The sequence below is a fragment of the Quercus lobata genome, chromosome 12 (genome assembly GCF_001633185.2).
Source record: "Quercus lobata isolate SW786 chromosome 12, ValleyOak3.0 Primary Assembly, whole genome shotgun sequence".
In the NCBI taxonomy this organism is placed as follows: Eukaryota; Viridiplantae; Streptophyta; class Magnoliopsida; order Fagales; family Fagaceae; genus Quercus; species Quercus lobata.
Genome location: NC_044915.1, coordinates 20,220,690 through 20,292,778, shown reverse-complemented (window position 1 = coordinate 20,292,778; position 72,089 = coordinate 20,220,690). Strand labels below are relative to the sequence as shown.

The 72,089-nt window shown below is 36.2% G+C and overlaps 3 protein-coding genes and 1 pseudogene across 3 annotated transcripts; 1 reads left to right on the top strand and 3 right to left on the bottom strand.

Annotated features, from left to right (window-relative positions):
- Positions 1–1,019: 1,019 nt before the first annotated feature.
- LOC115972286 lies at positions 1,020–4,038 on the bottom strand. Its single transcript, XM_031092511.1, has 3 exons — positions 3,705–4,038; positions 3,162–3,577; positions 1,020–2,436 (listed from the first exon to the last, which is right to left on the bottom strand). Exons 1-3 carry the CDS (start codon positions 3,768–3,770, stop codon positions 1,251–1,253), a joined length of 1,668 nt encoding a protein of 555 aa, XP_030948371.1. The 5' UTR covers positions 3,771–4,038; the 3' UTR covers positions 1,020–1,250.
- Positions 4,039–37,358: 33,320 nt separating this feature from the next.
- LOC115970776 lies at positions 37,359–50,516 on the bottom strand (annotated as a pseudogene).
- A 672-nt stretch (positions 50,517–51,188) lies between these two features.
- LOC115971881 (probable beta-D-xylosidase 2) lies at positions 51,189–58,549 on the bottom strand. The gene is made up of 7 exons (XM_031091982.1): positions 58,081–58,549; positions 56,788–57,066; positions 55,332–55,501; positions 54,948–55,045; positions 53,390–53,740; positions 52,642–53,055; positions 51,189–52,248 (listed from the first exon to the last, which is right to left on the bottom strand). The coding sequence occupies exons 1-7, from the start codon at positions 58,495–58,497 to the stop codon at positions 51,647–51,649; spliced, it is 2,331 nt and encodes a 776-aa protein (XP_030947842.1). The 5' UTR covers positions 58,498–58,549; the 3' UTR covers positions 51,189–51,646.
- Positions 58,550–62,660: 4,111 nt separating this feature from the next.
- LOC115970368 lies at positions 62,661–64,730 on the top strand. The gene is made up of 3 exons (XM_031090008.1): positions 62,661–63,344; positions 63,459–64,022; positions 64,080–64,730. The coding sequence occupies exons 1-3, from the start codon at positions 62,661–62,663 to the stop codon at positions 64,728–64,730; spliced, it is 1,899 nt and encodes a 632-aa protein (XP_030945868.1).
- Positions 64,731–72,089: the final 7,359 nt, after the last annotated feature.

Sequence of the window (72,089 nt, the reverse complement as noted above, 5' to 3'; positions counted from 1 at the left end):
CAGGCTTTCCCTTTGAACAGAAGCCATGCCCTAAAAACCAATTTGACATTATTAGTCTTGGGAGGTTGAAAGTTGAAACCTCATTGATTTCTTCCAACAACCCCCTTTAAGGGCCTTATGAATTATTCTAGGACCTAGGCAAAAGAATCCTAGATAATAATAAAAAATCATAAATATTGTCTAAGGCTTAGACACAAATTAATAGCCCTCCCCTTCTATACCATCCTGAGCATAATTATTTTGGATTCTTGTACACTGCTTACTCATTTTTACCTATTTTAACCATTTTAGTGTTGGCAAACAGTGCATAAAGGAAGCAAACCCCAAAGCAGTAATGATGTCAAAGCAAAGGTTGATTTGACATCTCCTTTCTAAACCCATATGTAATCTTGTATTGAGTGTAAGATTAGACCTTTCCCTTGTTTGCATATTAGCCAGAGTGGCAGACCTGAAAAATAGAAGAAGAAAAAAAATACTGACAAACCCTTTTGCCACCATGGGTGACTTCACAATGTCCTTTGAGCAGTTTCCACCAGTGGAATCCTGCCACGACTACATAAGATGCACGCAAAGCCATAACATCAAGAATCAAGAGGGTGCTCCCATTAATAACAATGGCAATTGCTCTTTCTTTTCCAGTTTCCACTACGATTCTTTCACCATATTAAACTATAACCAATGGAGTGCAAGAAGCAATACTTTTGGCGGAAGTAGAAAACAAAATTAAATCTAGTGGAATGTCAGAAATGTCAGTTTCTTGGATAAGCTAACCAGAGAAAAATTAAATAAGACCACATAGGACATTAGAGAGAAGCCAAGGCCATCTTCTGTTTCTCTCACTTTCTGTCACTCTCTGAGCCACAACATTTACGACAACAATAGTGTCCCCACCATCTTTCCAACACGAAGTTGCAAACCGTTAATGGCCCAGATTTTTTTTAATGGTCCAAAATTGTTTCCCAAATAATAAATATGAAAGCAAAGCGAAAGAAAAATAAGGAAAGAAAATGACATTAAAATTTAAGCTAAATAAAGCATACGCTGCTGCATAACCAAAAGTAGATAATTCGGTACTGAAAAATTCTGTACATGTAGTAGAAAAGGAAAATAAGAAAAAGGGTGACAAAATTTTCCGGCCAGTCCTAAATTTATCTTTTTTGTACAAACAGAGAAAAAATGGACCAGAGATTAATCCCAATACCGGTGTAACATCTCAAAGAACTTAGAATTTTCTACCCCCACCAGTCCAATCAGCAACTCAATGCCTCATACTTCACAGTAATTGGGCGGTTAAATCCAACTTGTGAAAGCAAATTTCCCACCACAGCAAGGTCCCGGCAAAACACCCCTTGGAAAACTGAATTATTCTTTTCTGATTCCAATTTTGACTCTTGGGCTTGCTGGACTTGGATTGCCACAGCTACTTGTGCTTGTGCTACTTGTAATGCAGCTGCGGCTTTCTTTCTTTGCTTTTCAGCTGCTTCCTCATCCATAATGGTAGACATTACACTGGCGTAACCCTTTTGGAGCAATCTGTATAGCAACAAAGCAGACATCTTTGATCGGTCTTTAACTGAATCAAGATCACCATCATTAGCAAGTTCACACCTTTCAATAAAGTTTGTGGCTTTATCTGGCTTGTGCTTCAAACACAGCAACAAATGCGCTCTCTCTAACTCAGACCTTGAACACCCACGTCTCAAACCAATTAATGCATGATAATCCACATTCCCAGTCTCCCCAGAAGCAACTCTTTGCTTAAGTTCTTGAATCTTTGTAGTGAGTGCACACAGCTTCCCAGGAATCTCTCTGTACCTCACGTTGTGTCTCTTCCAAGCTGGCCCCGGAAGCTTCCTATCCCTCAAAATTGAATTGTACAAAAGCTTAAGATGTTCTAAATCATGCAAACAATCCGGCAAGCATCGAATTGTTTCTAATAGAGATGCTCTTGTATCAAGAGCTTGAATGCAAGCTGGGTCTAATGCTAAAGTCCTATTACAATCAGCTATAGACTCAGCAATTCTACCAGCTGCTCTGTATGCTGAGGCTCGGTGCATGTAGCATTCAGCTAAGAACCCTTGTGGGGCACCACGGCGACCATCAACAATCTTGGTGAAGTGGCGGATGGCCTCGGAGTAGAGGCCAGCATCAAGGGCCGCAAGCGCAGCCGTCTTGCGGCGTAAGAGGAGCTTAATGTGGGCAAGGAGTTGGTTCACACTCTCTGGATCAATTGGGTTGCGCGGGGGCGTGCTGGGAGCATTGGTGATTGTGATATCACCGGAAACAGGCACATTGGAGAAGGAGAAGCTGTCATCAGACCAGCAAATGCTCTCGCGGCGGAATGCCGCCGAGGCGAGGCGCTTGCCGGTCTGAAGAAGAGCCATTGCATCCTCCATTAGGCCTAGATGGCAACAAGCTTGCCCAAGAATCAAGTACCTGTGATTAACAATTGCGTATGGACCAAGTTACTATCAAATTCAAAAGGTGTTTCAATGATCTAAATTTTCAATCAATAGAATTATTTTCACAATTTCTATGCCAAAATGTTTTGCACACATCTCTCATCCACATATACAGTGAATATCAGTGATATAAATTAACAATGTGTCCATTAAAAAAAAGTATACAAGATGCATCTTTCCATTTTATTTATTCAGCATGATGGGTAACAATCTTTGGAACTTAAATTAAGGGCAACAGCTACTATTACGAGATATAGTACTATAAAAATCGCAAGCGAATATTTATCATGTTTATTTATTTATTTATTTGAGAAAGTTATCATGTTTTAATTTGTTGTCATTTTTATTTTTTTGGGTTCACAAAGTTCTCTGGACAATTTTGTAACATTCCACCACAAACTCTTTTTCATAAAAAGTTCTCAAAACCCATAAAAAAAAATAAACGCATCCTATTAAGGAAATTTCAGAACATTGCATATAAATGAAGAAGAAGCCAGAGATATTGGCTTTATTGATAACAATATTAAAATCCATTAAAGGTTCAAAAAGCTAGAAATTTTCATAATAGCCGGCTGTTCATTTACTCAAACCAGTAGTTACGTTTCAATATTATATACCAAATAGTAATCATAAAAAGAAGAACCAAAACAAAAGGACAACTTCAAAAATCATAACAAATAGAAAAGAGAAGGATATTACCTCCATTGCCCTTCCTTGTCGCAATTTTTACTGAGCCCAGCCATGACTTTCTTCTTCAAGTCCGAGACAGAAAAGCACTTGAAACTCGGGTCCCGACCAGGTGAGTAAGAGGACGAGTTACCAGACCCAAGAAGCTTGACTCGCTCTCTTGAAAGATGCTGAGACGAGCTCTCAGATGAGAGAGAGCCCGAGTCATCACTAGCCATTTTAAGACTAGGAATATAGTCTTGAAGCATATCTGCCACGTCCTTGAACCGCCTCAGATATAGCAAAGCCCTGGCTTTGAGTTCCAAAGCTTGCTCAAACCTCGGAGACAGAGCTAAAGCCGAGTCTAAAAGGCTCAGTGCTGAAGCTATCTCGCTTTGTTCTTGGGACCCCATTAGATTGCGTGCATCTTTAATGTACTTCTCCACCATCTATATATTAGTGCATGAAAAAAGACATGGTTAACTTATAGTAAAAATGCAAAAAGACCCAACAAAAAAAGAGATCAGAAGCAATGTGTGTTTGAGTAGTCAAAGTTTTAGTTTTTCTTAGTTTTACCTTTCTGTTAGTAAGCCACCAATGTTTCTTTTCGCTACTAGTTAGGCTTGGAGAAGTAACAGCCATTGTTGCTCTTCTTGTTATTGCTTTTGTAGAAGAAAAAGATGAGGAAGAAGAAGAATGAACCCCTTCTCTTTCTTTCTTCTCTGATGGGGAATATCACATTTTTCTCCTCGCTCTAATAAAGGAGAGAGAAAAAAAAAAAAAAGGAGAAAGAGAGGAAAAGAAAATTTTGGAAGAGAGTAGTGAGGAAGATATGAGAGAGAGTGAGAGAAGAATGGGGGATTTAAAATGAGTGTTGAAGATTTTCAGGTGTAATAAATAAATAAGGGAAGGTGATGGAGAGAGCAAAGGAGCTAAATAAAAGATAAATTGCCAGCTTTGACCCTCACTGAAAGCTTTCATCCTTCAACTTCATAGCTGGCACCACACCATATAGATTCTCTCTCTCTCTCTCTCTCTCTCTACCAAGTTTTTTTATTTTATTTTTATGCTGCATATCAGGCTAGGCCTATTTGGGACTATTAGTCTATTACAGTTTTTTTTTTTTGGTAATAAGTCTATTACATTATTAATTACCAAAAATAAAATTAGCTTTCCACAAATTATAAATGTATACAATATTTTGTGGCATTATTAATACAAATTATTGTGATTGGTATATCATAAAAATGAGGTTAATAGTAACTTAAAATATTTATTTATTTTATGTTGAAGTTATACCAATTATGTATATAAAAAAATATTTAAAATATTACAAATTTGACTATGCATCCATTAGATACAATAATAAATATGATTGGTGAGTTTTTGTCACCAAATAAATGAATAATTGTAAAATTTATATAGTAAAATTTGTAGTATATATAACATCACTTTTATAATTATTAGGTATTTGAGCATTTTGTATTATCATTTGTAATAGTTTTATAAGAAAAAAAAGTTTATAAACTTCAAAGTTATTAGTATCTCTAATTTCACTCTATATTTATTATGTGTTGGAATATTTTGTGTCACCATTTGCAATAGTTTTATAGGAAAAAAAAAGGTTTCCATCTTTAAAATTTGTAATATTCATAATATTAATCAATATTTATTATGTGTTGAACAATTTCTATTAACATTCTAATAGTTTTATAAGGAAAAAAAATGTTATCTCCTTCAAAGCCAATCGATAAAATCATACTTTTAGTCATATATGTGAATTTTTATTTATTTAAATTTTTTTTTTGTGTTGTGTGGAGAATTTCATGTGGATGATTTTAGAACATAATTTGGCAACAAATTTAGGTGTAACCTTAAGTTATTACAAATAGAAAGATTACACGCGTCCCTGTCATATGCAATACTTACTAAACTATACTTAAGTGATTGTATATAATCATTTTAAGTGAGTTATGTTCATTGCATATGGACACATATGTTGTTGGATATAACGCTCCAATTAAGTTTGTAATGAAACATCAATATATATATATATATATATATATAAACCCTATGTAAGAGAGCATGAGGTTTCGCCATGTAGCAACTTTGCAAAGAGAATTGAAATACTCTCAAGTACCACATCAGAGATAAAAACAAATGAAATATTGACTTTTTGTTTTATTTGGTTTAATATTTCAAGACTTTTCTAATAAAAAAATAGAGATTATTTGTTTATTTTGGTTCACTGTTTCAAGATTTTTCCTCCTTTGCACTTACACACAAAGCTCTTTGCATTTCAATTCACCATTTTCACCTCTTGCACTTCTACTCTACTCTTTTATATATACCTACCCATAGTCCTTCATGTCATCCTATGTCAAATACACAGATAAAAAACAATGTTATTTACATTCAATCTTTCAACGACACCTACCTAGCTCCAATATTGGGGTTCCATCTAATCCTAACTTGTACGAGTAGGCTACAATTAGGGAAGGAGGCTTACATTTTATATTGAGTGACAGTGACGATTAATATTTTGATGTTGAGGTTGAATGTTGTGGACTTGTGGGTTTTCTAAAGGTTATGATTGTCTATGGATGTTTGGCATGTTGATATGTGAAAGTCATAAGTGTATTTTTTTAGAATTAAGAAAAAAAAGAAAGATACGTTCTATATCAACGAGTGCCCTTAGGGCATTGATTAACAATCAATTTTAGGAAAGTTTTGAAATCACTTTTATGGAAAATGAAAAAAACTGTTAAAATATTAATTACTTTTTTTTCTTTTCTCATAAAAACTTTTTTAAATTGAATTGTTAATGAATGCTCTAATAAGAGCACTCGTTAGAATGACACTTTATTTATTTATTATTATTTCTCATTACTTGAGTAATTATAATAGATATGACTACATGTACGTGCAATTTATAATTATTGCTTCTTATAATGAATTCATTACTAACAAAGTTTTATAACAATTACATTATAATATATGTACAATATTCTTCAAAACCAATTTCTATTAAACATTAGGCAACTTATTAGTTGTCTATAATTTTATCAATAGCCCACATAATGGGGAGGAGATTCCTTCAAATTTTAATATTTTCTATATTAATTTCAGAGAAAAGAAATGTTACTTTTATCAAAACGGGTTTAATCAGTATTAATTAAAAAAACAAAAGAGTGTGAAATAAGTTTTGTCCTAACATTATTGAATTAAAAAATTGAGTGGAAAAACACAGGGTCAGATAAGTGACCGGGTGCATCAGGTGAGTTTCATGATTATGACCGGGAATAGGAGGTTAGGCATCACGGGTCCTTGGGGTTCAACTACCGGAAGGAGAGAGAGAGAAGAAAAGACGCCAGCAAATTGCCCGAAAAGTAAGTAAAAAGGAAAGGAAGAGAGTTGTGTTGTTGTGTTGAAAGTAGAAAGTTGAAAGGAAAATTTCCGGTTCTTTATTTCAGGTAAAGTTGAAAATACTGCTTTACCCCCTTGATTGATTGAGATTTGAGATTCTTTTTAAAGGTTTGGTCAATTTATTACCTTCACTCATTAATGTCATTAACCTAATGGACCAAAAAGTTTGCAGATAAATTTAGTGATCATTGATTACCATCGGGCATTGACAACAGTGAGTATAGTTAATATGATAGACCATGTATCATCATTATTATTAAGATTTACTTTATGATCTTAGCTAGGTTAATTGCTATGTTCTTATTGTAGAATTTAAATTAATTTATTGGTATTGTTTTTAATAGAGTTAGGTGTCTGATTAAATAAGGTGTACTTTATATCTGTTTTCATAACTGATCATGATTGATACTGTATTCATATTGTTGTAATTGACCTTTGTCTAGGTGAAAACTGAGATAAAATTATCAAAAAAAAGAAAAAGAAAACTGAGATAAATATTGTTGGATGTTCAGACACTTCAATTATGTAATTGAACTTGTGTATTCATGAGGTTGTACAAGATTAATTACAATTGGGTGAAAACTAGGATAAATATTGTTGTTAAGGGATAGTATTCAGTAAGCTATAATTGAAGTATGGAACAATGCAAAATACGGCCAATCATTTGCAACTTGCAGTCCTCTGGACAAATCTTTAGTAAAGGGCAATAATGGAACCAAAGATGCTTGGAACTGTGATGTATGAGCTTTTAGGATTAGAAGGGATTTTTGTTTCAATAGGATTAGAAGGGATACTTTAGAGCTTCTAGAGTGGCTCTATTGTTGAGTTTCTAAAATCAAAGTTCACTCATTTCAAAATGAATAAATGTAATTTTAGAAATTATTTTTAAGAGAGCCTTAATCCATTCAAATAAGGAATGCAATATATATATATATATATATATTATCTTAGATGATCTAAATTAGTTTCTACTTCTCCTAAATCAATGTATATTGTTTCAATAAATAGGTTATTATAGTATGTAAAATTATTCAGTATACCTAATATTTATCTTTAAATGTGAGTTTTAGTTAACTCAACTCATAATTTTTTTTTTAATCTTTGAATAAGAAATGTAAAGTTTAATTCTCACCTCATCTAAAATTATTTGACGTCTTGAATCTGATGATAGAAAATAATCATTTTAATTAGGACGGTATGGTCGTTAAGGAGGATATGATAGTTAATAAAGAAATGAAGAAGGATGAATTAGTAAAATGGAGTAAGCATATTTACACGGGGGGAGAGACGGACTGGTCTCTCGTAAGCCACAAGAATCATGCTTTTTCCTTTTGGGGGTTTGCTTTGCTTTTTATTTCACCCACATTGATTAATGAATGCACATGAATATGGATAGATGGCCAGATGGGTTTGTCTTAAAGGCTCTCTCTAACTTCCCTTTCCACTGCCCCACATAAAAACCCTACATTTTTTCAATTTATAATATATTAAAAGGAACAGTTCCTACAATCTCATGCATACCCAAACACTCTCTTGCCATGTCACCTCCTTCATCTAGCCTGTCTCCACGTGTCCTTTCTGTATGTTGGGTCCCACATATTACAAGGACTACTTTGCTGTCTAGATCAGCAACAGTTTTTTGCCTTTTTGGACAATGCAGTTTTTTGGTTTCGAGATAAGGGGTAGATGCTTTTTAACAGCAGTTTTCAATAGGGATGGTAATAGTTACTTGATCTAACCCTAATGGGTTGGATTTTACCCGATCCAATAAACAGCGGGGTCAGGTTTGAGTTTTTGCAATATTCACCCAAATTTGGACCCGACCCGCTTAGTTTAGCTAAAATTACAAAAAAACCTAAATATATATATATATATATATATACCCTTATACCTAACCCTAATTCTTACTCTCATTCTAACTCTCACTCTCTTCAATAGCCACCCCTCATGCCTCACCCTTACTTAATATTCACTCTCACTCTCAAGTCTCAAGCCCTCTCTCAAAGTGGTCAAGTCCTCCCTCAAGTGATCAAGCACCATGCAACTCACCCAAACCACCACAGCCACAACCAAGATCCAAGAAAAAAAATTCTTCACCAATGGATCATTCCAAATCCTTGCCGACAAGTCGAAACTCTCATCAATCATGAAAATCTCCATAACCACCGTGAACCACCCCTCACTTGTTAGGTCGTTATAGACCCACAACCGGTTTTTTTTTTTTTTTTTTTTTTTTTTTGTGTTTTGTTGCTGGGATTTTTAGATTTGCTAATTTTCCTTCTAGGTTTGCAAATTTTTTTGGATTGGTTGGATTTTTGGTATGGATTGGTTTGTTAGATCGTGGCATCCGTTTGGATTTTTGGGATTTGTTGTGTTCGGTTTATTCATTTTTTTTTTGTTGCTTTTAATTTCATCGATTAGAATTCGGAACATAGATTCTAATTTGGAATATTTGATAGTCTTAATTTCAATGGATGGTGAATTTTTTTTTTCTTTAGACATGGCTAGATGGAATGGGCCACAGATTGGGTCAAAATCTGGCATTGTTGGACGGGGTCTGTAGGGGCCTGATGGGGCGGGTTTGGGGGTTTAAAAAAAACCCGTTTAATAAACGGGGCGAGTTTGGGTAATGGGGGCAGGCTTGCGGGTAGGGTTTGGGCAGAAAGAAACCCGCCCTAAACTAGACGCATTGCCATTCCTAGTTTTCAGTGTTTAAACACTGAAACACATATTTCCAATTTTCCATAACACTTTTTAATCCACACATATTTTCACAATAATTAAACAACGATACTAGAAATCTTTAACCAACCGGCCCTAAGCCATTATTTAATGTGTGGCCATTGCCCAGTGTAGAGTGTACTATTATAGGATCAAAGATTTAAGTGTTGCATATGATATATGGCCAAGTTTTAAACAAACAAAATTTTGAACATAGGGAAAAGAAAGGCATTCCCTGAAATAAATAGTTTGAAAATTTAGGGTGTGTTTGGATACCGCTTATTTGTTGAAAATTGAAAAACACTATAGCAAAATAATTTTTAAATGTGTAAATAGTGCTGTGGGACCCAAATTTATATTGAAATTTGTGTTTGGATGACTTTTGTAGGTCTGTGAACAGTGCCATGGGACCCACATTTTTTTAGCAAAACGCACAAACGCCAGCCATAAACGCTATCCAAACGTGCACTTAATAAAAGAATGTTCCTTAATTTCTTAATTATTTTTCTTTATTAAATTAACATTTATTGCTTTTAAAATACAATTATAGGAACACAAAAAAGAAAAAAAAAAAACTGAAAAACAAATCCATTTGCTTTGGAAGTTAAAATCATTGTCTTCAACAATTTTCTCTCAAACATTATTGATTAATAATCAACTACTGATATTTTATCTATTTTATTAGGACCTAAATGAACTAAGTTGTTTGCTGTGTTGGTTTAGTAAATGAGTTAGGTTGAAGCCTAAGTTTAGATTCAACTATTTAACAATTTGAGATTAAATATAATAATCGGTTTGTGAACAAACTTTTGAGTATAAGGCTCAATTAAAGTACATATACTATTATATGTTTATCGATGTTTAAGCTATACTTATTTAGTGATCTTGAGATTAGATTATGTAGTTTTGTATATAATTTTATAAGATATCAAATTATTATTTGTAATTTATTGATAATATAAATAGTATATTTTGTAGTAAAATTGTATATAATTTTAAACAAAACAAGGTTGGTGAATCTAATTTTTATGAGTTCATAAACAAAAACCACTCTATCTAATTAAATCAAGTAATATAATTTCAATTATAATTTGAATATTACTTATTAACTTTGTGAGGAAGTCAAAAATTGTAGCTGTTGTGTTCACTACATATGAGAAAGGAATAAAGTTAATTAAGTAGTTCGTGAATAACTTATTTGATAAGAAAATGAGTCAAGACTGAACATACATGTGATCACATTTGGTTTTGAGCTTGAGATTGACTCATATTTGAAATAAAATTAAATTAACAATTTTGAATTTTTAATACAGGCTTAAGTTCAACTCACTTACAAACCTAATTTCCGTTAGGGTAGTTGACATGTGATCAGTTTAATTTCATTAATTATCACATTATATTTCTCAGGACATTGCACAGGATATCATACTATTGCTGCAACCTCATCTTGCAGCAATTACATTATTTCATGGAGAAACTTTATTAAGCAACAAACTCATGTTTGTCACATACTTCAACAAGGCGACATAAGCCGAATTTGTTCCCCCCCCCCCCCAATTTCTCCGGAGGGCATGATATAGAGAAGTTTATTGTACCCCCATGAAGAGATTTGACACGATGAGTGCAATGTTTACTACATATATAACGAAACGTAAACAACATGTATTGCTTTTTCTCAGTGAAATTATAAATGTTTGAAAGCAACCATTCCTTGTTAACCCACTTTGTAATTTCTTTGGCCCTTAGTCCTTACCCACCTCAAATTCTAGTGTAGCCCCCATTATTGAATAATGAAAATGATATACTCTTTATAGGACACAGGTCCTATTAATGTAGCTTATGTTTATTTTGTTCTTGTTCCCATAGGGTCGGGACCAATGGACCCATTGACAAGCCATGGTTTACAGGGGGTTGGTTTCTTCCAGAAACATTTGCTGAAACACCCTGTACAGCTAAGTATTCCAGGTTGTAAAAACTGGGACCCTAATTTTGAATTAGCTAGGCAACCCATTTCTAGGTGGAACTCATCAATGGCATGAAGCTCTGGCATGGCCTAGAGGCTTGAGGGTCCACGTTGATGGAGCTTTGTGAACAATATTTTAACAGTTCCAACTTCCAAGTACTTCTTAGATATGTCTCATTTATATGTTATTTGAATTTCTAGCTTTACATTTCATTACAATTTGAAACATTTTCTCACTCTGACTCTTTTTTATTTATGTTTTCATCTGAATGGTGGGGGATATAGGTTTATCACTTTTCTTGGGTAGATGTCTAATGAAGTCTATGCTTGGTTTATGCATGAAAATGGACCAGCAATTTCAAGAATAGTATGGAGAAAAACAAATCATATACCCGTTTTTCATATGCACAAAACATGTGGTGTGTCTACCACTTTCAGATTTGAAATGACAATTCTTACAATGGGGCATTAAACCTGCTTATCTGATCCAACTGCTTACCTGTAAAGTAACTATCTCATTCTTAGGCATTGCTCCATAGAAACATATTCATTGGTGCTGTTTTTTTCTGCATTCTATTGGATCTACCTCCCTTTGTTTCATTCCTTCTTATTATTGCCAATTGTTTGTTTGCATGTACTGAGCATATATATATTTGAGGTGTAAATAGTTCCAATTGACTTCAAATAAAGCGAATTAAAAAAAAAAAACATATACCCAGTCTAATATTGAGTTTGGAGTTTGATTGATATTGCATTAGCACTATATTTAATGACTGTTAAGTAAGGGTGTTTAATTATCTCACATTATTTAAGAGAGTGTATTGTGTATAATATAACTTACCCCACCATTTCTTAAAAGATATATGGTTAGCTGATCTTGCCCAACAAATCGAGCCATTGCTGCATTGATTGAACCAAGGTGATGATGATAATAATTAAAGATTGGCTATTAATGAATTAAATGGATTCAAGTATGAAAATATAAAACATTTTTATTATGTTCTCTTTTATCATTTATTGCATTTAAAAGTTCTTTACTGATTTGATTACTAGATGCAATAATAATTTTAAAACACTTAGGATATGTTTGATAACTATTTTTTTCTTTTATTTTCTGATTTCAAAAATAATTTTCTATTTTTGAGACTAAAAAACATGTTTGGAACCCAAAATGGATAGAAAAAAAAATTATTCTCAAAACTCAATTTGTAAAGGAAATTGAAAACATGCAAAAGCCTATTTTCAGTTTCTAATTTTTAATCTATCTCAAAAAATTAAAAAAAAAAAATTTAGAGTTTTCAAAAGTCAATAAAAACACGCGTTTGATTTAATGAATTTGTTCCATTTATTGAGTTAGTACTAGAGTTCAAATCCTAGTAACAACATATTTCAGTATTTTTTTTTCCTTCAAAAAACTATTTTTTTAATTTCAACTAACCAAACATGTTTTTGATTTCAAAAATACAAGAAAATTGTTTTTTTCTTTATACTCCCCAAAACAAGTTTGTGAAAATAGAAAATAAAAACTATTACCAAACATAACCTTAATAACTATTGTAAGGGCACGATTTGCTCCTAAAGCCCAAATGAAGGGCTAATGGCCTAAAGAGCCCAAAACAATAAATTTGTTAAAGAGTGGGCTTAAAGATGAACTTTCAATGAGATAAGTGGATAGTAGTCATAGTAGGTTAGTTATGGTTGGAAAGAATACAATAAATAGTTTAAGCAAGAAAAGTTCTCCTCGGTCAAGTCCGAGGATGATTTGTTCTTATATATTTCTCTTAGACTTGTACAAAATTTAGTTCTTGAGTGTACAATGATTTTTCCTTAGATTTTTTGATGATTCCTTTGTAATGGAGTTTTTCTCCTTTATATTCTCCTTCCTTCTTTCATCTCAGCTCTCCACGTGTAGATCAGATTGTTGGCTTTGATACTTGTCCCATCAGCACTTTCCTAAAATCTTTAGGGGTAGCTGTAAGGCTGAAAATTGCAGTTCAGATATTACCTCCACATTAATGCGGTCAGGGGATTAGATGCAAAGCATTTAATGCAGTGGTAGCAAATTTCTTCTCAGATATTTCCCAGCTCTTTTTTGTTTTATTCCTATCTAAGGTTTATCCTTACCAGCACGATTGCTTGTTACCTTGTCCTTAATGAAGGGTCGGACCTTTGACCTCTACTCTGTTTAGCCGAGGAGATACTTCTCTTCGGACAACGTTACCAACTCCTTATGACCATACTTCTTCCACGGCCCATTAACTAGTACGCCTTCGTTAGTATTTACCTGTCCTCGGGCACAGCCCACGACCCAATACCTATATCTGGGCCCTTATCCCTACAATAGCCTCTCTAAATTTCATTTTTTTGCTCCTCGAAAAAAAGGGGGATTTTGATTTTTGGCAATCATCCTTCCCATTCTTATGTCACTTCTTTCTGTGTAGGTTTCTTTTCAACTGCAAAGGGGCACGCTTCTGACTCTTCGACATCCGAGATGCTTCGGCATTTACTTCCCACGTTCTGCGGTGTGATGGAGATCCTACGGTGGAAAAATTTTATGGGGATTTGGGCGGGAACTCTCTCATTTACTTTTCCTATTCCTATATATATTGCTCAAAGATTTTGGCTGTTCCACTTTTTGTATTTTCAACTCTTAAGAACTAGTCCGAAGAGCCCTTCCACATTTTCGTAAGTTACCTTTAGTATTCCTTCTTAATTTTAGGACCTCTTCTTCCTTGGCCTCTTTAATTTACACATCGTCTTCCTAACACTTTCACATACCTTTCAAATGGGTAGATTCGCTAGCTTAGTAGATACCCTAGAAGGTATAGAGAGTTTCAAAGCCCGTTACAGTATTTCCACTAGGGTTTCAATATGGTATTACCGTAAAGGGAAATGGCATAGAATGAGACAAGAAGGAGAGGTAGTAATCCCGATGATTGCTTTTATAGAGGTCTCTATGGGTAGAGTTACTAGGGACTACCAAATCGCCCACAGACTTTGCCCCACCCAGTGTGCCCTCAACATGTTTAGGATCCTAGGTAGCATAGATACTCTTAATGAAAAGATGGGTGTGAACCTCACCCATCACGATGTTAATTGGGTTTATAATCGTCAACTCCTCAAAGGTCAGGGGTATTATTTGAAAACTAGGGTCCTCGAGGTCAGGCTTATATCGTGTCTCCTTGATACTAACAAGGGTATGGACAAGGACTTCTTAATTATCTCAGGGAAATGGCATGATGGACTTCATTGCCCAACATGAGATGGGACACTAGGTGGGGTGTTTAGGTTTAGGCTTATTGCTTTAACAATACCCCTTTTCTCACTAACACTCTTTGTTTTTATATTATTTATTTATTTATTTTTTAATTTTTAAAATGGTTCTTATTTGGCTATCTATGGCTTATTCTAACAATGTTTTCACTTTTGATGAATTTGCAGATAAGTACTCTGCAACCCCCAATTTCAACCTTGTCAACGAGCCTGATTTGATAAGGATACTTAAATCCAAGATCTTTGTTCACACTGACGGACAATTGCGAGCTGCTCACATAATCCTCAGCTACGACCCTATCTCTTCGAGCTTCCAAGCCCCTAAGAACTTGATAAAGGCGAAGGATCCTCGATTGCAGCAGATCAACATCGTCGTACTTGGCTTCCTTGCTAGCACCCCTCCAGAAGGAATAAACTAGTGGAGCTACCTTTCCAGTGCAGTGTCGAGAAAGAGGTGACCTCCTTTCACCTAGTTCTTGAAGAAACAGCCAAGGTAGTGGAGGTTTTGGATTCCGAGGAAGATTTTGAGGTTTTTGACCAACTTCAAGCGCTAGAACCTTCAGGTGTTGACTTTAGCCACCTTCCTCCCGCATAAGTTAGCGGCATTCAAGAAGCCCCCAGTGTACTCGATGCAATGGTGCTACAATGCAAGTCCAAAACAAGCCTTCTTGAGCTCCTTGAGTCTTATGCAGGAGGCTTAGTGCCTGAGGTAGCCAGACACGTCCTCCCACTCCTCTTCTTGCCCACACTTCCTAGCCCGAGCCAGTGAACAAGAAAAGGAAACAGGACAAGAAGGGGAAGGATATAGCTGAAGAAGGAGAGGTTATCCCTTCTAAGAAGCATAAGCTCCAGAGGGAAGCAAAAGTGGCAAAAACAGCGTAAATTAGGTTCTCAAGTGAAGGAGCAATAATGGATAGAGGACATGATCGTTGCCCAAGGGTCTAAAGTTGGAACCCTCCCTTGGTGTTAAACGGATCTCCCCTTCCCCTAGATTCCTTTATTAGGGACTTCCAGAAGGGGAAGGCGGGTTACGTGGCCGATGCCTTGGAGCAGCCACTATTGCTACCTTAGGACATGGTTGACTTGAGAACCATGAAGAAACACGAAGTGTTTCTTACTTTGAAGATGGACCTGGCGTTGGTAAGTTTTTCTCTTTTCTCCCCCCATTTTATTTTTTTTACTAAGTCCAATTATTTCATCTCACACTTTTTTTAAAATTTTTTATTTATTTATTTTAACAAAGGTGATTCAAGCCATGCATATGGCCGAGGAATTGGTGAGCACCTCCCATAAGCAAATGAAGGAGAAGGAGGAGGGATGGCGCATAGCTGCCGTGGAGGCCTTCACTCTGGCCAAGCAGAGGATAAAGGACCACAATACCAAGTTAACTGAGGCCACTAGAGAGAAAAAGAGTGTTGAGACTGCTCTGGAGGGGGTTGAGAGGCAAGTAGAGAGCCAATGCCAACAGCTGCGCTAGACCGAGGAACAGCTCGTTATAGATAAGGGGCAAATAGGGGGTTTAAAGAAGAATCTGGATGAGGCAGAGGAGGCTACGGGCAAAGCTGAAAAGGCCGGGTACGAGGTAGGGGTAGCAGAGACTAAGGAACATCTGAGGGCCCAGGTCACTGGGGTATGTAGAGGCTACTGCCTCCAAGTGTAGAACGAAGCACTAAACCAGACTGGTGTGGATGCTTCTTCCCCACTTAGGAGGGAAGAAAATGCCTTCTATCCCCTAGCCCTTCGTGTAGCAGGTCCCTCAAGCTCCCAAACTGAGGCCATTCCCAAAACTCTAGAATCTAACCAGGCTACCTCTACTAGTGCTACTCTTTCCTCTACCGTTCCCCCCAAGGAGGCTAAGTAAGCTGGTGCTACGGAGAAAGAAAAAAAGCCAACCAAAGAGACAGTCCCTGAGCCTACAAAGCTCCCACCTGCACCCAAAGATTCCTTCAAGGAAAAGGGAACCTTTTAGAGCCAGGAGCTGGTATTGGTTACCCTCCCCTGCACTGCCAAGGAGGATCCAAAGGGCAAGGGTACAACCAAGTAGTTATGCCTGAGACAACTGCCAAAATAGCTGTAAAGACCAATCCTCCTTCTAAGACCAAGTAGAACCTAGGCTATATTTTGTGGTTGTAGTTTTTATTTTTATTTTTTATGTACTTCTTTTTATGTGTATTTGTTGTTTGTGTTTTTAAGTATGTACTTTCTTTGCCTTTCAAGACCTTACTTAATGAAAAGCATTAAATTCCTTTATGTTTCATTGTGTTTAGATAAAACAAGGTATTATTTATTTCCTGATTAGTGTTTTACTAGTATAAGCATAACTTATAGCCTCATTTGATTAAGATATATTTTCATCCTTAACTTTGACAGTCGTTTATGCAAGGTGGAACCTGACTGTTACATTTCATGTAATTGGTAGAGTAATAGACTAACCTTTCCAAGCTCATAACACTTAATAACTTGTAATTTAACTTAAAAACATACTTCTAATACTCGAGATAAGTAGCTCAATGAATTATGTACTTCAAGATTCCCTTCTTAACTTCAAACAAAGGTGAAGCACCTATTTGTCCAAGGCATACGATCCGAGGAGACTATCCTATCCAAGACCTCACTTAACACTCCACTTGGTAGTAGGCTCAGATAGTAGTAGGTTTTAATTTACTCAATGTATGATGTCCGAGGAACCCATACATAACCAAGATTCTGTTTAACACCTATATGAATAATTAAAAGTATTAATTTACCCTAAGTATGTGGTTTTAGTAACCAAGTATGACCGATGTTCTGTTTAATACTTAGATAAATAGGTGGTGTTAATTTACCTAATGTATATGGTTCGAGGAACCAGACATGACTAAGATTCTGTTTAACATTTAAATAAATAATGGGAGGCATTAATTTACCCAAGGTATGTGGTCTGAGGAACCAAGCATGACAAATGTTCTACTTAATACCTAGATAAATAAGAAGTATTAATTTACCCAAGGTATGTGGTCCGAGGAGCTAGGCATGACCAATGTTTTGTTTAATACTTAATAGGCGTAAATGCACTTTTAGTCCCTATATTTTGACATTTTTCCATTTTAGTCCCTACATTTTATTTTTTCCACTTTTAGTCCCTAAAACCAATTAACGCGTTCTATTTTCGTCCTTTCCGTCAGTCAACCAACGGAAATAGCTGAGGTGGCAGCCGGAACAATTAAAATATTATAAAAAATGCCACATCACCCTGACAAATCAGCATATAAATTTTAAAAATTAATTTATTAATTTTAATTAAATAAAAAAAATAAAAACATAATTAAAAATAATAAAATCAAACCTAAACCCAAAAAATCAAATCCAAGAACACGAATTCAGAATTAAAAACAATGAAATCAAATGCCTATGAACACAAGAACACAAACCCAGAATCAACTTCCTTTCCCACTTAAAATCAAATCAATAATGCAATAAAATTTGAGAAGAGAACAAAGACCAATGCTGAAAGACCCATGCTGAAAATCCATAAGTTTTTCTCGTTCTTCCCCAAAGATTCATAGCCAAAATCATAAAATCAAAGAAAACCCAAAAATCTCAAACACTCAAAAACCCAAAAACTCAAACAAAAACCAGTTTATTTCAAACAATCAACAACAAAATCAAACAACAAGGCCAACTCGGCTCATTGAATCAAACAAACACACAAACCTAGAAAAACCCAACCAAACTCAGCTCATTGAATCAAACTCGGCTCATTGATTTTATTTTATTTTATTTTATTTTTTATTTTTTTTTTCTGGTTTCATTTTTTGGGTTTGGGTATTTGATTTTCGGGTTTGATTTTCTGGGTTTGGGTATTCGTTTTGGGTTTCTTATACTCGGCTTCGGATCTAGCCAGCGCTTCCAGCGTTTCTTTCGACCGTGCTTGAAAATTGCCGGTGTCGGATTCTTCTTCGTTTTGGTGGGTTCGGAGCACGGTCTCTAAGGATGAGAGTTGAGCTATCTCACTCGATGGCGAAGCTTGAAGGCAACGACAGAGCTTGAAGATGACAGCGATAATGGCAGAGCTTGAAGGCGATGGCAGTGCTTGAATTCGACGATGGCGATGGTAGATCTTGAAGGCAATGACAGAGTTTGAAGACGACCTTTTACTCGCCTGGGTTTGTTGTTGTCGGTTGTGGCTTTTGCTCACTGGTGTTCACTTGTTGTGGGTTATGGCTTTTGATCGCCGGAGTTTGCCGCCGTGGGTTGAATCGATTTTGAGGCTTGGGTTTGAATGGGTTGTGGGTCTGAATAGGTTGTGGTTCTTAGGTTGGTTTTGAAGTTTCGACGGTGTGTGGCGTTGTTTTGGTGGTGGGTATAAATTTTGGTGGTTGTGGGTTGCTGTTGGTGGGTATAAATTTCATGTTCTTGGGTTTGATTTTCTGGGTTTGTGTTCTTGTGTTCATAGGCATTTGATTTCATTGTTTTTAATTCTGAATTCGTGTTCTTGGATTTGATTTTCTGGGTTTAGGTTTGATTTTATTATTTTTAATTATGTTTTTATTTTTTTTATTTAATTAAAATTAATAAATTAATTTTTAAAATTTATATGTTGATTTGTTAGGGTGATGTGGCATTTTTTATAATATTTTAATTGTTCCGGCTGCCACCTCAGCTATTTCCGTTGGTTGACTGACGGAAAGGACGAAAATAGAACGCGTTAATTGGTTTTAGGGACTAAAAGTGGAAAAAATAAAATGTAGGGACTAAAATGGAAAAATGTCAAAATGTAGGGACTAAAAGTGCATTTACGCCTACTTAATAACTGAAAGCATTAATTTACCTAAGGTATGTGCTTCGAGGAACTAGGCATGACCGATGTTCTGTTTAATACTTAAAGGAATAAGGAGAAGTATTAATTTACCCAAGGTATGTGGTCTGAGGAGCTAGGCATGACCAATGTTTTGTTTAATACTTAACTAAATAACTGAAAGCATGAATTTACCCAAGGTGTGTGGTTCGAGAAACTAGGCATGACCGAGGTTCTGTTTAATACTTAAAGGAATGGAATACACAACATATAATATTATAAACAAAAATGTGGTCGAGTTGCCTTTCATTAATAGTAATACCTTCGTAGGTTATTTACATTCTAAGGGCATGGTACAACATTTTCATCTAAATCTTTTCAAAAGTAAGCATTTATACCAGCTACCGAAGTAATACAATATGGCCCCCAGCTTTCCCCATGATGGGTTCTTTGCAGTATCTATAACTTTTCTCAATACCAAGTCACCAGGTGTTAACGGCCTTGCCCTTACACTAGTATCATACCCCTGTTTGACCTTCTGTTGATAATATGCTTGTTGAACTATGACAGCTTCTCTATGTTCCTCAACCAAATCTAGACTTTTTTCCAATATCCTATCATTGTTGTCTGGAGTGAACAAGCTCGTTCTCAGTTTTGGAAATCCAGTCTCTAGAGGGATCATAGCCTCGAACCCATAATTCATTGAAAATGGTGTTTCCCCAGTTGACTGACGAGGAGTAGTCCGATATGTCCAGAGAACATATGATAATTCTTCCACCCATCTACCTTTTGCCTTATCCAATCTCTTCTTAAGTTCATTCACTATAACTTTGTTGATTACTTCAGCCTGTCCGTTTCCTTATGGATAAATTGGAGTTGAATATATGTTTCTAATGTACAATTCACAGCAGTATCTCTTGAACACTTTACTGTCAAACTAGAGCCCATTATCTGAGATGAGGGAGTGAGGAATCCCAAACTGAGTGACAATGTTCTTCCATACAAACTTCTTTGCATCCAGATCTCTAATATTAGATAGTGGCTCAGCTTCCACCCACTTTGTGAAATAATCAGTTCCGACCAGAAGCCATCTTCGGTTTCCTATAGCTTTAGAAAATGGTCCTACAAAATCCAAGCCCCATTGAGCAAATGGCCATAGACTAGATAGAGGATTGAGGACACCCCCTGGCTGATGAATATTCGGAGAAAATCTTTGGCACTGATCATACTTCTTCACATACTCCAATGCTTCTTTCTGCATACTTGGCGACTAATACCCCCGGGTAAGGGCCTTATGGGATAGTGACCTACCCCCTGTATGACTTCCACAGATTCCATCATGTAACTCCTCCAGAAGTGGCTCCATTGCTTCAGGATGGACACAGAGCAAGTATGGTCCAAAAAAGGAACGTTTATACAACTTTTTCTCCTTGGACAACCAGAAACAAGGAGCTTTCCTCCGTACCTTATCTGCCTTTTCCTTCCCATTAGGCAGAGTACCTTTCTTGAGAAACAAGACCAAAGGATCCATCCAACTAGGCTCGACCTTGATTTGGTGAACTTGGACCTTCTCCTTCTTCTCCTCGGTGGGTTTGTGCAAATCTTCAACGAGTATAACTCGACGTAAGCCTTGTCCAGAAGAGGTTGCTAAAGTAGCTAGAGAATCAGCATGTGTATTCCTGCTTCTCGAAATTTGTTGCAAAGTGAAAAACTCAAAACTTGACTGCAAGCGCCTAGCTTGACTCAAATATCCTTGCATTCTCAAATCCCTAGCTTCCAACTCTCCCTTTACTTGGCCTACCACCAACCTTGAGTCGTAGAACACTTCCACTACCTTTCCTCCCATTTTTTGAATCATGGCCATCCCTACCAACAAAGTTTCGTACTCGACTTCATTGTTCGTGGCCAAGAAACCTAACCTTAAAGATTTCTCAATAGTGATCTTGTCTGGGGATATCACAACTAGCCCTACCCCAGATCCTCTCTAATTAGCTGCACCATCAACATACAATTTCCAAGTTAAAGGTCCTTGTAGAGAAATTGTTTCAACTGGTTTTCCTTCTAAGTTTTGCTCTTCGTCCTCCATTTCTACTAGAGATTCAGTAAATTCTGCTACCAAATCTGCAAGAACTTAACAGAAGTCCAAGTCATATACTTATTGTCAAAGGCCCGATAAATTGTTTCCCACTTGGCAATACTCCATGTATAAAACCACAACTGTGTGAGCTTGGAAATAATGAGAGAGTTTCCGTGTAGCATGTACCACTGCCAAAATAGTCTTCTCTAGTGGCAAATAACGAATCTCTGCTTCATGTAGCGACTTGCTCACACAATAGACTGGTCGTTGTACTCCATTGTCTACCCTTATCAGTACTAGACTAACTGCATGAGAAGCCATAACAATATAGGCGAAAAGAACCTCTTCCTCTTTGGCCTGAACATAATGGGTGGCTGAGAAAGTTAATCCTTCAACTACTGAAATTTTCCTGAACTGATGCCAAAAGAACACTTAGAAGCATTAAGGCGTAGTTTGTGCTTTCTCAGCACTTCAAAAATACTTCCAAGGTCATTCACATGCTCGGATTTTACCTTGCTTTTCACCACCATATCATCTATGTAGACTTCAATATTCTTGCTAAGTTGAGGTTCAAACATTCTAGTCATCATCCGTTGATAAGTGGATCTTGCATTCTTCAGCTCAAAAGGTATCACCTTGTAATAGTAATTCCCAGTGACCGTAACAAAAGCAGTCTTCTCTTGGTCATTTAGAGCCAGTGGTATCTGATGGTACTCTTGAAAGGCATCCAAAAAGCTCATCCGAGGATGACCAACTGTTGCATCCATCAACTGGTCTATCTGAGGTACCGGGAAGTGATCCTTGGGGCAAGTTTTGTTTAGATCTATGAAGTCCACACATACTTGCCATTTCCCATTTTTCTTCTTTACCACTACTGTGTAGGCCAACCACTTAGGGTAAAACACCTCTTTTATTGCTCATGCTTGCTTAAGTTTGATCACTTCTTCTTTAACATCATCAGAATGTTCTTTGGCAGAGTGTCAAGGTGGTTGCTTCTTAGGGGTGATAAATGGATTAATATTTAGATGATGACAGATGAAATTTGGATCCACTCCGGGGGTTTCATAAGCACTCCACATGAACACATCAATGTTCTTCCTAAGGAAAACAACCAGTTCTTCCTTGTGGCACTGAACTCCCACTTGGAAAAACTTCCCCTCGTCATTATCAATGATGATTTTTTCTAACTTTTCACACTTTGCCCCTTCGGCCACAACATCCGAGGACAGGATTGTTCTCCTTGATTGCTATAAATCCCTTTCTGTAGTAGCCGAGAATTCACCTTCAGAATGATGTCTAATTGCAGCCATCAAACATTGTCTAGCCATAGACTGGCTTCTAATCAATTCCTCAACCTGATCCCTTGAAGGATACTTTACTTTTAAGTGCAAAGTGGAGGAAACAGCCCCCATGGCATGAAGCTAAGGCCTCGCCACAATAGGGGGAATATGCATCTACCACAATAAAGTCCATTTCCACGACCTTCAACCCTATCTGAATAGGTAATCTGATCTGGCCTCTTGGGATGACTGTCTTCCCATCAAATCCCACAAAAGTAGAATCATAGCAGGCCAGGTCCTCAGGCTTCAACTTGAGCCCCTTGTACAGGTCAAGGTACATGATCTTTACACTACTGCCTTGATCTACCAAAACACTCTTTACATCATACCCTCCAATCTTGAGTGTAACCACTATGGTATCATCATTTGACTGTAGGGTTCCCACCTTATTATTCTCATTAGAAAAGCTTAGAGTTGGTCAGACTTCCATTCTACCCCTCTTAGAATCAAGGGTCAAATCCTCAGCATGTGGCTGGACTATAGACATCACCCTGGATGGATAGGAGCCAGTCCTACTTAGGGCAACAAGAATAACACTGATCGTCCCTAAGGGCAGTCTTAAAGAAGCACCCCTTTGATGTGCCAACCTTGCCTGGCTCCCCTGTCCATTGGGTTGATATAAAAATTGCTTTAGTCTCCCAGTTTTGACCAGCTACTCCAGGTAATCCCGTAAAGTCCTACACTCTTCTATAGTGTGTCCTCGGTCTTCGTGGTACTGACAATGAAGACTTTGGTTGCGCTTCGTGGGGTCTCCTCTCATCTTATTTGGCCACTTGAAGTATGACCCATTCTTAATTTTCTCCAAGATTTGGTGCATAGGCTTCCTGTACATGGTACTAACTACCTGGGCAGTAGCAGGCTCGGTTTGCCCAGTAAAATCTCTTCTGGGCCGATTATATTGTACCTTTCCTATCTGAAATCCCTTCGATCTTGGGGAATTACTTTAGCCTTCCCCTTTCCTTGTTGTTGATCCTCTTTGATCTGTTTATACTCATCAATTCGATCCATGAGCTGACGTATGCTCCTAGCAGGCTTTATTGTCAAAGACTTCCTTACATCATGCTTGGTAGGGCGGTCGACCTTAAACGTCCTTATTGCTACATCATTAAAATTTACATTTATTTCATTGAATATCTCCCAGTACCTATCTGAATAGGTTTTTAGAGTCTCTTCCTCTCGTATGGCCATAGACAGCAAGGAATCCAAGGGACGAGGAATCCTACTACAAGTAACGAATCGGGCCCTAAAGGCCCTAGTAAGCTCTCGAAAAGAGCTAATTAATCATTCCTCCAATCCATCAAACCATCTCATCGCCATTGGCCTCAAGCTAGATGAGAATACCTTACACATTAAGGCTTTATTCTTTGAATGGACATCCATTCTCTGGTTGAAATGACTAACATGCTTCACCGGGTCCGTCCTACCATTATACATGGTAAATGTTGGTTGAGTAAACCGCCGGAGAAGTTTTCCCCCCTTCAATCCTCCGTGTGAATGGTGACTTGGTGATTTGGCACAAGGCCCTACTTATAGCATCATTTCCTAAGCCCTTACAAGATGGGCTTTTGCTCCTCCGCCTATGATGGCAGTCTTCATCACAAGAGAAAGACTCACTAGGAGGAGTCCTTGACCTGAGCCTGTAGCTACCATCATCATCATCAGAATGAGATTCCAAGCTTGAAGGAGTCCATCTCCTTTGATTATGGTGTAACTTCCTCTGAAAATGATCTCTAGTTGCATGTTCCTGGTGTTTTCTCCATGGGATACATGGCTCCTACCTCTAGAATGACTCCTACTTGTATGAGTGGTGTACACACTAATTTCCTGGTCCCTCCTTCGTTCAAGATTAATGATAGGCCAAAAACGAATTGACCCCTTGTGATAAATTAACCAATTAATTTAGCCAAGTGAATTAATTAAGTTAATTAACATGCAAATGCATGGTAGCACAAACAAATCATCAATAAACTAATTATGCAGTGGAAAATAAATAATATGGTGATTTGTTTACGAATGGGGAAAACCTAACGGCAAAAATCCCACCGGGTAATTTTCAGGTCACCACTTTTGAAATTCCACTATTATCAAAACAAGCGATTACAAGTAAAGGAATCCTAGTACCTTATACCAACCTACAGTTGAATCTTACCCCAATACCCAATTGGACTTGTTCTGTAGTGACAATTTCCCCTTTTGATGCACGGCTCCCAAGTATGTGACTAACCAATGCGCGGATCCTAGTACTCGGTTTACTCTTTTGCACGAATCCAAGTACGTGACTAACTCCACAGCAACCCTTTGATTGTTGTAGTTGATTTGCAGCAGCTTCATATAGAAACACCAATAAGATCTTCAATGTTGGTGCAAGAGACTTTGCTTGGTTATAGAACCCAAAGGTGTACAAGAAATGTAGCAAGAACTCTTTCTTCTGTAGGAGGAGGTTAGGGTTTCAAAAAGAAAACCTTATGAAGCTTTCTAGGGTTAGGTTTTTCTTTTTCCACCTCTTTTAAATAGGAGCTTAATGGGCTCTCCTATTCCAAATAGGTTTACACAAACCTTGGGCTTTCCTAGTCCAATAAGGATTATACAAACCCATAAACCTTAGGTTTTCCTAGTCCTATAAGAATTATATAAAACCCATAAACAAATAGCCTTTTAGAATAAAAATAATGCTTGGCTATAATCTAAATCCCGTAAGCTCGATAGATTGAGACATCTGTCTAGCTTTAATGAATCTCGACAAATCGAGATTCTGTTGAAGAGGTATCAAGACCTGCAGATTGCACTTTTCTTGAGCAGTTCTTGAGTAATCTTCATGTCTTCAATTTAACCACTTGTAATGATCATCTTGAACTTATTTAGATTTACCAAAATACGAGTAAAGTGCGTTTTGTCAAAGGATATGCCAATTACATAAAAATATGTCCCTAACAATTAAGAAATTGATCTTGACGTTGGGATCCTACAGATTCTTCATGGTTTGGTCTTGATCCTACCATAATTGAATGAGCTCAAGAATGTTCAACTTTCTCATAGACAGTGCCAATTGTAAGGGCACGATTTGCTTCTAAAGCCCAAATGAAGGGTCAATGATCCAAAGAGTCCAAGATAATAAATTTGTTAGAAAGTAGGCTTAAAGATGAAATTTTAGTGAGATAAGTGGGTAGTAATCACAGTAGGTTAGTTATGGTTGGAAAGAATACAACAAACAATTTAAGTAAGAAAAGTTCTCTTCGGTCAAGTCTGAGGATGATTTGTTCTTATATATTTCTCTTAGACTTATAAAAAATTACAGTTCTTGAGTGTACAGTGATTTTTCCTTAGATTTTCAGATGATCCCCTTGTAATGAGATTTTTCTCCTTTATATTCTCCTTCCTTCTTTCATTTCATCCCTCCACGTGTAGATCAGATTGTTGGCTTTGATACTTGTCCCATCAGGGCCTTCCTGAAGTCATTGGGGGTAGCTATAAGGCTGAAGATTAAAATTTAGGTATCATCTCCACATTAATGTTGCCAAGGGATTAGATGTAGAGTATTTAATGCGGTGGTAACAACTTTCTTCTCAGATATTTCCCAACTCTCTTTTGTTTTATCCCTATCTGAGGTTTATCCTTACCAACACGATTGCTTGTTACCTTGTCCTTGATGAAGGGTCGGACCTTTGACCTCTACTCTGTTTAGCCGAGGAGATACTTCTCCTCAGACAACGTTTCCAACTCCTTATGACTATACTTCTTCCACGACCCATTAACTAGTACGCTTTCGTTAGTATTTACCTGTCCTCGGGCTATCTGATATCTTTAGGCATTGCCCATGGCCCAATATCTATATCTAGGCCCTTCATCCCTACAACTATAATTTTATTAAACACATTAAACGATAAAACTCTTTTTAGTTAAACCACTTTGTTATGATGATGATGACAATAATGGTGATGATGATGATGATAATAATAATAATATTATTATTATTATTAATTGAATTAATTGGATTTCAAATATAAAAATACTAATAATTTTTGTTATACCTTTTTTTGTCATTTCTTATCTATATAAAACACTATTTAATAATTTTGTTATCAAACATGTATAACAATTTCAAAATACTTTATCATTGAATTTTTACAAACTTTTTAAATAGACCTTAGATGTCTCTATTGAAAACTTAAAAAAAAAAATGTCAATTGAGCTACAAATATATATATATATATATATATTTTTTTTTTGGTGTAAAGTTTTCTTGCATTTTCTAGTATTTGGTACAATATTGGTAAACACAAGTAAATGAAAATATTATGTGGTATGGATAACAAAACTAATTTTTTTTTTTTTTTTTGAGGAAAGATAACAAAACTAATTAAGAATATAACGTTTTCCAAAACATTTATATACCTAATTGAAGTGAAAATTGAGGCGTGGTATGGGTCCAGTAAAACCTCGCCATGTGGAGAGAAAAAAAAAAAAAAAAAAACCTCTCCAGAGCTCGTTTGTAAAAAAATTGGTAAATATTGTTTTCACACTTTTTTTTTTTTAATTTTTAATTTTTAACTTTCTGATCTACTATATAAGTAGCACTTACGATTTACATCTTCATTTGTTTGAAGATTTTCTTGTTTTTTTGCTCTACTTTCTTCTGCTCGCTTTGCGGTATGTTCTACAAACCCTAATTGAACTTTTTCTTGAAGTTTTTTTTTATTGTTTTCTCTTATGCTTTCCTCTCCTTTGCTCTGTGAACTACAAAACCCTAACTATGGTTCCCTCTACATTCTTTATTATTATTATTATTAATTGGATTTGAAATATAAGAATACTAATCACTTTTGTTATGTCTTCTTTTGTCATTTCTTATCTATAAAAAAGCTATTTATTAATTTTGTTGTCAAACATGTATAACAATTTCAAAAATACTTAATCATTGTATCTTTTCAAATTTTCTAAATAGACCCTAGATGTCTCTATTGAAAATATCAAAAGAGGTCAATTGAACTACAAATTTTTTTTGGTGGAAAGTTTTCTTGCATTTTATAGGGACAAAATTGCCTTATGCCCTTTTCACCCAAATTATATAGCCTTATGTCCCTCTTCCCAAACTAATTAGGGAAATGCCCCTCTTTTGAAACTCGACTTTCTCAAAATCGAGTTAAGTCCTATAGTGACGTTTTTAAGGACCTATAGTGACGTTTTTAAGAATCTATAGTGGCATTTTGTAACTCGATCTCCATGAAATCGAGTTATAGGCAATAAACACTATAGGTCCTTAAAAACGTCACTATAAGGCTCCAAAAATTTTTAAAATTTTTTTTTTTTTAACTTGATTTTGAGAAAATCGAGTTACAAAAGATGGGCATTTCCCTAATTAGTTTGGGAAGGGGGGCATAAGGCTATATAATTTGGGTGAAAAGGGCATAAGACATTTTTGTCCCGTTTTATAGTGTTTGGTATAATTGAAAACACAAGTAAATGAAAACATTATGTGGTATTAATAACAAATCTAATTAAGAATATAATGTTTTCCAAAATATTTGTATACCTAACAAGTCACCACGAATGAACATTAACCAACATTGATTTTTTTTCGTAAGTGACTTTTTTTCTTCAAATCAATTGTTTTTTTTTTTTACTTAATTTTTTTGTGTAAATTCTAATATTTTCTGTTTGATGTTTATTTTTGTGAATGAAAGTTTTTGTTTATATAATTACTTAGAATTGCATTAAATATCAATGAAAATTTCCAAGTGATTCAATTAATAGAACATGGTTTTCGTTTATTTTCCGGACATTAATTAAGCACATGGAAATGAGTTAATTTTTTTAAAAAAACGAGTCATTTAATAAAAAAATTTCTAATAAAATTCATTTGTCAAAGAGGATTCTAATTAATTGACATATTTTGATATCTTCAATAGAAACGTTTAGGATTCAAAACCCTCGTAACTATCAAATTATTGAATAAATAAAAATAAAAAAACTGTTTATTTATGAAACAAAAAGGTATTAAACTAAAAAGAAAATGGAAAAACTTAGGTACAGTACTTAGGTGTTGTTCTTTAAGTTCTTCTCTTAAGATTCTACTATGTAGATTTTTTTTTTCATAGGATGAAAGTGTATTTTTTAGTTAAGTAGTCACATGACTGAATTTTAAGAGAAGAATCTAAATAATAATACCTAAGATAATGTACTTAAGTTTTGTCCAAAAGAAAAATACTCAACAAAACTTTTCATTTTTTTTAGAGTATCTTATGCTAGGTGATGTTCAATTATGATAGCTCTATCTACCGATTAACATGATTGAAATGAAAGCTATTTATTTCTGATTCAGTCTTTTAAATTTATTAAAGTTACAATATTAGTAAAGCCTGGCTTGGTTCGAAATTGATCAGACATTCCCACCTAATAATGAAAATTGTAATAAATTGGGTTAGTTATTGTTGTATTCATATTCCTCATCAATAATTCTGATCTACCACCCATCATTTAAAATTTTGTAAAGAGAAATCATAGGATACCCCTTCAAGTCGCCAGGGTGGTCGATAGTTACAACAAGATCCACATTTAATGGTGGAATCACCATCATCATAAAGGATCTCTCTTTGCCAATCTTAGTATTGCTAAATTTAATTATTAATCGATTAGTATTTGATTATACAATTTTAGTTAATGGAAAACGCTTCCATTTTCTAAGACATGTTTGTATTCAAGGGGGCAATATGTGACGCGAAGCCCTAAAGATTCTCTTATCAAAAAAATTACACACACATATAGATAAGGTTCTTATATCTTTGCTTTGCACTTTGCTTATACTATTCTATATATATATATATATATACACACACACCTATGTATATATTTATAAGAGCATTCCCATCAAAGCTCTAAAAAATTTTAGCATTAGCACTTTAAAAAGCTATTTTATCAATTTTAACAACTCATTTTACAATATACTTAACATCAAATGTTCTATTTTTTTACCATTTCATTTAAAATAATATAAACTACTCATTAAAATAATAAAAAACAACTACACAAACCACCTTTTCCACAACAAGCATTAAAATAATGATATTTTTTTTTTAGATTGGAGCTACAGTTAGCTTTCATCTACAGCGAGCTTTCAAAGATGAAAGCTCACTGTAGCTCAGTTGCAATTGTTTTTTTTTTTTATAAGTTTAGCATGTTTGTTGTACCTTGCTTTTTGGTGCTTTTTACAAACTTAATATTAAAATTTAGCATTTATAGCATTTAGCATTTTTAATGAGAATGCTCTAAGCTATCTCTTTTTTTTTTTTTTTTTTTTTTTTTTTGACGGCATAATTAAGCAAAATAATAACAATAACAGTGCCTTAATGGCTTGGTTTTAACCAATCATATATGTTTCTTTTTAACATCATCCAATGTGACTCTTCTTCCCAAAGTTTGTATAAAACCTCTCTGCAAAAAGCTCAGGGAAGCTCTGAGGGGTGCACGTGTCTGGTGATTAAATTTCACGTGGGAATGGTGACCCATGTGCAAGGACGTGCAGCTTTGTTAAGCGCTGTGCTTATTAGCTCAAAATGGCCAACAAGTCCAGCTTAATTTGGGTGGTCCTTTGCTTAAAAGTTTCTAATTATTAACCCCAAATTTTGCAGGGAATTTTTCATTCTTAAAAACTCATTGTTCTCTACAAAAGGATAAAAAATTTGAAGTGGGTTATCTTATAATAACTCTTTGTTTTAAATGAGGTCTTATTTGCCAAAACCTTATCCTTGTTTTTGAAATAAGATTGCACATGGCAAAAAAGTACTGGGAATAAAAACTTTTAGCACCTACGCAAGATTTGAGTTTGAACCAGAATTTTGATAGACAGACTTATTCTGAAGAATCACGGTTAGTGTTTATCCATCACCATAAGAAAAATTTAGGAATACAACAAAGAAGTCAATCCAAAAATAATAGATGCTTAATTTCAATATTTTATAACTTACTACTAAGATGAAATTGATTAATAAAACATGTAAATTGTCTAGCTCTCCCAACTGCATGATTCGTGATACAATTGTATAAAGAAAAAATTATTAAAAAAATGTTAAAAATTGAGTAAGAGTAAGATTTTGATTGGTGAACTAGAAGATTATGATCAATTGATCCAGAAAAATTAATGCTTTGGAGTAATAAATTACTATATATGTTAACCTAACCATTGAGCTGTGTATACAAATGTGGACCAAATACTTCCACGTTTTCTTCAATTGAAAGTTAGATAGCATTAGATTTTAACAAAACAAAGACTATCCATTATTGATTATCCAATTTAGCTAGTTCATTTTTTAGAAGTCTCAACCACATCGGTTAAAAAATGAGGTCAACTCAACCCATCATGTCGGAATTGTTAATTGAACCCATTACTGAATGTAAAAGGTCATCCAAATGAAATGATGCATAAAATTGACATTTTATTTAGAACTTGATGAAAGGCAGACAATTTACCAATGTGAAAAGAGCTAACCGAACCTTTGTATTTTCAGTCTACTCAGTACTCACGGGGATTTTGACAAAGCCACCGGCACAAAGAGTCAACTAAGAATTCAGAGCCATTGACAATTCCATGCATTCATACTATGCCGGTGAAAGCATCCAAACATTTTTGACCACATGCAATGGGTTTCATGCAAGCTCCTTGAAAGAAGGGTGTTTCTGTTTCATAAAGTCAACTCTTAATTTCATGGGCCATTTTGATTTTTTTTTGGCTAGGTAATGATAAATTTTATGGAAAAAGTAAATGGCTTTGATTTTTGGCATTGCTGACCCGCAACCATATATGGTGAAATTTATCCCCTTTATTCCAGATTTGCCAACCTGATTAAAGCTAAAACTGATGCAAATTAAGGTAAAAAATAGGTACAATGGTCTTGCAATAATTGGAATTAGTAATGTATAGAAAGTGGTATAATGAAAGCTTTATAGCAAAGTTTTGCATCCAGAGTCCAGAGAGCTCAGAGCTTTCTTTGGAATTTTTTTCGAGCCCACCCTACTGAAATCAGCCTTTGCTAAAGTTTTCTCTTTAAATAATTACCAAATCAGAAAGATAAATTCTTTGCTCTACTCCCTGTGTTTTACTTTTGTAGACGAGAAAAAGAAAAAGAAAAATTGGAAGACTCTTATTATAGGACTATCAAGATAGAATAAAGATGTTAAAGAAGAACATGACAAATGGGAAAGGTCAAATTAAAGCAAGGGTATTCATTTTGCTTTGGCGCTGCCAGATATGCATGGGATTGTAATTTGTAGATGCTTCATATACGTCACACGTGACAAGAGCACCAAACTATCTTATCGTTTTTAGGTAAAACTTAGGTACACTACGGTGCAATATATTAAGTTTATCAACTCTTTTTTATTTATTTATTTATTTTTTTTTCTCTTCGCTGAATGAAAAAGGGGGTCTCCAGTGTGGGCTCCTCGACCCTACAGCACGTGACGACAATGGATAATACCACGTGTACCACACGGGCCTTGTTGGGGCTATTACTCGGATCGCTCCTCTCTGGGTGCAACACGAAGATTCCTACCATCAAGTCACACCTTCGTGTGGTAGTTTATCAACTAAATTTAAACACATAGTTGTGATGACTAATTATAAAATACAAATCATGCCTATCAATTTAATTTAAGCACATAGTTGTAATAATTAATACAATATAAATAATGTTTTTTTTTCCATGAATAATTAAATTCAGTACAACTAAGTGAAGTGGCATAGCTACAGCCAAGACCCCCCATTTTTTTAAAAAAATTCTTTATATTACCAATAATTGAACATTTTTTAAGATATAGCCTATAAAAGTAGGGATGAGCCCCACGCCCCCCCTCCCCCCCCAAATAAAAATTTCTAGTTCTGCCATTGACCAAGTGTTTATATATATTGGGAAACTTAAAATACTTTACCTAAGGTACTATTCCTAAATTTTACCCACAGTGTTCTCCCTCAATAAGTTTAATGACACAACAAATTCAATAAATTTTATGTACTAAAGTTATAGATTATGATTGATATATAATAAAAATGATATTAGTAATAGTTCAATAAGAAAATAACATTGCACTAATCATTGTATGCCACCTTAGTAAGCTGTGAAATTTTTTGTGTATAAAATTTTTTCCCCTTTATTTCTTTTGAGCGTCAAATGATGGGTATATTTAGAATTGTAAACAAGCCAGGCCAAATTGAGTATTAAAATTTTAAGATTGTTCATTTAATTTTATTTCGAACATGAGTTGAGCTCGAATTCATTACTAAACTAGATTATTTTTCTAAGCTTAGTTTGTCTTCTTATTGAAGAAAATTGAGATTGTTCAAGAGTTACTCGAGTTAAGTAGACAGAACAAGTTTTGTTTATGAACTTATACAAAATAAGTTCACCAACATTGTATTGTTAGAAGTTTAACTACAAAATGGACTTCTAAAGTATCAATAAATTATAAATAATAATTTGACATCTTATGAATTTATTTACAAATTTACATAATCCAATATCAAGTCTATATATATAAATATACTTTTATACATGCATACATATAAACATGTAATATATTCTTAACTCGTGCATCATACTTACAATATTGTTCTTGAGCACATTATTATGTTTCAACTCCATTTGTTTAGTAATTGAGTCTAAGGTTAGCTTGATTCATTTTTCTATATAAACAAACATTTTTCCTAGTCTGAGTCTAAAATGTTCATAAACATATGGAGTTTATTTTTGTCTGAGAGAAGAAGAGTGTACTATGCCTCCGTGCACATAAAGATAGATCTCATATTTAGGTCCAGGACCAACATGTGGAGTCTATCTTTGTGTAAGAGGAGAGTAGTAAACTGCATACAATAAATAGTTTCACTTAATTAAAATTCTCTACTCTAGGAGAATATTAGGTAGTAGTTGTAACATATATGAATCATGTAAAGAACATATGTCATTTAGAATTGGCTAATTTTTTGACAAAACGTACTTTACTTGTAATTGGGTAGATTTAGGATGTGTTTAATATTTCAAGGAACAAGAGTTCGAGTCCAAGTGTTAAAACTATGCAAATTTGTCCAAGAATCAAGTGAAGAAGTGCTGTATTTTAAATCTTGACAGCTAGCTCGACAGATAGCATCTATCGAGGTTTAAAAGGGATCTTAAACTTGATGCTCGACAGCTGCTCGATAGATAACCTATCTATTGAGATTTACAAAAATCAAATTTTCAGATTTGATTTCACACTAATCCGTGTATATTTGTCTAGGATTTCTTTTCTCACAACCCTAAACATATATAAAGATTATTTTAAGGGTCGTCACAGATGATGCAAGCTGATGCAACTTAATGTAAAAGTTTTTCACAAGCTTATTTTGACCGGAGACATATACCCTAGTTCATCTTTCTCTTGAAAAAGCTGTTGTGTTTTTACGCCGTAGGGTTTTTTAATTAAGGAGTTTCGTGATTTTCATCGTGTTGATGAATTGAAAAACTTTGTAGCCAACATCATTCTCAAGTTGGTGGTTAGTCACATACTTGGATCCGTGCATCAATTGGTTAGTCACGTATTGGGAGCCGTGCATTGAAAATGAGAGATTGTCACTATAGAACAAGTCCAATTGGGTATTAGGGTAAGGGTTCAATTGTAGGTTGATATAAGATATTGAAATTCCTTTAGTTGTAACCGCTTGTTATGATAATAGTAGATTCTTGGGAAATGTGACCTTAAAATCATCAGATGGGATTTTTGCCTTAGAGGTTTTCCCCATTTGTAAACAAATCACTGTGTCAACTTTATTTTCCGCTGTATATTAATTTAGTTGGTGATTTGTTTGTGCTACCACGCTTATTGCATACTAATTGAATTAATTAATTAACTTGACTAATTAATTGGTTAATTCATCACAATGGGTCAATACATTCTTGGCTTATCAATAGTCGTAGTAAATTTTAAGTTAAATTAGTACTATGTGTTAAACATATTTGATTAATAACAAGTTCTAAGTAAAAAATTGTTAAAAAAAATGATCTTTATTAGTTATACTGATGTGAAATATTTCTCCCCCACCTCTCTTTTACTCAAACCCAAGATATAGTTTCTAAGGAGATTCTTAAAAAACCAGGATAATGATTAGAAGACAAGAATGAAATTGGATGGTCATCCTTCATGACCCAAGCCATAGGTAAGCAAACCAAAGAACTTGTGGATGTTTAGGTTGAGGATTGGACTTAGAAATCATATCCTTTGGCTGTTTTTTTCAGAGGCCATCATCCACTCTTCTAGTTCATATATAAATGTCAAAATCAGTCCCATACTTTTGCTCTATAATTTCAATGTCTTGCACTTGCATGTCAGCTTCTATTATGATGCACATGGCACATGATTGAGTGTTGGGCTAGCCAAGAATTATAGCCTAGGCCCTGGTACTTGGCCCTTTCCTATTTGGGTCAATAATAATATTCCATTTTGCAAATGTAAAAACTGTTTTTGTTTCTCTCTAGGAAAAAAGATTCAAGATCTTAAAAATTCCACGGGCATATCCAATTGTCCAAATCAAATGCTTTGATTGATTTACAGCTCAGACTATAGAAAATTTATGTTATGTGATGTACTCCTTAAACAACTTCCTACTGCTTTCACGTGCAATTGATGGAATAAGATATAGCAAAGAGTCATGAAGGAGACAAAAATAAAATAAACAAGCCTATGATGCATGGAAGTCCATATTAATCCTTCCTAGTCGCTTTGGTCCTTACATCTACAAGAAACTTAATGCATTGCGTAGAATGGTTGTGTTTTGGGACCATGAAATGCTATGACAGCCAAATTAAGCCAAGGGAATGAGAAATTGGAAGTTATTCTAATGGCGTGTAAGAAAGTTTTTCTGTACCTAAATTTCAAACGCATATGGATTATGGAGTGAATAAACAACTGGTCCATTGCACTATTGATAACTCCCTCGAGTAGCCCTATTGTTATGTGTTTAACAGAATGGCCATGGCTACCAATATCATTGGAACTTCTGACAAAAAGATAGCTCTGTACAGATTTCATTCATTAGAAGAGACAAGAGATTCCTAGAAAATTAATATAAAATTTGTGAGATTGAGGATCAAAGATATTGGTACATAATCTAATAATCAAAGGTGGTTATTGTTCCAGTTTATTATTTTTGTTAAGTCCTATAGGTAGTGCAGATTTTGTATTGGTTGGGCATTGTTAATCCTATATGCAACAAGGAAGGCCCAAGGATCCAGTTAAATAGTATCAGCCCTCAGGTTCACAGTAGTAGTCCCTTCTAACTCAGAAGCACAACGGCTAGGACAATAGATTTTCCCAGGTCCCTCAGGGCCTACACAGAGCACAACTTCAAACCTATAAAAGGAGCAAGTAATAAAGAATTGAAAAATAATAATAATAATAATGATTTGCATATTTTCACCTCTTAAAGTAGAGTAGTAAATATTGGAGACTAAATAAACAATTTCTAAATATTTAAAACTGAAGGGTATTATTCCCCCCCACACCACCCCCCCCCCCCAAAAAAAAAAAAAAAAAAAACAGAAGGTTACATTTGAAGTGCATTTTAACCCTAGCATGCAAATATTACAAGCCTCCAACACTCAACTTGCCTATCCTTAAATAGCTGTGGGAATAATCTTTGCTTTGCCTTTAGATTGCATAGGGTCTGTTTAATTAGAAGGATTTTAGAGAAAATGGAAAATGGGAGAAGGAATCCATTTGGTACATGGGAACTGGGAGGATGTTAGGATAAGTGACAAGTGGTCATGTTTTTGGAGTACTAATTGAATAAAGACTAATGTGTACTTTGGATTGTTGAAAATCAGTTAAGTATTTTCTATATATCAAGTTCAACGGACGTTAATGGATATGAAATTTGAAATAAGTTAAAAAAGAGAAGCATTTGACAACAAATTCTGATTGAGAGGCCTGGCTCCCTCAAGTAACAACTACAATTATTCTTCAATTTGAACGTTACACAATAATTTTCGTTTTCTCAATCATAAGTTTGAGAAAAGCTAGTATGTGGCTGAAAAAACAAAGTATTGGCTTTGCACAGGCTATTCTCACGTATTCTATGTCGAGTTTAATTTGATGGTCCCTCTCAGGATCTCTAGGATGGATGCTGTTAAGTTGCCCGAAAATCTAAGTATTGGCTTGGTACTATGGTACAAATTATTCCCACCAATGCAATGTCAAGGTTCGATGTTCTCAAAATTGTTCTAGGAAGTAGATGGATGCTGCTATTTACTGGTATGTAGTATGTACACACGCCTCCAGTACAAAGACATCAATTATGGAGAGTGGAGACCTACGGTGCTTCTTCAGCAGACAACAATATACAATTGTATATTTGTATATCAACAAAGGATTTACAAAGTACACAAAAAATCATCCAAAAATGGAGCTACAATACATTTAGGATTTCAACCATTGACGTGTAGAACTAGAAAGTTTCAAATGGTAGCAGCCTCTGTATGTAAATCAATTTTAGACAATTGTATTGTCAAAATTGGCCTTTGTGCAACCTCAATCCTTTGGTTCCTTCACAATATAACACCGCATTCAGGAAAAGATTAATATCTTCCATTCCAAAAAAGTGATGACAACAAGTACCACCAAGCCTTAGAGAAGATCAACGTGTCCACCTCCAAATGATGAACAAAATAACAAGTGTCAAAATCATGCCTGCCTGCCTGCCTGCATATTTAATCCAATTATCAACACGGTGCCGCCTCTCAATCAGCCTCAGTACAGAATTTGAAAGCCCCACTGTGTTAAGACATCCAGTGCTTTCCGATGTGCAATCTGAACAAAGGAAAAAGTATATTAGAAGAAGTACTTATTAGCATCAGGAGCTACATTCATGTCAAATAATCACAAATCCTATTTGTTGAGGAGATGAGCTATCCCAACAATTTAGACCTCGGTTAACTTTAGGTATTTTAACTTGGTCCAAAAGGATAAAAGGACATACTACTTAAAAATTAAGCATAATAATTGAGAAGTCCTTTTTTTTCTTTTTCTTTTCCTTTATGATACACACAAACCCAAATTTCTCATGCAGCATATCCAAAGATGCCAAATTAATAATTAAAATCTCTAATCATTTATGGCTTTATCCAAGAAAAAAACCCAGTGGGACCAATTCCTACTATAACTTTTGTCTAGATGTTTATACAAAGATTATCAGAGAAACAAACTACATTCTACAGACACAATCATAAAGCATGCCAACTCTGAAATCTTAGGCCCTGTTTGGTAAGCAAGTTTTAACACATGTTTTCAGTCTTTAAACAATATTACACGTATTTTTACACACTTTTTCACTCACACATATTTCCAAAAAAACTGAAAACTGTTGTTTAAACACACGTATCAAACGTGCTCTTATGTTCTGAACAGAGGAGAGAAAGAGGAGGTGGGGGGCATCAGCAGGAATGCCTTCAAAACCTTTGATGAATGTAAGAATAACTTACATGAAGAATTTAAATCTGTTAACTTAAGAAAAAAAATTCAAAACAACCAGCACGACCAAACAAAAAGGCTGCTGCAGCTGAATCTACCAGATCAATTACCATCAGACCATAGGTAAGTGAACACAGAATTATATTCTTATCTAATAACCTAGTATGTCAAACTAGACTCTAAATATATAGAGTCATGATAAATTTTTAATTGAGCTCGACGACAAAATGTAATATAGACATTGTTTTGATTATTTTGCAATATCACAGTTCCATGATTTCCATACTTGTTTTTTCCCCTTTTAAATTTGGTCCGGCAGTCCCATATTTTATCAAACACTAGTCACAATCCTGCATGATGCACAGAAATATCTGATTATTTTTAATGAAATAGAATCTATAATTTATTTTCTAAAATATTCATAAATTCATATTGTAGGGGCAAAGGCTCAAAGGCCCAAAACCATACAATGGGCCTTAGGCCCCATACGGGATGGTCAACCGTGTCCGAGGAGAGGATGTGGATGCCAAAAGGGTCCCGGTCTAGTTCTCGTAGGCCTGAAGTTACTTAAAGGGCAGTCTGAGGAGAAATGTCTTCTCGGATGTGACAAGTATGGCTCAACATGCACTCTGCCTACTAAAAGGATCAACCCCAACGAACACTAGTAGCAAGGACAAGTCCTACAGACCCGTGGCAAAGAAGGAAACGAAAGATACCCAAGGATAGGCTGCAGTTGCCATATTAAATGCGTTGCAGCTACTTTTCTGGCCGCATTAATGTAGAGAATACCTGTGAACAGTGCTGCATTGGCTACCACAACTCACAGAAAGATGGAAGGAGTGTCCGATGGGACAAGCACTCAAGTGGGAGTCTAGATAAGCAACAAGTGTAAGGCCACGATGGCTTCAAGGAGGCTATATAAGAAAGGGAGTCCTCATGAGGAAGAGGAAGGAGGAAAAAAGAGAGGAACAGGAAAAGAGCTGGAAAACTTAAAGTAAGAACTAGCAAATATCTATCTCATCTCCTCGGACTGAGAATATATTGACATTAACAGAATCTTCTGGTGTCCAAGTGTTGCGTAGCCCAATCTTAGCCACTATCTACTTCGCTAAGGCCCGGTTCTGTAACCCACTCTCTACAAATTTATTGTTTCAGGGCTCCTTGGACCAAGACCCCATACCTTTTGGGCTTGGGCCTCAAATTGTGACCCTACATATATATTATGATTAGTAATTTGCAATAAAGCATTTTTCTTATAAGAGAATTTAATTTTAGATTTATTAAACTATTAATTAAGAAGTGTTTTTTATTTATTTATATAAACCTTTACCAAACCAACAAAGGGCAAGGGTTTTATTTTTTTCTAACATAAACAATGTCATATTGCTTTGTTTTTTTTTTTTTAAATAATGAATTTTGTGTCTCTATAAATAAAAAATTATATATATTTACTTTCTTTTTATATTAAAATTTTCATCTACTCATATTATGAGCTAAGCTAGTGATAGAATAAGGGGGGGGGGGGTTTAAGTTTTTCCAATTATGATAGTTAGAAATGAATGATAAAAATAGAGTTTTCTCACCATTAAAAAAAATTTCAACTTATCTTTAATCTCAAACCAATCTATCTCTTTTGAAGTATTAAAAGTAGGATCATGATCTTTCTTCTTAAATACAATGTTTATCTCAACACATGCATAAATATATATTGAATCAAAATATACCCATATGAAAATGCATTGCAAGCAAATAAAATGTCATATTAATCGTCGCGTAACAATAATTAATTGGACTGGTTAGAAAAACAATTTGTTGTTAATAATCTATTGAGATTATTTTCTTTGAAGTAACTGCAAAATTGTCCACCAAAAAAGATTACAAATAACCACTTATTAGCAAAATCTCCTAATTAATTTTCTATATGCATCCTTGTATAATAATAATAATAAGATTGCAGGAGCTAAAATATGTCACTTGTCCCTTTTTTTTTTTGTTTGACTAATCTTTGTTTTTGTCTAAATAAGTGGCAATATAAGATACTTCTAATACAACTATTAAGAGTACTTTCTCTACAAAACAAATTTGTCTACCCAAAAGGATTAAAAAAATAAAAAGAAAAAACTTAGTTGAATCTCATAGATTAACATCTAAAATGGATTACTAAAAAAATCAAGTTTTAACTTACAAAACAACTAATTATTAACACAAAACAAATCAAACCAATGGGATAAAGAAAAAGAACTAGCAATCGGGAATTGGAATACCAAAATACACAAATATGCATAAAATTCTATACAAATTTGCCGAAAAGAGAAACAAATATAATGTGACAATTAAATCAATAATAACAAAAGCACCATTAGTAGAAAAAAAAAATGATTGAAACAATAAAAGAATCCACCAAAAGAGAAAAAAAAAATTGGAGAGAAAGAGAGAGTATTGACCTTTTTTGCCATGAACAACTTGGAAGGTATAGGAGAGAGAGGTGGAAATGAAGTAAAAAGAAATTTATAAGAAAATTAAGATAGAAGAGGAATGGTTGAAGTAGATGAAAGGTTGGAAATTTAAAAAGACAATGATTGAGAAAATTTAGAAACGGAAGAATTTAAGATGGAGGAAATTTTAAATTTTATAAAGGAATCAAATGAAAATTTTAAAAAGACAGTTGAATAAAGTAAAAATTGCAAAAAATCAAAATAAGAAAGGATGCTAATGATGTGGTGTAAAAAGATATTTGTAAAATTTATTGCAAATCTTCCACATTATATATAGTTATACACTGTTTTTGGTTTTTGATTATTCATTAATTTTATTTTTTTCATTATAAACATCAAAATTAAAGTAGTTGAATATGTAAAGACAAAGTTATATGAAAATTAAAACCGCCCAAGATGAATGTGTAAAGTCAATTTATTTATATATTTATTATTGTCAACAAAATTTAGGAATAAAAAATAAATAAGAAATAGAATAAATATATGGCTAATAACGTGGCGAATGAGGTGGTGTAACATAAGCATAGCAATAATAAATAATACGCTTCAACTTTTGGATATATATAGATTTGTTTAAACCATATGTCTGTGAGGACGCAAGGGCTGAATTGCAAATACCTTAAGACGTTCCCTTGACCTTAACATTGCAGATAGGATGGCCTCTCTAGCTAAACAAGCTTCTTCCAACATTCGAGTAGAATTATGAGATGACTGCATGGCTTGCGCTTCATCAAATATTCTCAAAACATGAGACCCCCCATTCTACAATATAAAATATTTAATGTTCATAAGATACTAAGGCAAAAAATTTTGGTTTTCGGGACACCGGAGAGTCCTAAGATCCAACAAGCCCAATCTAATGTTAGTCCGACCCAAAAGCTTTCCTTGAAGATTAGAATAATAGCCCATTATTTTTAAAACATTTTATTATTATTAATTAAGTCAAATAGTCTTTATTTGGTCAGGTTAAGTGAATGTATTTAATATTATTTTTTTTGTTTTCCTATGCTTGAGGGGCTGTTCCAAGCTCTATTTAAGCATTTGACTGAATCAAATAAAATTTAGAGCATATTTTCAGAATTAAAAAAAAATTCATCTAGCCTATTTCCATTTATTGTATGGGTTAAGTTTGGGTTGCCCCATACAAATCCGGTATCAATTGGTATTAGAGCTTTGGTTCAATGGCTGGATATCATCGACGTGAAAACAATGGTGAGATACTTGAAAGGGATCCTCAAGATTTTGAAATTGACAATTTAAGGAGACAACTTTAGCAACTCTAGGAGCAATAGGAGTTTTACGAGAATGAAAGGCGAGGTCCTAGATATCATAATTCAGAATCTGAAGTTGTTTGCAACGATGAAGAGGAGATTACATTTCGCCATGCCCCGTGCCCTAGTCATTCCTCCGGTGGGAGCACTCCACCCCATCCTTGTCATCTCAGAAACTTACAACAAAGTTATGATATAAAGGTGGACATTCCAGAATTTGAATGGAAAATGCAACCTGATAATTTCATTGATTGGCTAACTACTATTGAGCGAGTCTTTGATTTCAAAGATGTTCCAAATAATTGCAAGGTGAAGATTGTTGCTATCAAGCTGAGAAAACATGCTTCAATTTGGTGGGAGCATCTTAAGAGGCAGTGACAACGGGAAGGAAGAGATCGTATTGTGACCTGGGAAAAGATGAAAAGAGAGCATTAGAAAAAATACTTGCCTGATCACTTTAAGCAAAATGCTTTTATGACATTTCATAATTTCAAACAAAAGGAGCTTTCTGTGGAGGAGTATACAACAGAATTTGATCATCTTATGATTTGATGTGATATTGTAGAACCAGAGGAGCAGATGATAGCCTATTATCTTGGTGGGTTATGTGTTGAACTCAGTGATGTGGTCCAGCTACAAACCTATTGAACCTACAATGATGTTTGCAAGCTTTCTATGAAAGTGGAGAAGCAATTGAAGGAAAGGCATGGTAGTAACTTTCGATCCTATAATTGAGAGGGTGTTTCTAATTGAGGGAATGGTTTCACTTCAAAGGTTGTTGCATTACCCAAGACAGCCATTGTCAAGCAACCACCAAAGAATGAATCTGCATCAGGTTCTAATCATCCCAACATCGCTGATACAGGTTGTAGATGTTTCAAATGTCAAGGCTTTGAGGACATATTGCTCCTGATTGTCCAAATTGCAAGATAGTTTTTCTGATGGAGGGAGATGTGGAGATAGAAGATGAGGATGAATCAGCACTGGTTGTTCATGAACTTGTTGTTTACGATGAGGAGGTGGTCTTTCCTGTCCAAGGAGAGGCGCTTGTTCTTCAAAGAAGTCTCAAGGTAGCCTATACAAAAGATGAGTGGCTTTGGAACAATATATTCCATACCAGATGCACTTCTCATGGAAAAGTTTTTGATGTTATCATTGATGGAGGAAGTTGTGAGAATGTTGTTGCAGCAACCATGGTGGAAAAGTTGAAGCTAAAAACTGAAAATCATCCCCAACCGCACAAATTCCAATGGCTTTGCAAAGGCAATAAGGTGAAGGTGAATAAGAGGTGCTTAATTCAGTTTTCTATAGGCAAGCATTATAATGATGTAGTAATTTGTGATGTAGTACCTATGGATGCATGTCATTTATTACTTGGGAGACCATAACAGTATGATAGGAAGCCTAATCATGATGGTTTCAAAAATACTTACTCTTATGAAATAGATGGGGTTAAAATAACTTTGGCTTCATTAAGAATGATCCATGTTTCCAAACCTTCACTTGGGGAAGGAAGTATCTTATTGACTAGAATTGAGGTGGAGAGAGCATTGACAGAATTTGGTGAAGGGTTTGCTATTGTGGTTAGAGAAGAGAAGGATCTAGTGGATATTCCTCTTTTATTGATACCCTTTCTTAAGGAATTTGGTGATGTCGTTTTTGATGAAATTCCTTTCGGTCTTCCATCTATGAGAGATATGCAACACTGCATTGATCTTGTTCTTGGTTTTGTTTTGCCTAATAAACTAGCTTATAGAATGAATCCAAAAGAACATAAAGAGTTGCGGCAGCAGGTTGAAGAGTTGATAGAAAAAGGCCTTGTAAGAGAGAATATGAGTCCTTGTGCTGTTCCAACCTTGCTTGTTTCCAAAAAGGATGGCTCATGGCGTATATGTATTGATAGTAGAGCAATAACCAAGAACACCATTCGATGCCGCTATTCTATTCCGCAATTAGATGATTTTCTTTATTAGCTTTATGGAACTATGGTTTTCTCAAAAATTGATCTATGCAACGATTATCATTAAATTCGAATGAGGCTAGGTGATAAATGGAAAACAACTTTCAAAATTAGAGAAGGGTAGTATGAGTGGATGGTGATGCCTTTCAAACTCTCTAATGCTCCTAATATTTTTATGCACTTTGAATGCTCTAAAATGTGTGAAAACACAAGAGCTATTTAGACCCCCAAATAAAAATTATGGCTTGATAGATTTTACTCTAACTTTTACTAAGTGCGGAAAAGAGTAAATGCGAGCGTATAAACAAACAAGCTACTCTAATCCATATTCATAATAACACAGTCGTAAAATGAAAGGTAAAAGAGTGGGGAAGAAAGATGCAAACACAAAGACAACACAATGATGTGTTATTGAAATAGAAACCGAAGTTCTCGGCGTAAAACCTCTATGTCGCCCTCCAAGCGGTAATTGATCTATTAGAGAATCAGTTGTGATACATGGGTTAGCAAGAGACCCTCCAAGCCTAACCTACCCGATGTACCTAAACCATCCAAGCTCCTACTCCAACAAGGCTTTTTGGAACTGTATCTTGTCTAGCTCTCTGGATTCCGCAACAAGCTCCATGTTGCATCTGTCATCCTTGGTTTCTTTCAATGCTTTCCAGCAGTGCCAAAACCTCACTGAACACTCTGAAAGGGTGTGGTAAGTTTTTGGACTATCAACCTCTCAAGGATATGAAAATGAAGAGGTAGGAGTTGAGGAAAATCCACAAGCAATTGTGTAGAAGATTGTGGGTATAACAATCTCTAACTCTCAAGGTTTGTGGCTAGGGTTTTCTCTTAGAAAAATTCCTCAACATTTGTGGGTAATATGGGTATATATATTGTGGGTACAGAAAGTGTGCATTAGATAGGACAATCTAGTAAAACAGAATGTTTTGCGAGTGTCACGCAGGAAGGCCTTACCCGCGACCTACTTGTGAAACATAGCTATCTCCATCCTGTCCTGACTCTTCACATTCCAGTTATGTGTAGGGTACATGCATCATTTCGCGGGATGCTTAGTCGTGAGCTACCCACGAAAACTCTTCAGTCTTCAATTTGCTTAAGTCTTCACATTCTCTCTCTCTCACACATAACCCTTACAATTAAATTCCACAATAAATACAGGGTACAAAAGATTGAATAAAATTACAATCAAATCTGGCACGAAATAAAAGCCAACAAAACACATAGTTGTAAATTACAACTTACACACTTAATGAATCATGTCTTTAAGCCATTCATTGGTCACTTTGTTGTTGTGTTGTATTTTGATGACATCTTAGTGTACAACAAATCTCACTAGGAGCATATGGAGCATCTTCATGAGGTGTTTCAAACTCTTCGTGAGCAAAAGCTTTTTGCGAATTTGAAGAAATGTCATTTCTTAATTGACATCCTTGTGTTCTTAGGCTATGTTGTTTTAGGTGATGGAATCAAGATGGATCTAAGCAAAATTGAGGCTATACTTAGTTGGCCCGTGCCAGAGTCTCTCCATGATGTTAGAAGTTTTCATGGGCTTGCTTTTTTTTATTGGCATTTTATCAAAAACTTCAGCAGCCTTATTGCCCCTATTACTGAATGTTTGAAAGGAGGAAAGTTTCAGTGGAATGAAGAAGCCCAAAGAGTTTTGAGTTGCTTAAGAAGAAAGTGGCAGAAGCTCCAATTTCCAAATTCCAACAAATTGTTCAAAGTTGATTGCGATGCTTTAGGTGTGGAAATTGGTGTTGTGCTTAGCCAAGAGGGTAAGCTTACTACTTTCTTTAGTGAGAAACTGAATGAATGCAAGAAAAAGTATTCTACTTATGATAAAGAATTCTATGCCATTATTCTTGCCTTGGATCATTGGAGTCATTATTTCCTTCCAAGTGAGTTTCTACTTCATTTTGATCATGAAGCTTTGAAGTATTTGAATAGTCAGCAGAAACTTAACAGTCGACATGCCAGATGGGTTGAATTTCTTCAATCCTAGACTTTTTCTATCAAACACAAGTTTGGAAAGCTGAATCAAGTGGTAGATGCTTTGACTAGAAGACATTCTTTGCTAAACACTATGGAGGTGCAGGTGTTAGGTTTTGAAGTTCTCAAAGAGGTGTATAACAATGATTTAGACTTTGGTGATGTGTGGAAAATTGTTCCAACAGTTCTATTAATCATTTCTTGAAGCAAGAAGGTTTTCAATTCAAAGAAAACAGACTGTGCATACCTCAATGTTCTTTACGAAGAGCAATTATTCAAGAAGCTCATGGAGTAAGTACTGCTGGACACTTTAGAAGATACAAAACTCTGGCTCTTGTGCAAAAAAATTTATGTTGGCTCAAGTTGACTCATGATGTTATGTATCTTGTGAGAAGCTGCAGAACCTGCCAAATTGCTAAGAGTCATAGTCAGAACACCAGGTTGTACACACCATTACCAGTTCCCAAGGCTCCATGGGAAGATGTTAGCTTAGACTTTGTTTTGGGTTTGTCTCAAACTCAAAGAAACAAGGATTGTAATTCTATCATGGTGGTTGTTGATCGATTTTCAAAGATGGCTCATTTTGTTCCTTGTAACAAAATTGCAGATGCATCTTCTATTGCTGATTTGTATTTCAGAGAAATAGTCAAGCTTCATGGTGTTCTAAAAACTATCACTTCTAATCGTGATTTGAAGTTTGTAAGTCATTTTTGGCATACTCTTTGGAGGAAGTTTGGAATTGCATTGCAATTCAGCTCTTCTTACCATCCACAAACAGAAGGGAAAACTGGAGTTGTGAATCGAAGTTTAGGAAATCTCTTAAGAAGCTTTGTGGGGAAGAACATTAGACAGTAGGATCTTCTTTTGGCCCAAGCCGAGTTTGCTTATAATCGACCCACTAGCCAAACTACTGGTTATAGTCCTTTTGAAATAGTTTATGGCCTTAATCCTACTGGACTACTTGAATTGACACCACTTTCTGTTACCAAGAATTTCAGTGGTGATGCTGACAAAAAGGTGAAGGAAATAAAGAAATTGCATGAACAAGTCCAAAATAAGATTGGAAAGCAGAATGATAAGTATTGTAAGCAAGCAAATAAGTATTGAAAACCAGCAACTTTCAAGGAAGGTGACTGATAGGCCAAAAACGAATTGACCCCTTGTGATAAATTAACCAAGTGAATTAATTAAGTTAATTAACATGCAAACGCGTGGTAGCACAAACAAATCACCAATGAACTAAGTATGCAGTAGAAAATAAATTGACATGGTGATTTGTTTACGAATGAGGAAAACCAATACGACAAAAACCCTATCGGGTGATTTTAAGGTCACCACTCCCGAAATTCCACTATTATCACAACAAGCGGTTACAAGTAAATGTATCCCAGTACTTTATATCAACCTACAGTTGAACCTTACCCTAATACCCAATTGGACTTGTTCTGTAGTGATAATTTCTTCTTTTAATGCATGGCTTCTAGTACGTGACTAACCAATTACGCGGATCCCAATACGTGACTTCAATCACCAACTAGAGAAAGTTGTTAGCTGCAAAGTTCTTCAGTTTATCCCAACGATGAAGATCAAGAAGATGCTTGGTCACAAAACCCTACGATGCACAAACACAGCAACTTCTTCACAAGAATGATGAATTAGGGCAAATTCTTTCTCTAGTCACAAATTACTTGAACAAACTTTGCTCAACACTTGTGCAACTTGTGAACACTTTGACGGCCCTTAAAATAATCCTTTTATATGTCTAGAGTTATGAGAAAAGAAAGCCCAAACACATAATCACGAATTAGAGTTAAAATAGAACTGAAACTCTGTTTTTCATAAACCTCGACAGATGCCTATCTGTCGAGTTGCTGTCGAGCCACAAGGTTGGAACAGCTTCTTAAACTCGATAGATGGCTAGCTGTCGAGTTTTAATGACAGACACTTCTTTAGCATGTTTCTTGGACAGACTTGCATGTCTTCAACACTTGATCTTGAAACACAGTTTCTTGAAGTATTAAACACATCTTAGATCTACTCAAATACAAGTAAAGTGCGTTTTGTCAAAAGATTAACCATTTACATAAAATAGTAACATATGTTCCTAACAAGTGAATCACATATGTCCTAACAGTGACTTGGTTAGGATTCGTCTTAGGAAGGAAAGATTTCCCTCCAAAAGATTTTCTAAGTTGAAACCTAGAGTAGATGGACCTTTTAAGGTGTTGCAACGAATTGGTGAAAATGCTTACAAGATTGAGCTGCTTGGAGGTTGTGGTGTTTTAGCAACCTTCAAAGTTTTTGATCTTTCTCCTTACTATGAAGCTCAAGAAGATGAAGTGGACTTGGGGGCAAGTCCTTTTCAAGCAGGGAAGTATAACATTGGAGTGTCCCAAGATCCAACAAGCCCAATCTGATGTTAGTTTGACCCAAAAGCTTTCCTTGAAGATCAGAATAACAACCACTATTTTTAAAACGTTTATTATTATTATTATTATTTATTTTATTTTATTTTATTTTTATATATATTATTTATTAAGTCAAATAGTCTCTATATCTTCCATTCAAAAAAAAAAAAAAAAAAAAAAAATCAAATAGTCTTTATTTAGTGTCTCCTAGGATGAATCAGACTTTATTTTTATTTCTCCTAGGCAGACAAGTATTTTATTGTGTTTCTAAATTTCCTAAGAGTCATATCTGATTTTGGTTAGGTTAAGTGATTGTATTTATTATTATTTTCATTTTCCTATGCTTGGGGGGCTGTTCCAAGATCTATTTAAGTCTTTAGCTGAATCAAATAAAATTCAAAGTGTATTTTCAGAATTAATTAATTAATTATTTTTTTTTTATTTTTTTTTGTTGTGTTTTATAGAAGATGGATTTCTTCTAAATCATCTCTTATCTCTTGGCTAGATTCCTTTGGGTGGCGAGTGTATTTCTTGGGTGGTGTTAATTTGTATCCCATAGAATGGTGAGCCAAAATAGTTCTATATCCTTAGCTAAATTCCTTTGGGTGGTGCTATTTGTATCTCTTTGGGTTTACTTAGGTGGTGAACTTATCTATCCTTTAAATTCTTGAGTGTTATTTTTCTTATCTCATAAAACCAGAAAATACAAAATACATTTATCCAGCCTATTTCCATTTATTATATCGGTTAAGTTTGGGTTGCCCCATATGAATTCGGTATCATTTCCTAACCAAGAGAATGGATTACATACAGCTCTTCCAAGCAATTCTGCCCTCTCTTTGGCTTCCATCACCCTTTTCTGATTTCTTAAGAAATACTTATCCAAACTTTGTTTTAACGATTTAGCCTATTTTGTTACTTGTTCCACTTTTCTTTATAAAAAAAGAAAAGAAAAAAGAATTGCTTTGCACCTAATCAAGATACAAGATCATTCAATTGCATCAACTCTACCTACAATGGTGAAACAACAACAACTAATGAATCCTCAACAAATTAGTCTAGGTTGGCCACTGGACAACAATAGGTGAAATCTACAAGTAACTACAATCCACCCTGCTCTTATGTGTCCTTGCGTGTGGGGCCCATATCGCTCACTATTTTGTTCTCCCCCAAAGTACATAGTAGTGGAGGAAAATGTTTCTACACATTTAAGGGAAGTCATTCCTTATAAGCACATCCTCATGTGTTTCCCTAGGCGATGTGGGATTCCATTGATTGCAAGACCCCTTTTGGGTCTATAACAACCCGCCCCCAATTGTGTAGATATTGTCCGGGGCCTATACTCCTCACGATTTTATTCTCCCCCAAAGAAGACAATATCTATATAGTTAGGGCAGGGTCATTACAATAAAGGCTCGAGAAAAATTTAAATCCAACGTTGGAAGTGCAAAGATGACAAGATAGTTAGAACATACAATGCTATAAAGGTCAATTATGCACATACTTAATATGTGTCAAATTAAAATATCAGCAAATTTGAGTATGAGAATAATTATCTCTCTCTCCTTTTTGATAGGAAAAGAAAAAAAATAAAAAATAAAAAAAGAGGATTTGGTTGGTTTAAGCTGTTTCAGTTTGAATTCAAGTACTCACATTAGGAAAGGCCAATTTCGATAGAGAAGCAAGATAATTGGTCAAGCACAATCGGATTTGGAAATTATTGTAAATTAGATAGCAGATGAAGAAACATTAAACCTATTTCTAAGCAATTTATTACAACAATAATCTGTTTTGATTGAAACTGATAGTTTTGGTGAGTCCAAACCAACACCAACGATGGAGTACTCGAGAGCATCTCTGGTCCTCAATTGTACCTTCTTCGCATTCTGGTATATTTCTGATAGCGTATTGCCTCCTCCTCCTTTTGTTGTTGCTTCCATTTCCATACCCACTCAACAGAGTCAGAAAAGATGGTGTTGAACTAGGATATGCATATGCTGCTTTCTTTTCAGTAGTCATATGGACCATGGTTCAATCAATGGTATGGTAATTACTGGGCTCGTTGTTCTCTCTGTCTCTCTAGATATCAATTAGTATCCCCAATAATCGGGTCCAACATGCTTTCAGGGAGGCGAATAGCACCGCTGATGCTTTGGCCAGTTTGGGAAGGACCTAAGTCCTAGATTTTGTTGTTTTTTCCTCCCTTGTTTCTATTTTGGGGTGTTTTGTAATTGTTTTGTGGTGTTTTATAATGGATAATTCAGCGATGACTTGGTCTCGCCTTGTTCCGCTTTCTTAGCTTAATATATATCTGTATTTATCCAAAGCAAATCACAAATGGAAATCACAAATGGTGAGGGACCTAAGAAGAAGAACATGGTTAATGCCATTGAAATTATGTCCATACTAACCTAAATGATCCCCTTCCATTTAAATCTTCTAATTTTCTCCAAATTTTTGAGGATGTGGAGATTTAAATCCTGAATGTTCTGGTTGGAAACACTAGGAAATACAGACAAGGTTGTTTGGTGGTGTAAATAGAACAACAATTTTCAGTATTTAAATAACATTATACGTATTTTCACACACTTTTTCACCCATACGTATTTTCAAAAAATACAAACAACATTACCAAACATCGCACTTAAGCTACAAGACTCTTGGAAATTGTCTCCAATTTGAATTCATATTAAAGATGTGTTGCATTTAAAAAAAATCCCATGCTCTTAAAAAATTTGTAAATCACACAAAATTGAATAAATGTAATGTGTCTCACATTTTGAATAAAAACTAGAAATAACGAATTTGAAAGATTTAATGGGAATATCTTATAATGTTAGAGAATGTTTATACACCTTAAGATATTCAAATAACCATGTCATCGTAAATCAATAATGTGCACAACAAATTAATGACATGACCATAGTCATGCATGTTACATACTAAGCTCACTCAAAATATTACAATAGGAGCACAATTGAAACAATCGGCTTCAATATCAAAGCCAAATTACAATCTCAATATTAGAAAAAAATTGGGGAAAAATTTTCAAATGGAAGAATAGATTGGTATATCACTATATCCTTTCCTCTTCATACAAAAACAAAGCAATCTTTAAACTTCCGCTCTTTGTAATTTTTTTTTTCCTATTTTCCTTCTTGTAGACCATTATTTCCTTCAATCTGTACCTTGAAATGCCTACTGTAATAGTTGAAAATAATGAGTGCTAATTAGTATCTAGAAATATTCTCTACTACCCATGACCATGATACAATTGCCATAACAAAAAATGGCACATGGGTGTCCTTCCACGAAGAAATTTAAGACTTGATAACACCAAGTTTTGCTTCTTGGATTGACACTGAGTGTTTGGTATCACCAATATGAAGACTATGTAAACCCATTGGAATTCTTCGAATTCCAGACTTATCCACAACACTAAGGTACTTGCACACATGTATATTAATCAGGACTCGCCGTTGAGCCCTAGCTGGGACATGTACTTTCTCAAAGGCTACCAATTGTTTGTGTGGAACCCAATGCCCAGCAGGTGGTGTAGAAAATACAAGCAAAGTGTGAGAGCCATCCCTAGAGCCTTTGTTTCTCACATCTACTTGCACTCCTATTGAGAGCCTGTTACATTTTGCATGGGTCACCCTGATTGCCTTACCAGATGTGGTTGTGTTACCACGAGCATGGCGACCATCAAGGGGAATAGAAATCACAGCTGGAGCACTAGCTATGGTGTGAACATATTTTGTGTAGCTAATTCCGTACCCAAATGGGTACACTACTGGACCTTTGTAAAATCTGTAGGTTCTTCCAGGGTAGCCTGTGGATTGGCTTGACCTCATTGCCATGGTTGTCATAGGCAAATTTTTTAGATAATCTTGTGGGTACCATGTCATAGGCAACTTGCCCCCTGCAAAGCACGGAAAGGTTAGTTCTTGTTTTTGGGGGAAAGGCCAACCTGAGCAGCCCATAGAATCAAAAAATAAAGGGGAAATTACATAAACCTTGTAGTTTCGGGTGTTATTTTTGAAACTATTAGATTTAAGTCTGTCTCAGTTGTTAATATTTTTTTATTTTTATAATTCGATAATTTAGAAAGAGAGGATTTGAACTTGGATGTCTCTGTCAGAAACATCAGGAGTAGTTCTTAAAGAAAAAGTGCTAATTAGTTGAATTACAAAAACTTTTGGTTTAAGTTGTTACTTTTAAAACTACTAAGTTTGATTTGTTACCCCTAAAGTTTAGGATTTAAATGTGATTTTCCACAAAAAAGGGAATTGCATTTTGTCAAGGAAAAGCAAACCTGGGTTATATGCTCCAAACAAGATATCAGCAATGGCAGCTCCTCCGGCTTGGCCCGGGTAACCGGTCCATAAGATGGCAGGAATGCGTGGGTCATTCTTAGCAAAAGCCACATCAATAGGCCCACCAGACATCAACACCAGTATGGTTGGACCCTTTGAGGCTGCAGCTACCTTAGATATAAGCTCTTGTTGGCGGCCTGGTAAAACAAGCCCAGCTCTATCCTTGAATTCTGCCTCAATAGTTTGGTCAAGCCCAACCACTAAAATTGTTGCGTCTGCTTGACTAGCAACGTTAACTGCTGCACCAAAGAGCTTGTCATCGGCACAAGTTACGTCGGTGCAACCCTGTTGGTGAATTGTCTTTATGTACCTCCCAATTCCTTGTAGGGGACTAGTGTATCCACATGCAACACCTAGTAAAACAATAACAACAATCAAGTCTTAGTCAAATTTTGAAGTTGGATATGGAATCTCAATGGGATTAGTTAGGGTCGACCATGTGTCTTATTTTTTGGGATACTAAATAGTAGCTATCAGGCCAACAAAAGAAACTGGTGAGGGCTTTGAGCCCATTTTGGAGGAAATATCTATGCACCTAAATTTGGGTCTTAGGGAACACACAAAATATTGACCCATGCCCAAATTAGTGTCCCAAGAAAATGAGAGTTGGACTTGGTTTTTGGATAGCACTTACAAAAGGCTTAAAAGGAAGGCAGAGTGAGTAAAGGAAAAGGAACATAAGTTTACCAGCATAGTTGCCAATCATAGTATTTGTGACATTGGAGTTAGGCCCAATAACAGCGACAGTACGGTAACGCCGAGTGGATAAAGGCAGTGAAGGCCCACGATTCTTGAGAAGAACGATGCCCTGTCTGGCTGATTCAAGGGCGAGCTCTTGGTGAGCCGGGGTGCACACATCTTTTGGGCCAAGGTTCCCAAAGGGATGCTTGGACGGTTCTCCATCAAACATCCCAAGTCTCACTTGGACATTGAGTGTGTTAGCTAAAGCAGTGTTGACATCTTTCTCATTCAACAAGCCTTTTTTAACTGCATCCTCAGTGTGCACAGCCAGGAAAGGCCCGCAGTCCAAATCTAAACCTGAAAACATGACCAAAATATTCCTTCAAGTCAAATTTTATTTTGTTCCTCAAAAAAAAAAAAAAAAGGTCAAATTTTATTTAACTTATCTATTTAGGTGCAGTTTTTTATTTCATTTATTTCACTTAGTATCATATATTTTGTTTTCCTTACCTAAGTTTTAAAAAGAGAATGGTTACAGTCGGTTGATAGATGACATAAAATTTAATCACTTTGTTATTATCGAAGGATATATTACAAGAATACACGTTGAAGTCTTGTTTTTGTGGCCTACTCCAGCAAGTATATTGTAAATTGTTGCATTTATGTACAACTTTTTTTTTAATATTATATTTTATACAGGATAGAAATTCTACTATAACCTAATCTAAGTGTATATGAGTGTGCAATTCCCTTTTGAAGACTTGAACTCTAACCCTTGCCCTTACACTTTACAAGCATTTATACTTGTGGAGTGACTATTGCACCAAATATGTGCGGTGATTATATACAACTTTTAAAAAAACTCATTTTTTAAGTACATATGCCTTTTCCCTTGGCAATGTTATTGATTGCTTTTTATGGGTTTTTCACCTTACAATAAATGAGAGAGTAACTCAGATCCAATTCTTTTCATTTGAAGAATTAGGCAATATTAATTGATATGCTCTAGAAAGTTGTCAAGCTTATGGTCTTTAAAAAAGTTAATTGAACACAAATGATTGTCTTAATAAAGTGAGGAAAGGTTTCTCAAAAAAAAAAAAAAATAAATAAATAAAGCCAGGAAAGAAATCGAATTGATTAACAATAAAGTTTCTATTTATCGAGACGATTTATGCCTATGGATTGGATCCTCTGTACATCTTCTTCTTATGGGTCCTTATGTAACGAATGGTCTCAATAAAGTCCCACAATTTAGATGTTTTTATAGTTGATTTCATATCTTTGGTAAAATACCTCTATACCATTTTTTCCACTTTATGTTTTATTGACTTGTCAAGTATTTGTTTAATTTTCCTTATAAAATAGTCAAATTTTAAAATGGAAAAAAAATAAATACATGACATGTTGTGATTAATAAAACATAAAATAGAATACAAAATGTGATATATAAGATTTGTATTTGTAAAATAAGAGAAGCTTAAGACAAACTATTAATTTATTTAGCGCCTAGTGTGATGGATAAGCATCTAGGGAAAAAAAGTTGACTATTATAAGTGTTTAAAACCTGCTTTAATGGCATCAGCAGCTGCTTCTTCTGGTGACGATGTATAATGTTGCTGATCATAATAAACCCCCACTGAATCACAATCTGAAACAATGTACCTACGGGTCCACAAGAAAAATATATATTTTTTCAAACAGTTGATACACATAAGACATGTCTTATTAAAGAGTAGACCATGATTGGATGATGCAATGGTTGAAGTCATCTGATGCGGTGATAAAGAAAATTCTAAGATTACATAAAATGATACAACTTGTACTATAATTGTTCATGTAACAAATTGTGAGAAAAAAAAATTATGAATTTATATGAAAATGATAGACAACTAGTTATAATCTGTAATATTACAATTACTTGCGGTGATAATAATGAGAGCAAACTTACCCATCAAGACCCCAAACACCGCGTACTGTTTTCTTTAGAAGATTAGGGTCAGCACAGGTAGGCACACCATTGACCTGATTGTAGGAACACATAACACTCGCTACCTTGCCTTCCTTCACACACATTTTGAATGGCACATCGAATGTGTCCACAATGTCCTGCTTGCTAACCTGCATGCAATTGTGACCCATGTGGAATGTCACTTCCATTATCATTTTTTTGGTACTGAGTTTGGATAGGATATCATAAAGTTATGAAACATATAATGGAGTAACGACCAGACAATATGATAGATAATAGAGAACAAATAGAAAGATGAGCTGTAAGAACTACAAAGGAGAAGGTGTGCTTGGATAGAAATAGAACAAGGCGACACTAGTGGGATATTCAATTATAAGTGTTGAGATTATGCAGCTTTGCAGCTCATGCTACCCATTCTTTGTCTAAATATTACTTTAATGGAGGACCACATTATAGAAAATTTCATGTGCTTATAAAATAGTGGGTCATTGAGAAATCTCACTAATTTCATATATTTATAAATGAACTTATCAAATCTTAAAATGATGAGTCAGAAAAATAATGCATCAAGAAATCAAAAGGTTCATTCAGCCAAAAAAGAAATCAAAAGGTTCAAATTCATTTGACATTTATAATTCACTAGTGTACATTTATCAATGTTAGTAACATGATACAGAATGAAAATTTTTATGATCTTTTTCATTTATTAATATTATTGTTATTAAGTGTGTGTTTGGAATTGCTTAAAAAGCCAACTTTATTAATATTTAGTTTATTTTTGATACTATTTATAGGTTTCATTGTACTTTTTAATATTATTCATGGACCCACTGTATTATTTTAACTCATTTTTAGTTTTATTTACGGTACTTTTAATAATTTTTTTTTAATTTTAACTAAATAAACTGTTCTCAAATAGACACTAAGTAATATGATTGAAAATGATATTAATAAAAATTCGATGCAAAAATAATGTCACTTCAATCATACTCTTAATATTGTTAAAAATTATCATTTTTATATTTTATCTTTTAAAATTTTAAGTATGGGGAAGGAATTCAAACATTTGAAAACACAGACACAAAAAAAAAAAAAAAAAAAAAATCTATATTTGAATTAAAGACCATTGATTTTACTCATACTTAAATTACTTGCAACATATGATTTCTTCTATCATTTGCAAACAATAAAGAAAAAGAAAATTATAGAGATGATCAAAGAAAGAATTAAGATGGTCCCAGATTCTGATGCCATAAATTTCAAAGAGTGGACCACCAACACTGACCCTTGCAATTGTAGCTGCAACAACCGCTGCTGTTGCAGCTATTGACAGAGATGATCATATATAATTGGTCAATCAAATCCAGCGGTCTGAAACTAATAATCACACCCATGCGTAATATCTTAAAACACACGGCACCATAAATTAGATTACCTTAGCGTTAAAGTGATAGCGATCAACTCCGTTCCAATTATCGAGGTCATAGGCCGTGAAGTGTTTGCAACAAGCCGCAACTTTCAACCGGTTACCGTCATTTCCCTGTAGGCCTCTAACATAGCTGGCTGCATATTTACCGACTAGCACGGGGTCTTCACCGGGAGTCTCCTGTCCACGGCCCCACCTTGGGTCTCTGAATATGTTCACATTTGGGCTCCAATACGTGAGCCCAGCCACACCACCATTGTACATCGCTCTTGCCTCGTCTGACACTACCTGGGACACCGACTATTACTTTAGAATTTTTGTAGCTTTGCTTTTAAAATGGCCAATTTGCCCACCTTTTTGTTTCCAATGGCAATGGGCAAATTGAAACACAAACAAACTTGGAAAATTAATAAATAAACAAATATACATAAACACTTTGACATTTTAACAATAAATTTTAGAACTTTTTTTTTTAAAAGAATATATATATATATATATATATAATTATTGATTATGAAAAAAATTTTAAAAATTTATTGTGTATTTGAACTTATCAATAATACTGTTCATGATTTTTATAAAGTTTATTATTATTTAGTATGATTTATCGTTGATACTCGTTGTTACCTTAATAATTATGAAAAAATGAAAAAGATTACGATATTCAACAATTCAAACAATGATGACTATCTTTGAAACCTGCCAGCTGCTTGATTGGAAAGGAAAGGATAAAGTGAATGTACTTGGAAATAGGATTATATGTTCAATCTAAACAAGTTAAAATGAACATTCTTTTTTTTAAGTGAACGCTACTCTTATTTCTTCCCTTCCAATGTGGCTTGGAGTCTACACTTAACACATGAAAAGGATTAATTATGATCAAGAATAATAAGAAGAACATCCCATTGTGTAACCCATTGTTAAAGTGACCAATTTTCTGTAGTACTCAGTTTCAAAAAAAAAAAAAATTTTCTGTAGTACTAATAATAAACTATTTCATCAAGCTTAAATAAACAAAACTAACATACACCAACAAAAAGAGCTTATTAGAGTCCGTTTGGTTAAAGATTTTTAGTAACTTTATTTAAGTGTTGTGAAAATATATCTAGATTAAAAAGTGTTGTAAAAATAAATATTTAAATAATAAAAATTGTTGTTTAAACACTACTAACAAATACCGCTTAATCGGCAAAAAACTGAACAAGATAAGATTCACTTTTATGTAAAAAAAAAAAAAAATAATAGTCAGAAAATTAGCCATTGGTCATTTTTCTTTTTCTTTTTAAAAGGAAGTATTCTTACCCGTCCGATTGATTCCCACAAGGATGCATTGAAAGAAGCAGCGGTGGTGATTACTTGAGGGAAGCTAGTGGCCCCAGGAAAGTCCCCACCAAACTTAGTTCCTGGACCCACATTTGAAACACCATGTAGAGCCTCAGACCACCACTCATACCCATTGATTCCCAGCCGTGGCACAGCTGCAGCATTGTTCCCTAGCAGCTTTACCTTCTCTTGCAGTGTCAACCTTCCAATAAGGTCTTTCACTCTGTCTTCTGCTTTTAAGGACGCAAGGCAAAATGGCAAGCCCTTTGTCTTTGCATCTTTTGGGTCACAAGCAAATGGCTCACGAGCCTCAATGGTGTAAAAAGAAGCACCCGATAATAATAGGAAGAGAAGGAAGGTAACACAGAGTGGTGAGGGCATGGCAGTGGAAGCCATTTAATTATGGATAAAAGAATATTGTTTGTGTGAGGGTACAAGCAAATGGTGGTGTATATATAGGTGATATAAGAGTATTTTTTACTTGTTAAAGAAAAAGCATAATGGATGGTGAGATGTTCATATAAAGTTTGGTGTTTAACAACATTTATTAATAAGTGCATTTTACCTGCCATTTTTAAGTTGTAAAGAGTAACATTGTGATAAACTCTTTGAGTGGCTGAAAGGTGGCAAATGTTAATTGGTTCAATTTTTACGACAATGGACATTGGTGGTATACCGTACGTGTCCAAGAGACTGTTGGTCCAACTTCCAATTGTATGAGACAGTGTTAGGATAATCAGGTGGAGGTAGATCATCTGATTGACTTCCATGCCTAAAGTCGTGAAATACTGAAAACTCCCATAAATTCGTATCTGTTTAATTTCTTTTCCATGTCTGGCAAGCATTTACAATTTTGGGGAACAAGAGAAAAATCAGGCGGTCGGAAGGGAAGAGCATTGAAATTTTTTGGTATATATATACATTGATGGTTTTATCTTGCCTTGTAGCAACATTTGTCTAGGCCATAAGCTATTATTTGTACATTTTTACTAAAAAAAAAAAAAAATTAAAAGAATTATACTTAAAAAAATAAATCAAAAAATTAAAAGAAAAAGAAAAAATCTTAAAACTACAAGAGACCCTCATGTCTGAAGAGCATAAGATTTTTTGATAATTCGAAATTGAAATAATTTTTTTTATATGAATAAAACAGAATTTCAATTTATGATATTTATTTTAACTGTCTTGCATGCATGTTCTTCCAAAAAAAAGAAAAAAAAAAAAATGTTGCATCTCTCTTACGAAATCAACCCCAAGATTATAAAGGAAATATATAGAGTCCATGAAAGAAATCACGAGTTATCAAGGGGCTTTTGTTAATTATAAATTGCCCGATCCTTAGGAAGGAACAAAATTACACAAATACGTGCAAGTGGCAAGTACTAGGTACTAGGTAGCTTCGCTTGGAAGAGAGGGCATTGGTCAGAATTCAGAAACATACTCTAAAGTCTAACCCATAATGGATTGTGTGGTGAAACCAACGACATACATGATTGCATTACCGAAAGGGTAGAAAGACATTACTTGTAAGAACCAACCAAGCAACAGCCTTTGAAGTTTGATCACTTTGAGAAATAACTACGGAACTATCATTTTGGCTTGTGGACTATTGAATATCTTTTTCTTTTTCTTTTTTCCTTGGTAAAGAGGAATTTAATTAAACAAAATTAAAGGCTACAAAGTTTCCGGTATGAAATACCCAAAACATCCAAAAATAAGGGTCTATTTGGTAAACACATGTTTTTAGTTTTTAAACAACATTATACGTATTTCTACACATTTTTTCACCCATATATATTTTCAAAAAAACTGAAAACTATTGTTTAAACGCATGTACCAAATGGACCCTAAATGATACAAAATAGAGGAAGGAAGGGTGTGAATATAAATAAGAACTATCACTACTAGGGATTATTCATTTGCCAAAATATTTGTGCATTTATTCCCATTGCAGAAAATGCGGTTGTTGTGAGTTTCCTCAAAGGACTAGAAGAGGGACCTGCGTTCAAAGATAAAATTATTACAAAAGTGAGATGAATCAAATAAGCTGTCATGTGATGTAAAAATTGTGACCACAACTTTTACATAAAGCTCAATAAAGAGTTTTTTTATACTTAGATTTTTTGCTACAATGAGACCATCATGAAGGCCCCAAAGTCTAGCAATCTTAATTAGAATGAGTAATCCCTATACTTCTAGAGAAACCTCCAATCCAAGCACTCATGAAATTTTTAATGAGCCCGTTTGCACTTGCTCTTTTGCGGCAACATATCAGTAGGCATAATAATATATATCAAATTATCGGAATGAGCAATCTCAAATAAGGAAATCATAGAACTGATTCAAATAGCTGTTGCTCCTAAATTAAAGTAAAAGTTACTGTATCTTATTCATAAAATGCTAATGAATATAATTGATAGACTTCAACCACGTCATAAATGAAATATTTAAATGTATTTTTGTAGTTGGTGACATCAATTTGTGAATGCCATATAGTAAAATTATAATATCCATAGCATTACTCTTCTTCTTCTTCTTATTATTGTTATTATTCCCATAAAAAAGAATATTATTGTCATTATTATTATTATTATTATTAGGACTGAATTCTATGTTCGACGTGGTATAATCATGAAATATGTTATTATTGGTTCAATGTCTCCGAAATAAAATTTATACATACATCATATATATTATATTAAAGTCAAAGCAAAATCAAAATTCAAATTGAATACGAATTAGTTTCCAAGTGCTAACTATTTTTGCCCTAAGTATCCAATTTACTTTTCTAAATTTTGATGCCAAGTGACTCATTAATAATATTCAATACGAAAAAAATGAAATGATCACTCCCTAAATAAGACTGTCCATCATCACTATTATTGAATGTTCTCATCCATAAAAACAAATTACAAACTTTCTGCTATTTCTCGACACACTCATTAAAAATGAGTATTTTCAAAATTTCTAACAATTTCTATAATTGCATTTTTAAATGTTATGATTTATATTGCTAAAAAAAAAAATGGTCTACTAACATTTACCTCTTCCACTTCTCAATATTACCATTAACACTAAAATATACACTCAATTAAAAAAAAAAAAAAAAAAAAAAAAAAAAAAAAAAACTGCTACGTATTGTTATTTGCACCATTCCTTTGAATTCTGTTTCGAAAAACATTTTGGTTTAATTATGTATTTTGATATTGGTATATACTATATATTGATGTATATTTTTTTTATTGCTCTACACACATATATAAAGTTTATAGTATGTCTTATATTAATTAAATTTATAAAAGATTTAAAACATTAAAACGAATATAGTTTGAAATATTTTGAATTTTTTTGGAATGGCTAATAAAGTTTGAAATTTTAATCTAGAATTATTTAGTAGGTAATATGAATCTAGGCATTGATGTGAAAACGAGGTGGAATCGAGTGAGCCTGCTTCACTTACACATTGTAAGTCACATAAGTGCGTGATGCTCACACAACGTGAGTGGCTTGCTCCATAGAGCATGCTCATAAGGTGTTTACTACTTAGAAAAGAGCGTAAGGCAACAAAGGCTACTCAAAGACAAGGCATTCTGCATTCTACATTCTGATTAAGCAAGATAATTGCTATAGTTTGTTACTTGCTCAAGCATTCTACAAAAGTGTTATGTGTATTGATGGGAATGACGAGGTTACATCCCACAGACAAAGCTAACACTAATGACGAAGAAAGCACCCATGACGAAGGCGTCTTGAATAACGAAGAAACTAGTCATCACTGACGAAGGCAGGGGAGTCATTCAATGCAGTCAATCAATGACCTGGGCAGTTACCAAATCAACCAGGTAGACCGTTGGGAGCCTCTTAAAAGCCTCATTATTGGACAAGAGGCGTTACCAGGGAAAGCATTAACAACTACAACGGCTAGCACCTAAAGCCACATATATAAAGCCCTCACATTGTCAACAGAAGGTACATATACACATTCACACTTTGAGAGAGCACTCTGGTTTTTTACCTTGTTCTCCCATTTTCATTTCATAAGGTGCTTTCATTATTCTGACTTTGGCATCAAAGGCGTTGTGGCAAGCATCACACCGGTGACCCTTATAGAGGATACATTCGCATCGACAAGGAGTTCCATATGCCCACTTTGACTGACGAACTCACGCTTCATCAGTTTGGCACCGTCTGTGGGGACGACATTTTCAGATTCATATTTGAAAACGTAGTTTCCATCAACCCTCTACATTCAAATGGAATCCAACCCAGATTTAGTAACCTTGGCCCAGCAAGTTCAAGCCCTTGCAGCCACCATTGAAGAACTCACCAAACAAAACCAGGAAATGAAGTTACGACTCCAGCAGGTTCAACAGGCTCAACAGGAAGAAAACTAGTCCAAGGGTAACCTGGAAGGAGAAGGGGATAGCCACAGGAGAGGTACCCCTCAGAGGCCAACTACTCCGGACGAGCAGAACTCAGATCTCCTTCGAGAAATGAGGAAGGAGATGGACGAACAGAGAAGTGCCATTAAGGAGAAGACGGACTGAAGTGTAGACAGAATGGTAAGGGCTACAGATTCGCCTTTCACCACTACGGTACTTGAATGCCCTGTACCGTCAAAGTTCCGCTTACCTCAACTTGAGCCGTTCGACGGACTCAGAGACCCTCAGGATCACCTTAATACCTTTAAGACGACTCTAGGTCTTCAACAACCACCTGTCGAGATACTGTGTCGTTCCTTTCCCACCACTCTCAAAGGAGCTACAAGAGAATGGTTCACGAAGTTGCCGACCTCGTCCGTAGACAACTTCGATCAGTTGAGTAGTGCCTTCTTGCTCCATTTCATAGGGGGGCAACGTCCAAGAAGGCCGGCAGACTACTTACTCACCATAAGACAGGGAGAGAAGGAAACTCTGAGGTCGTATGTCAAACGCTTCACTCGGGAGACTCTGGAGGTGGACAAAGCCGATGACAAGGTACAGTTGACGACCTTCAAGGCGGGGCTGAGGTCCAGAGATCTCGTGGCCTCCCTTGCAAAGAACCCACTAAAGACGATGGCAGAAATGCTCCTGAAAGCACAGAAGTACATGAATGCTGAAGATACTTTAGCAGCCATAAAGGATGCCGAGAAGCTAGGCGATAAGGCAAAGAAAGAAGACGACCATAGGGGGCAGAAGAGAGAGCAACTGGATTGTCGGAACAATGACGGGAATAGGAGGAAAGATGATAAAAGTCCTCAGACAGTAAGATTTACTCCTTTGGTTATGCCTGTTGACAAAATTTTCACGCAGATCAAGGACGGGCATTATCTCAAATGGCCCAGACCATTGCACTCATCCCCTAATGTCCGTGACAAGAACAAGTACTGCCGGTTCCACAAAGATCACGGCCACAACACAGAAGATTGCAGAGACCTAAAGGAGCAGATGAAGGAGTTAATACGGAAAGGGAAGTTACAGAAATATGTGAAGAAAGGAGAATATAGTAAATTCAAGGATGACAATAAAATCCAGTATGAGTCCTTTTCCCGGGATGACGACCGTCCGTCCCAGCCTCCACACAAGGTGATCGGGGAGATAAAGACGATTACAGGAGGGCTGTTTTTAGGAGGATTGTTTAAATCATTCAAGAAGGCATACCAGAGACAGGTAAATAGTGTCCACGCCATACCTCCATCTAAGCACCGACGAACATACCAGGACATATCCTTTAAGGAAGGAGACGCCATGGGAGTGAAGCAGCCCCACAACGATCCTTTGGTCATAATGCTGAATATAGAAGGATTCAATACCAAAAGGATCCTCGTCGACAATGGCAGCTCCGCAGACATCATCTACCTCCCGGCCTTCCAGCAACTGAGGCTAGATCCAAGGAGACTGTGCCCCTTTAACTCTCCGCTTGTCAGTTTCAGTAGAGACAGGGTATACCCTAAGGGCATAGTGTCATTGACAGTGATGGTAGGGGCCTACCCGGTGTAGCTGACCCGTCAGCTAGACTTCTTAGTGGTGGACTGCCCCTCATCCTACAATGTCATCATTGGGAGGCCCACACTCAACAAGTGGAAAGCGGCAACATCCACCTACTGTTTGAAGGTAAAATTCCCAACAGATAATGGCGTCGGTAAAGTAAAAGGAGATCAAGTCCTGGCAAAAGAATGCTATCAAGCCGTCCTGGCTGTAAAGGAGAACCACACGTGGATGATTGAAGAAAAGGAAGAAGACAGAATGAAGGCCCTGGAAACAGTGGAATTGATTGAAGGAGAAGCAAACAAGACGACAAAGATAGGAACGACGCTAAGCCCCGAGATGAAAACAAGGCTCATAAGGTTCCTTAAAGAAAACCTAGACGTCTTCGTATGGAGCCACGAGGACATGCTGGGCATAGATCCAGAGGTCATCCAGCATAAGTTGAATGTGAACTCGAAACGGAAGCCCGTCCAGCAAAGACGAAGAACCTTTGCCTCAGAACGAGATCAAGCAGTTGTAAAGGAAGTTACTAAACTCTTGACGGTAGGGTTCATCCGGGAAGTGTACTATCCTGAATGGCTCGTGAACGTCGTCTTAGTAAAGAAAGCAAATGGAAACGTTTGCAACCCCCAAAAAACACCAGATGAGGCTGAATCCAAGTAAGTGTGTTTTTGGGGTAGTTTCGGGAAAGTTCCTGGGATTCATGGTGTCCCAAAGAGGAATAGAAGCAAACCCAGAGAAAGGGCGAGCCATCATCGACATGGCGTCACCCAAGACCGTCAAGGATGTTCAAAAACTCACAGGAAGGATAACAGCTTTAAACAGGTTCGTCTCCAGAGCTATAGACAAATGCCTGCCCTTTTTCAAGACCTTGAAGCAGGCTTTTACCTGGACCGACGAATGCGAAGCAGCGTTCCAAGAACTAAAGCGTTACCTGAGCAGTCCACCTCTCTTAAGCCCATCTAAGGAAGGGGAAGACCTATACTTATACTTGGCCGTGTCAGCCTCGGCAGTAAGTGCAGCCTTGATCAGAGAAGAAGGCGTGAAGCAGCTCCTAGTTTACTACGTCAGCCAGGCCTTCCAAGGGGCTGAGTCCAGGTATCCAAGGATTGAAAAGATCGCGTTTGCGTTAATAGTGGCCTCGCGCAAGCTAAGGCAATACTTTCAGGCAAACCCTATCCTCATAATGACGGACCAACCGATTAAGAAATCGATGAACAAACCTGAGGCAGTCGGAAGAATGGTCCAATGGGCGATTGAACTTAGTCAATTTGACATCGAATACCACCCCAGAACGGCGATCAATGCGCAAGTTTTGGCGGACTTCATCGCAGAGTTCACCCTTCCCGACGAAGACAGCCTTATCGACGGAGTTGATAGATGGACGATACAAACTGATGGTTCGTCAGCCCAGAGGAAGAGGGAAGTAGGGGTTGTCATAACTACCCCCGACGGAGATGTGCTAAATATAGGGACCAACTAAAATTTCTGGCCACCAACAACGAAGGGATACTGACGGGACTGAGGCTTGGAAAGGCACTTGGTGCTAAGAACTTGTTGATCTAAAGTGATTCAAAGTTAGTGATCGGGCAAATTAGGGGAGAGTACGAAGCAAAGGAAGAAAGGATGCAGAAATACCTCAGGCTGACGAAACATCTAACTCAGGAGTTCGATACAGTGGAGTTCGTGTAGATCCCAAGAAGTCAGAATATGGGGGCTGACGAAGTCTCGAAGCTAGCGTCATCAGAAGAAGGGGAGATTAGCATGGATTTGGCGATGGAGGTCCAGAAACACCCCAGTATTGAGGAGATTGCAACATTCACCATCCAGAGCACAGACAGCTGGATGACACCCATAATATCCTTCCTCCAGGACGGGCACCTCCCTTAGAACACAGAAGAAGCTAAAAAGGTCAAGAAGAGGGCGGTCAGGTTCACGATCCTTAATGACGCCTTATACAAGAGAGGCTTCTCTATGCCTTACTTGAAGTGTGTCGACGAAGAAGAAGCTAGATACATCCTGGAAGAAATCCACGGAGGAATTTGCGGTGACCACGCTGGCTCCAGATCCTTGGTGAATAAGGTAGTACGAACAAGATATTTTTGGCCAACTATGCAGGTAGACGCTGTTGAGATCATCAAGAGGTGCAACAAGTGCCAGCGATACGGGAATGTACAACGACTTCCAGCAGAGAGACTGACGACTATAGCTTCCCCGTGGCCATTTACACAATGGGGAATCGACATTGTCGGCCCATTACCCCAAGGTAAAGGTCAGGTAAAGTTCCTACTTATTGCTATTGATTATTTCACAAAGTGGGTTGAAGTAGAGGCTCTAGCAACGATCACTGAGGCTCGAATTCGAAGTTTTGTGTGGAAGAATATAATCTACAGGTTCGAGATTCCCTTGACGATCATATCAGATAATGGGAGACAGTTCGACAGCCAAGGCTTCAGAGAATTCTGTTTAAACCTTGGGATCAAGAATCAGTTCTCGTCCCCGGGGCATCCCCAGGCAAACGGGCAGACAGAAGTGACGAATTGAACGCTGCTCAAGATTATCAAAACCAAGCTGGACAATGCGAAGGGTGCCTGGCCAGAAGAATTACCTAATGTCCTATGGGCTTACAGAACCACAACAAGAACCCCGACAAGAGTGACCCCCTTCAAGCTTACCTATGACACAGAAGCAGTAATCCCAGTCGAAGTGGGGGTAATGAGCATCAGACGAGGAACGTTCAACGAAGGGTGCAATGACGATGAACTGTGACTCAACTTGGACTGTCTGGACGAAGTAAGAGACAACGCATCCAGCAAGATGATGAAGTACCAGAGAAAGATGGTCGAGTACTACAATAAGAGGGTTAAACTCAGGTGACTGGACATAGGAGACCTCGTCCTGCGCAAGACCACCACAGCAACTAAAGACCCTATCCAAGGAAAGCTGGGTCCTACATGGGAAGGACCTTACCGAGTCATTCACTACTCAAGACAAGACAGTTACCACTTAGAAACCATGGACGGACAAAGACTCCTTCGACCATGGAACATTGAGCATTTAAAAAAGTACCACCAATAGATGTAATAGACGAATGCGTTCATTCTTGAATTTAATAAAAGAATTATTCCTCTGATGTCCTTGTGCAAGTAGGTCTAGTTAATCATAAGGCATACAAAAACTAAGTAACAAAATTCCGCCTTGACGGATGTAAGTTACTAACGATAACCCCAACGGGTATAAGACATAAAAACTAAAGTAACAAGATTCCGCCTTGACAGATGTAAGTTACTGACGACCCCTCCAACGGGTACAAGGCTATAAAAGCTAAGTGATAAAATTCTGCTAAAACGGATGTAAATCACTGATGTAGCCTGAGTGACAAGATTTCTTAAATGGATGTAGGTCGCCAAAAAATGGCTAAGTGATAAGATTCTGCTTTGACAGATGTAAGTCACCAACGAAGCCATAAACGCAAAAAATGTCCCTTGAATGAGTACATAAGTCAGACGAGAAGGCCCCACCTCAACGGGAACAAGCCACTGCAGGCGCAATCCTTTAGCAGGTGCAAGTGACAAGATCTCACTTGACGGATTTAGGCTACTGACGAATCCACAAAAAGGGAAAGGAGAAAAAGAAAAGGGACAAGAACCTTGCAACAAATCAAAACAACACTCAGGCTGTATCCAAGCTCATCAAAATGATCGTGAGTAAGTAACAGATCATTGACGAATAAAGAGATCGCAGCAACAAATCCATGTTCAAGTGCAAAATATGGACGAATGTAAAATGGCCAAAACATCTGATAAACAATTAAGTATGCTCGATTAAAAACCCATAAACGCTGGGCCACAAGCATTGTTTTCAAAATAAGATAACAACTAATTGTTCTAGAATTAGATTTACAAAAAAAAGGCCCAAAACATGACGGGTATCCACCAAAAAAAAAAAAAAAATTATAAGTAACTAAATCAGGCATCAGCAGCGGCATCTTCACCGGCCGGGGTGTTAGTAGTAGTCTCGGGGGCATCACCTTCTGGGGCGGAGGATTGAGTAGCTTTGTCCATCGCCATCTCCTTATCAACCTCCTTCAGGTCTAGACTGTCCATGTCGACCCCAACAGGATGCTTGACCAGATACCTCCTAAGAAGCTCGAAGCCTTTGAAGTACCAACTGAAAAGTATTGTGTTGTACTCGCCAGTGGTCTGGAAGGCCTCAACTGATCTGGCAGCGATGGTTTTAAGTTTCTCCCTGGCGGAAAGAAGCTGCTCATCCTTCTCCTGAGTCAATTTGCGTTCGATCCTGAGATCGTCATCCAGTGTCTTGACCTTTTTCTTCAAGGAAGTTGTCTCGTCCATAGAAGCAATCAAATTCTTCTTCAGATCAGAATTATCCTTCTCCAAAGCCTCCATCCGAGATGTTAGGGATGCCAACTTGGCCTCTTGAGTGAAGTATTCAGAGGTGATATGAAGGCTCTCCCCCAATACTTGGAAAGAAATCAGCAAGTCATCAGTAAAAAAAAAAGGGTGGGAAAGGAGAACACCGTACCTGGACGAGCCTGTGGACATGACGAGACGTGACCTCGTTCGAGGACATGTCAGAGAGGGCCCTCAAATCCGCTGGAGTAACAACCTCGTGAGCCCTGTCTACAGCCAGCCTCTTGTCATCCCATATAGTGGACAATCGGGAATCAATCTTCTCCTTCTCCTTACCAGTCACGCGTGGCCTTTTGGAGCCTGAAGTAGGGATCTCCACTATTGACGTGGTCGGAGAGGCCGTCCTCGTCGTCTCAGTAGCAGAAACTATGGGAGTGACGGAGTTGAGGGGATTGACGGCAGGGCGCTTCCCGATTACGCGCACGACTTTTTTCCCTAAGTTGGACAGAGGTTCGTCCTTTTTGGACCTCATCTTCGCATACATGTCCTTGTTAAACTTGGTCGTCATCTCTACAAGAGGAAAACACTTAACAGGAAATCCTGTGTACATGAGAAGAATCAACACTAACGATAACAATACTTACTTTTTTTGCCCTCAATGCCAATGTTACGAAGAACGTAAGGAGACGGGTCAGGTCCAAGGTTGTAGAAGGCAAGGGTCCGGGGATCAACCAGATTGTCCCAACTCTCAATTGTCTCTACGTACCCGATTGCGGTTTCAATGCGCTCCTTGTGCCTGCTCTTAAGCTTGGGCCGTCTCTTAACTGTACCAAATAGAAGATAAAGGAGTTAGCAATACTAAAGCATCAAAAGTGGCAAAACTAAAACGACGGGGAGAAATATTGACGCACCTAAGGTCGGGGTTCCCCATTGACGAAGCAACCTCGGGATATCGCCCCAATCACTGCTGGATTGAGTCTCGAAATCATCCCCGAACACAAAGAAAAAGCGCGACTTCCAATATCTGAAGGACGAAGGTAAACCCTTGACAATCCTCGTTCTTCTCTCCCAAGGGACTAACTCATAATACCCACACTCCTTTGACTCCTTCAAACGGTATAGATAGGTGAGTTCACCTACCCTGATCATATCTCCGTTGGAGGCCAACCATATTTGCATACAGTTGATCACAATCCTCCACAAGTTGGGCATGAGCTGCCCTGGAGCAATACCAAAATGGGCCAAGAGTTCCATCAGGAACGGGTGGACGGGGAGCCTAAGCCTGCAGGAGAAGGTCGACTCATAAAAACATACTTCACCCGGAAAAAAGTGACAGGCCCTATCTTCGTCCTTGGGTAGACGAACACGAACTCGCGCCGGAAACTGGAACCTATCCTTGAATCTACTCATAGTTTCAACATCCAAACCACACACCTCCCTGAGGGCATAAAAAGCCCTAACCTCCCGAGGAGCAAAGACGGCTGTGTCCCCTTCCACTGGGTCACCATTAGACGACAACCCAGTCTCGAGGTCGCTAGACCTAACCTCAGACATCACTTCTCTCCTTACTAAACCCTCGAACCAATTAAGCGATTGGCGAAGCAAAGGCAGCAAGTCGCCCAAAACAACACTCAGAGAATTACCCTCAAACACAAAATTTTCTAAATGCGGGAAAACACCCAAAGACCCCCCTAAGCGCGCAAAAAGAAGGAGATTGATGGGCAAGCTATCCTAACCTCCAAACTATCAACCATGGAAATATAGAAAACAAAGGGCAAAGAAGGACAACACAAGCTAAATCCCCAAGGAAATCAAAGACCGACAAAAGCAAAGGAAGAAAAGAAAAATAGAATCAGAAACTACACTACAGTAGGATAGAAGGAAAAGGTAAGAAAAAACATGTAAGGAAAAACATACCTCCACAAATGGCGAAACACCAAGGCGCAGCACACTGGTTTGGAGAAGAAGGAAGTCTCGAGAAAATCGCTCGGAGTAGCGTTTGGGTGTTTCTGTTTTGTTTTCTGAAAATTAAAAGAAACTAGAAGAGGAGAAGTTTTTAATTAAGGCTAAAAAACGATTGAAAAACCAGTGGGAAACCCAAGAGTCATGCCCTTAACTCCACAGATCAGCACGCGCCACGTGGCCATGTTGCGTGTAGTGCCGCCACTAAGCATTAAATTCAGAAAAAAACCCCAAGAGTCACAGATAGCTCAAGAAAACTTTTCATCTTCTGTGATCTTCATGATACGTCATAGACGACCACAGAACCTAGGGGGCAACTGATGGGAATGACGAGGTTACATCCCACAGACGAAGCTAACACTAATGACGAAGAAAACACCCCTGACGAAGGCGTCCTGAATAACGAAGAAACTAGTCATCACTGACGAAGGCAAGGGAGTCATTCAATGCAGTCAATCAATGACCTGGACAGTTACCAAATCAACCAGGCAGACCGTTGGGAGCCTCTTAAAAGCCCCATTATTGGAAAAGAGGCGTTACCAGAGAAAGCATTAACAACCACAATGGCTAGCACCCAAAGCCACATATATAAAGCCCTCACATTGTCAACAGAAGGTACATATACACATTCACACTTTGAGAGAGCACTCTGGTTTTTTACCTTGTTCTCCCATTTTCATTTCATAAGGTGCTTTCATTATTCTGACTTTGGCATCGGAGGCGTTGTGGCAGGCACCACACCGATGACCCTTATAGAGGATACATTTGCATCGACAAGGAGTTCCATCTGCCCACTTTGACTGACGAACTCGCGCTTCATCATGTATTTCAAGGATATGAAAATTAATTAATTTCATAATCTTGATTAATAGTGCTACTTACATTAAGAGTATGAAATTAATTAACTTCAATTAACTTTGGTACACCGAACATTCTTCACTTCGCTTAAGCCATCTTTCACAAATTTTCACTAATTTGAAGAGGTTACAAAGCGAGGATTAGTTTTGCCCGCGCCGTTCCATCTTGCTCGTCGTCCCAATAAATACACAAGAGCAAAATATAGAGAGAGTTTAGTAAGTAGAGAATCCCAAAAACAAAGCGCTGACTGATGGGCAGTGATACTAGTGCCCATTTGCGTGTATATATGTGTTATCCATACGATTATCAAAAATATGTGTTATCCATACATCTTTTCCAGTAAAGAACCGGCCTATGAAGCACTACTATAGGTGTCTTACACGGTACGTCGTAGTCCCTTTCATTTCATCCTAAAACAAACCTACCCAACATAAAATACTTCCTCAAATGCAACTGTTTGCCCCTAATAATAGCTTCCATTTGCAACTTTATCCAAATGCAGGTTGTGCTTGTTTGAAAGATTTGATATTTTGATTAGTATACATATGAATCCAACATAAAAGACATTAATATTGTAAAGTTGTGATTTACAACTATGTTTTTGTTGATTTTAATCTCATGTCAAATTTGATTGTATTTTGTTCAATCATTTTCCTGTATGTTTGTGGGATTTAATGTAAGGATTGTGTGGGTCCTTTTTTTGGACAGTACCCAGGCCTAAGTAGAAACAAGGATCCTAGGCCCTTTACTTGTTGTTTGGTGGACTGAGCTTGGTTCACTGCAGCTAAATGGGGCTAATTACAAACTAAGTTGTGCGCAAGTCACATAA

What these genes read in the sequence shown, in the direction of transcription:
- LOC115972286 (XM_031092511.1), bottom strand. Translation starts at nt 3,770, where the DNA reads ATGGCTGTTACTTCTCCAAGCCTAACTAGTAGCGAAAAGAAACATTGG. An exon ending in GGTGGCTTACTAACAGAAAG is followed by an intron (nt 3,578 to 3,704) that starts GTAAAACTAAGA and finishes ACTAATATATAG; the next exon opens with ATGGTGGAGAAGTACATTAA. An exon ending in GACAAGGAAGGGCAATGGAG is followed by an intron (nt 2,437 to 3,161) that starts GTAATATCCTTC and finishes TGTTAATCACAG; the next exon opens with GTACTTGATTCTTGGGCAAG.
- LOC115971881 (XM_031091982.1), bottom strand. Translation starts at nt 58,497, where the DNA reads ATGGCTTCCACTGCCATGCCCTCACCACTCTGTGTTACCTTCCTTCTC. An exon ending in TGTGGGAATCAATCGGACGG is followed by an intron (nt 57,067 to 58,080) that starts GTAAGAATACTT and finishes TCGGTGTCCCAG; the next exon opens with GTAGTGTCAGACGAGGCAAG. An exon ending in GGTGTTTGGGGTCTTGATGG is followed by an intron (nt 55,046 to 55,331) that starts GTAAGTTTGCTC and finishes GTGGACCCGTAG; the next exon opens with GTACATTGTTTCAGATTGTG.
- LOC115970368 (XM_031090008.1), top strand. Translation starts at nt 62,661, where the DNA reads ATGGTAAGGGCTACAGATTCGCCTTTCACCACTACGGTACTTGAATGC. An exon ending in ATGATAAAAGTCCTCAGACA is followed by an intron (nt 63,345 to 63,458) that starts GTAAGATTTACT and finishes GTCCGTGACAAG; the next exon opens with AACAAGTACTGCCGGTTCCA. An exon ending in TCAGTTTCAGTAGAGACAGG is followed by an intron (nt 64,023 to 64,079) that starts GTATACCCTAAG and finishes TACCCGGTGTAG; the next exon opens with CTGACCCGTCAGCTAGACTT.